Source organism: Schistocerca americana, chromosome 1 (genome assembly GCF_021461395.2).
Source record: "Schistocerca americana isolate TAMUIC-IGC-003095 chromosome 1, iqSchAmer2.1, whole genome shotgun sequence".
In the NCBI taxonomy this organism is placed as follows: Eukaryota; Metazoa; Arthropoda; class Insecta; order Orthoptera; family Acrididae; genus Schistocerca; species Schistocerca americana.
The window spans coordinates 249,518,596-249,590,684 of record NC_060119.1 but is presented as its reverse complement, the minus strand read 5'-3'; positions in this window follow the sequence as shown (position 1 = coordinate 249,590,684).

Sequence of the window (72,089 nt, the reverse complement as noted above, 5' to 3'; positions counted from 1 at the left end):
GTAAAAGACCCAGAGATTCCGCCTTCTAATGTGCGCGGCGTTATTAGGATCTGACAGAGTTGGTTATGGGCCTCCATTTGACTAGCTATTCGAATGGTGGAGTATCCAGACTTGTGGGACACTGGACCAAAGTTGGACTGCATGGGAGTCTGAGGGCAAGCATAGTCATCACCAAGGTTCTGATCGACAACGTCTGACCACCACATGGAAGGATCTTCGTATTGTGCACCAAGCACATGGTAACCCATTCGCATCTCGTCCTGCCATCCGAGGACAAGTAATGGACTCGCTGCAACATTGTGGGTCATCTCGCCATATTGCTCGGAGACTTAAGAGGACATTGTATGCCCTATGCCGCCCATGTTACAATTTTCCATAATTATTGAATGCACCTTTCTAGAAGCGCTGAAATAGAACTATTACCAAAATTGTATTATGGACCATGATATATTTTTCTTTTTTCAAACACTCAATTTTTGACAGAATTTTGTAGATAAATGAACATAAAACAAAACAACTCAGGACATTTTAATTATTCTGTTTCCATGTGTTGAATGTCACACTTGGCATGCTGTGAGAATTTCGTGTCTCTGCCATAAGTATACTGCGTGAAGAGTTCGACAGAGCACTGAAAGACCTGAGTCAAAACACGGCCTCGGGAGTAGACAACATTCCATTAGAACTACTGACGGCCTTGGGAGAGCCAGTCCTGACAAAACTCTACCATCTGGTGAGCAAGATGTATGAGACAGGCGAAATACCCTCAGATGAATATAATAATTCCAATCCCAAAGAAAGCAGGCGTTGACAGAAGTGAAAATTACCGAACTATCAGTTTAATAAGCCACGGCTGCAAAATATTAACGCGAATTATTTAAGGACGAATGGAAAAACTAGTAGAACCCGAGCTTGGGGAAGATCAGTCTGGATTCCGTAGAAATGTTGGAACACGTGAGGCAATACTGACCCTAAGACTTATCTTAGATGTTAGATTAAGGAAAGGCAAACCTATGTTTCTAGCGTTTGTAGACATAGAGAAAGCTTTTGACAATGTTGACTGGAATACTCTCTTTCAAATTCTGAAGGTGGCGGGGGTAAAATATAGCGAGCGAAAGGCTATTTACAATTTGTACAGAAACCAGATGGCAGTTTTAAGAGTTGAGGGCCATGAAAGGGAAGCAGTGGTTGGGAAGGGAGTGATACAGGGTTGTATCCTCTCCCCTATGTTATTCAATCTGTATATTGAGCAAGCGGTGAAGGAAACAACAGAAAAATTCGGAGTACGTATGAAAACCCATGGAGAAGAAATAAAAACTTTGAGGTTCGCCGATGACATTGTAATTCTGTCAGAGACAGCAAAGGACTTGGACGAGCAGTTGAGCGGAATGGATAGTGTCTTGAAAGGAGGATATAATATGAACATCAACAAAAGCAAAACCAGGGTAATGGAATGAAGTCGAATTACGTTGGTTGATGCTGAGGGTATTAGATTAGGAAATGAGACACTTAAAGTAGTAAAGGAGTTTTGCTATTTGGGGAGGAAAATAACTGATGATGGTCGAAGTAGAGAGGATATCAAATGTAGACTGGCAATGGGAAGGAAAGCGTTGCTGAAGAAGAGAAATTTGTTAACATCGAGTATAGATTTAAGTGTCAGGAAGTCGTTTCTGAAAGTATTTGTATGGAGTGCAGCCATGTATGGAAGTGAAACATGGACGATAAATAGTTTGGACAAGAAGAGAATAGAAGCTTTCGAAATGTGGTGCTACAGAAGAACGCTGAAGATTAGATGGGTAGATCACATAACTAATGAGGAGGTGTTGAACAGGATTGGGGAGAAGAGAAGTTTGTGGGACAACTTGACTAGAAGAAGGGATCGGTTGGTAGGACATGTTCTAAGGCATCAAGGGATCACCAATTTAGTGTCTGAGGACAGCGTGGAGGGTAAAAATCGTAGAGGGAGACCAAGAGATGAATACACCAAGCAGATTTAGAAGGATGTAGGTTGCAGTAGATACGGGGAGATGAAGAAGCTTGCACAGGATAGAGTAGCATGGAGAGGTGCATCAAACCAGTCTCAGAACTGAAGACCATAACAACAACAACAACCATCAGTACTTTTTTAGAAAACCGATCATTTATTGCAAAAAATGTAGTTTAGAGATATTTAGGTCTAAAATTTTTTTTTTTTTACAAAATCTTATACAGACATACATTTCACCGCCTTTTATGCACTACAATTTCCCTGGTCTTCCAAAGTAATTAATTAGCGGCAGAGATTAACATTCCACATCGTTGAAGTGGGGAAGGCTCGCTTCGTTACAAGTGGCCGCATCATCCCCCCAGCTTGTGACCGCGCAGCCCCTTTATAATCCCACCGGACGTGCTTGCCGGCGAAAGATACGGGGCCGCGAGCACTTTCTGGCAGCGGGCCAACGCTCCTCTTTTAGCTGTGGAGGGGCGGCCGCTCTCATAAGATATGCGTGCATACGGCCTTCTCCTCAGTCTTTATTATCCAAGATCCTCTCTCAGCGAGAGGACCTGCAGGACAATGTTTCTGGAGGTGCGTCGAGACGCAGGTAAATCTCGCCACTTAGATCGATGCTTATCCTCAGCAAGCTCACAGAGATTTTTCTCTACAGTCTTCTCCAGCATCATAAAACAATGCTATCCATCGCTGTTTCATACAGTTCATCGCCTTGGGATTTATTTACGTAACCGTTTTGGCAGAATTCTGTGATTTCTTCTGTCATTGAAGGGCAGCTATATTGAGTGACCAGAAGTCACGTGAGAGCACTGGAATACAAACTGGTCGACAGCTGAAACCTATAGGGTGTATTTGTGTCTTCAGAGACCTCGTAGAATATGGGGACCTGCCGTTCCACATTCAAATCGGACACGATGTGACTCCCAAAAGACGGTCTACCGCCCCGTATTGATGATGATGATGATGATGATGTTCGGCTTGTGGGGCGCTCAACTGCGCGGTTATCAGCGCCCGTACAAATTCCCAACCTTTGCTCAGTCCCATCTTGCCACTTTCATGAATGGTGATGAAATGATGAGGACAACACAAACACCCAGTCGTCCCCCGTATTGGGTCTGCGGACGTGACATGACATCCGTCAAACACTTATGGCTGTCTTGTGCGGTGTTTTACGCAGGTGGATACACTCTCTCTGAGATACTGAACATCGTAGGAAGACACTGTTGACCTCGCCAAACCGAATTCTTCCGTAATCTCAAATGTGCTATGACCCATACGTCAATCACTATTATATTGCTCAACAACGAAAATATGTTAGGCTTAAAATAGTTTATTCTTATATATTTCCACCTTTTGAATACAAAATTAGCATAAAAATAGCGGATTATCTCTCACTTTCGAGATAAAAGAAAATGTCACATTTTTTACATTTTTAGTTCATGGCTAATTTAAAGTTTTTTGGTGTTGTCACGTCCGCTAAGTGATAAAACACATTTTGCTCCAACTTTTTGCAGGTTAGAAACATGGTGTCACCCAAGTTTCACATTGCATTATAATTAGTCCAGTATTTATGTTTGAGATTGCCTTGGAAGTGATAAATTTGTTACATCAAAATGCCACAAAACGTCTAAACGTGGTGGAATAGCATTTCCGTCACAGAAACTGAACTGCCGTCTCTTGAGACGACTCCGTACTAACATTAATTTGCAACGAAGGGAGGGTAACAGGAAAAGTCCGTATGCATGCTGCCACTGCTTCTCAGTTACAATACGAGAAAAGCTGAAAAATAACAAAAAAAAAGATTTGACATTTCCTAGAAGCATACATACCGTATGTATGCTAGAAGCATACATACCGTATAGGCAACTGCTAGTATTACTATAATGACAGGATTGTTAATGAAAAAAAGAGAAACACTTTAATATCCTAATCTTCCATCTGCTGTTCGAACTATTCCACATTCGGATAGTTTACCACTTCCGACTCCACCTCAGAATTAGGAGTCTGAAGTAGAAAATGAAGGCAGCATGTGAGGAGAAGAACCCTACAAGCCTAGAAAATCCTATGAGTCTGATTTTAACGAAAATGATAAACTGCATTGACGGAGTCAAGCGGAATTGAACGATCGCATTCGAAACTTTGATATGTCGAACGAGAATACAGAACTCCTAGGTCAAGACTACAGGAATAGAATCTTCCCGAACGCGATGTCGGACTCTCAAGGTACAGACATCGTCGTAGGGGTCTGATTCTTTGTTTCTCTTCTCAAAAGGAAAATCTTATTGTTTTGTGTGATATTAATGGCTTTATGAAATATTTGAATTTGAATCATGATCCAACTGACAGAAGGATATTTATAGGTTCCTCCAAGCTTATTTTGTAAGCTGTGTTAATTCGCAACGGCTACAGTCTTCTTTCTATTTCTGTTAGTCATGCAGTTCACATGGCACCTGTACCAACATGGTGGTCCACCCCGACTCAGTCAGACACGCTGGAGTGGAAATGTAAAAGTTATAGCTGTACTCTTAGGAATGCAACTGCCTCACACTAAATGTTGCTACTTTTTATGTAGGAGGGACAGTAGGAAACAGAAAATCACATATTTAAGCAGCTGGGCCCGCGAAAAATCTTAACCCTTGAGAGAAAAACTTCTTTGACTAGGCTTTCTTGAACACAAAGGCTTCTTCTCTACTCCTTTACATAAATCTGAGTTAAGCGAAAAACGTTGTCAAAAGTTTGAACAGAGAAGGACTCGCCCTTAAGTACATAAGAGACAAATTTCCTGCCTTAAGTGATGAAAAGAATAAGGAAGGTATTTTACTTGGTCCTCAAATTCTATAACTTGCGTAGAATCCAGCTTTTGACCAAATTCTGGTGAAAAGGAAGCTTGGGAAGACCTAAAAGGGGTCATTGTATAGTTTTAGGCAACAAAAGAGATCAAAACTGCACTCATTTTGTGACAGTACTTCTACAAAAAATACCATCCTCTATGATGCAACATGCAATTCAAAATATATTTTCTCCACTCACACTTAGACTATTTCCCACCAAGTAATCTCTCCTGTCAGTGATGAACATGGAGAAATATTCCATCAGGATGCATCTGTAATGGAACAAGTAGATGGGGGTCATTGTAATGAAGCAATGCTTGTGCATCACTGGCGGTCTATTCGTAGTGATGCTGCGGGCTGCAGAACATCATCAAAAGAGGCAAGCCAAAAGGCAATTTTCTGACTCTCTTCTGATCAAACTACCTGCCAGGTTTCCCTCTGTCAAAAAAAGTGTCATAAAAAAATCTCAAGTAGACTTCTTATATTGTTGCCATATGTATCTCAAACGTATCTTTTGTCTTAACCTGTGAAAATAAAACATTTACACGTATTGTACATCACGGAATCTGGAACTAATAATTTTTTCTTGCTCAACTTTGTCTATCTTAAACCTAAGTTAATAGCAACTCACTGATGAAGTGAAGGAAACATTCATTTTGTTTTTAAAGGGTCTAATGTCATCCCACGTTCAAAGTGGTTTAATTCGCGACATGCTGCGAAGTTCTCCACCCATCTGTCTGTAACAGAGTTCTCACATACCGGGTCTTCACATGAGCCACACGTCTTATGTATCCGCAACATTCGGGTGTCACACGCGGCACAACTTCAGGTGAAACTAACATTCCTCATGACTTTTGACAGCTCGGCTCATAACAAGGAATTTGATGCGGAATCAAAATCTGTGTTCACTTTTCAGTCGTCTTAGTAAATTTACCCGTTAGTTTTCCAGGTCTGTTAACGCCAGTCTTTCGGCAACTATAGCAGGTGGTATCCTTATCGAGATGACGGTGTGTAGAGAGCGTACAAGTCTCAGATACAATCAGCCTATCTGTGTGTAATGGCATATCCTTCAAGTAATTCACAGATCAGAGGAAGCCAATACTTCTCCATCTGCCGTCAGACAAACGCAGGACATTAAGATTCTGACACTGGCGTCAAACTCTTGTTGTTAATTAGTGAATATTTTCCGTAACATTCGGATTTTACGGGCTGTATTATGTAAGAAAATTAGAGTACTTGAGGTTCAGTTCGTAGCAGATAATTGTGGAATAAGTCGGTCTAGACATCTTTGGATAACAATCTCTTTACTCGTATAAATAAAAGGTACTGAAACAGCACGTCTAAATTAATCGGGTACAACTGTTGCAAATAGTTTTAGTTGGATATTTAGACAATCTCAGAAGGTAATGTCGATTTGGAACCACGTTCGTTAAATACGAGGTCAATAAACATTACTTCCACCGGAGCAATCAAAGGCATGTTTCTCTGAACCTGAGTACGACGTCGCACTCTGAATCCAGTCTTACTCATTTTGGAAGGAACATTATGCTGTGCGATTCGTAGCGACTCATTTACGCTAAGTGGAAATGAAGCGAAAAGCAGCTAACGGCCGAGAAAAACTGCCCCATTTTCCCTCTCCTCGTTGGTCTTAACAGCGCCACCAGGACGCAGCATTACTTCGAACCTTACTCTGGTTACATTTGTTATACCAGCTCACGTCCTACGTAGCACCGCTATGAGCTTCCAAAGTGATATCTTGAAAATGGAAGTGCTGTTGCGTAAATTTCTTGCTTTTTATTATATCCTATTAAATATGTAATTTAGAGGGGCTGTCCTCTGGTGTCACAATACAAAAAATATTATAATTTTTTGTAGGTGCCAGAAGCAATTGTGTTATTAGATAATGGTCTTTAGTTTGCAATGTTGTCGACATATCAGGGCTGTTAAAAGTCTTTTCACTTGAGCTGTTATCACATGATTTTTCTGATCGAGGGCTCTACTTTTGCTACCGGACGTGTAAAACTGTTTTCCTGTTACACACACTTTGCGTACTTGATTAGAGTTCATTGTATGTTTGAACGCGTAAATATTAATATCGTTTGCCTACTGTGACGTGAGAGGAAGTGATAGTTGAGTGGTGAATGCTCAGAAGTTTAAATCTTTTATCAAACAACATGGCAGAAGTTTTTCATTACAACCAATATTAAATAAAAAGCCTTATAAGAGCAATGCGTTAAAATCCAACAAGTGGCTGAATAATGACAGATATTCAGTAATAGACTAACGTGCCCTCAATAAAGGTAAAATGCAAGTGTTACAGTTAATTATAATCCTAAACCAGGTAAAAGATCCCAGGAGAGTCAAAAATAAATTTAATGAACAGTTTTCTGTTTCTCTAATAATTTTACTCAGATGGTGACCGCAAGTGCTATTAAAAAAATTGTGCTAATTTAAAAGTGGTCAGTCGCATGTGTTAGCGGACACCACACTCGAAAAGAAAACCAAACGACACTTCCGTCAAAAAGGCATAAATAACTGTTAAATAGTATTTAAGGACAATCGGTTGTCATTTATTGTGAGCGTACTTGCGTGACATTGTTGCCTTATTTATTTATGAACTAACTATTATGTATATTTATTGTTAATTATCTCAGTGTATCCGAATGCTAACGATGTTTCTTTATTTAAATATTGTTGTAATGTATTAGTTTAATCTGGGAACGGCTCAAGATGAGTCAAATCCTGTCTCTATCACGTAATAATGTTATGTTTTGATGGGGATGGCCTTCAGCCATTGGAGAAGGAGACAATAGTGGCACACTATGTGAGCCGAGTCGAGACTGGGACTTTCGAGTGAAGAGCTCAGGCGGCCACTCTAGATACTGTAAATAGTGTTCTTGAAGTAGGCGGACCTGCCTGAAGTAAGGTGTGCGATTTGGTCATATAGGTGTTTGATTCTGGGTGCGAACGGTTGCTACTATACCTTAACTTCTGAAGGGACTATATATTTCGAGAGGTCTGAATGTGGTCCAGAATATAACTCTAACTTATTCCGATTGTATCACGGAACTGAGTATACACAAAGTACGAGTTACCATTCTTCTGATCAAAAAACTGGTTCAAATGGCTCTGAGCACTATGGGACTTAACATCTGTGGTCATCAGTCCCCTAGAACTTAGAACTACTTAAACCTAACTAACCTAAGGACATCACACACATCCATGCCCGAGGTAGGATTCGAACCTGTGACCGTAGCGGTCACGCGGTTCCAGACTGAAGCGCCTAGAACCGCACGGCCACGCCGGCCGGCATTCTTCTGATCACATGTGAAAATTTGTAAATAATCGGGCTGGACTCTGATCTGTTTTGAGCTCATGAATATTTTGTGTATTGTGATTACGAAATGTACTTAGTTTGAGGATTTCGCTATCAGTCCTGTAACGCACTAAATGCAACTTTACTTCATTTCACAAGGGTATCTTCTGTCTTTATTTTTAACTGAACCACTTCTCGTTTATTTGCGGTGTCCTTTCTTGAATAAACATTATATAACATAATTCTCTGCAATCGACGTCAATTACAGACGTTATAATAGAATCCTTGTTACTAAATCATTCATTTAACTTTTGTTTTGTATTTCTGTGTGTATTATTAATTCACAATTTTAGCCAATGCATGAACTATTTGAATGCAGGATCACAGCTACAAGTTATTATTCGCAGTGAATTAGCTGTGTTGCATGAAAGGAGACCTGCATAGCTCGACTCTACGAATATATCGAGCTATTCTTTTTAACCAGAGCCACGCATAGCTCAAGTACCTCAAGTGCAAGCAACCATAGGTAAAGACGCAACTGATTTGCTCGTATGGGTTGCTGTTAGGATAGCAACTGATCAGCAGTAACTGTTAGGTACTGACTTAGTATTTACAATAAGTGCACATATTTTGTTTTGCCCAGCCATATCCAGAGTTTTTTACACAGTGTGTTCAAAGTAACTTTCAATTCTTGCTCACACATTTGCAATGACTTGGCCTGTTCCCAGTATCAGTTTACAATCCCTTCATCGTATCTGTTTTCACTAAATTCTCGAGTTTGCGTTTTTTTGACTTCGACCTCTTTCATTTGTAATTTCCTTTTGTGTACGTGTAACACTCCACTTAAAGGTGAAATTTTGTCATAGCGTATTTATTAAGTCTGTTCAGTCCATTAAGCCATATAAACCAACGTTATTCATGTGAACCATTTCTAATTTGGCACTCTTGATATTTCATGGTATTGTAGAGATCTAATACTACAGGGTATAAACGAAAGTGTAGAACGTACCACATTGGCGTAGGGAAGTCGAGACAAACAACTCGCTTGGAATCGAAATTGGCCTACAAAACCCACTCGGTTACAACTGATATATGCCACACGAGATTGTATCTAAATTCTTCCTTGAATATTAAAAACCACTTGTTTTTGGCCGGCCGCTGTGGCGGATCGGTTCTAGCCGCTTCAGCCAGGAACCACACTCGCAGGTTCGATTCCAGACTCGGGCATGGATGTGTGTCCCGTCCTTAGGTTAGTTAGGTTTAAGTAGTTCTAAGTCTAGGGGGATTGATGACCTCAGATGTTAAGTCCCATAGTCCTTAGAGCCATTTGAACCATCTGAACCACTTGTTTTTGAATTTAGAAAATGCAAAATTGACGTCGGTTTTTCTTTTAGGGCTTAAGTTTAGATCAATCTGGAAATGTAATTAATATTCGCATAACTATTTCAAAGGTCTCTTCTTGTCATTACGATCACAGAAAAGGTCAACTTACAAATGTTGACGAAAGCCAATGGCATAACAGGATGAGTAAAAATGTCACATGGCATATTTGCATTGTAGCGTAAGTGGATCTTTTGAGTCAGTTTGAGCTTAATAGACTACCTAGTGTCTGACACCAAACTGTCCTCCTCAACATCCCCTATACCACTATCGTAATGTTGTAGAGACAGTTGGTTTACACCCACGTAGGCAGACATTATTTTAATCACCTTTCTTTCCAAGAGAAACAGTCTTCATTTAAATACTCGCAATAGCACAAATGAAAATGTTCCGGCATATCGACAAGCGCCGGCACGAAGATGAACGTAAGAGCAGACAAGGCTGTGAGACGACGTCAGCCACTAGTTCGCTGACTAGGACCGCACCACGATAGGAGCGGCCTCTAGCCGAGTAGAATATAAGCGCCGCTGCTGCCAGCCTCGGCCGGACAGATATGCCAAAGCAAGTGTTGGCTCAAGCAGAAACTGAGTGCAGAGTAAACAAATTTATTACATTTTTATTGTAAATTATTTTTTTCATTTTATAATGGTAGTGACAAAGCCTCTGGTTTTCTGCCACGACACACCAATGTCGATTCAGTGAAGATATAACCCGGTAACATAGACTCCCCATGATGGTCGAAGAACCGCCATCAGTTCCCGCTCGAGCTCTGCGCCAACTCGCGCAACAAAGAAAAGCAGAGGAGTTTGAGAAAACTGAGGAAAACCGCGCGAAAGGCATGTTTGAACACAAATGCAGTGATGCTAGCCAAGCCTGCAAGGGGCACTGGTGTACTGGGTACGAACGGTACCTGTGCATTGTTGTCAGTACGTTGCAGCTGCCCATCGAGGTCAGAACAGTGATCTGCGTAGTTGTGAGTGCATTGCATCGGAGCTACGTGAATTCTAACTTGGGTAAATTGTTGCTGCTCGTGTGGTGAGTGCATCCATAACTAAAAGAGACAAAGAGTTTGGTCTTTCAAGAGGCACCGTATGGAAGATTTGTATCGCATGCAGGGAAAGCCGAAAAACCTCGTCCGATAAGTCACAACGCAGACGAAATCGTATGTTGAGCGGACAGCTGGTCATTAAAGAGGATTGAGACGAAAAATAAGAGGACGACGCCTGCAAAAGTCACTGGAGAACTGAATGTCGCTCTTGCGAACCATGTCAGCACAGAAGCAACACGAAGGATGCTTCGTAAGCTATGAATAAGAGGACGAGATGGAATTCCAAAACCACTCATCAGTGATGCAAATCTCCGTGACAGGAAAACGCAGTGCTGAAGCCATAAAATCTGTTCTACGGAGCAATTTAGTCGAACGCGAATTTTTCAGAGTTTGCAGCTGCTGGCCGAGTTTACGCAGACTGCTTGCTATGTAGAGTGAATCATGGGGGCGGTTCGGTGATGATTTGGGCAGCCATAGCGTGGTATCCCATGGGCCTCACGCTTACTGTGCAAGGTACCATTACTGCGAAGAATTATATGACCATTTTCGTTGATCAGTTCCATTGAGTGGTACGGTATTTACTCCTCGATGGTGATGCTCTGTCCCAAAACGGTAGGACCCCTGCCCACACAGCTCACATCATCCAGGACTGGCTTTGTGAGCAGGAGGATGGATTTTCGCATCGCCCCTGTGCACCACAGTCACCAGATCTCAATATTATTGAGCCTTCGCGACTTACTTTGTGAGAAGGTTGCTTGATCGCTATCCATCTCCATTATCGTTACCTAAACTTGCCAATTTTTTTGCAGGGACAGTGATGTCAGTCTCCAGTGAAAACCTTGCGAGACCTGTACTTACCCATTCCAAATCGACTGGAAACTGTTTTGGATGCGATTTTTTTCCTACACCGTGTTAGGCTTGGCTATGTGTTGTGTTTTTGGTGTTTCCATATTTTTGTCCACTCCCTCAAAAGATCCTATAGTCCCCTTTCATTGTTATTTTATTTGCCTTTCAGTGCACTTTGTATCCTACAGAACAATTCGTATGTTTTCGTTGCTAAACTTAGTACCAGAGAAGACTGGGTTATGATTGAATCTAGCCGTAGCCTATTTATTTCTACGATTTGCAAGCATCATATAGCTGTTACGTTGGTTCTTTTCAGACTTGCAAATGTGTCTGTAACGCCATTACAAGTCTTCCATGTTTTTATATGTAACCCAACTCACGACTATGATTCCATAAACTGTTTATCTCTTGTTCACCTATTCCAAAACTCTCTGGCATGCATCAGTAAATGAATGTGGGTGTATTTCACGTTGCTGCACGGTGGTTTATTCTGCTGCAGAGAATCAGCGGTAGTCTTACAGAATCGCCAACCCTAGTAGTTTTCAGATAGGCAAAGAGGTTTGTTTCCTTTGTGTGAAAGTTACCCTCATCTCTGGGTTTTCCTGGCCCGGGGCCGTGTGGAAGAAGTTTTAGTGTGAGGTGGTCAGTCTGCTTCCAGCTCTGCGGGGATCTGCAGTCGACGTCTCTTCGAAGAAAGGTGAGTTGATTTAACCACTTGGCGCATTGTCTCATAGCGAGAGGGGAGCTTTTAGTTTTTGGGCTCGCGTTTTGTCTTATAAAGATTATTTTGCTGGGTCGCAGAAAGGAATGCAAGGCTTCTGCAGAATTTCAGTTTCATTCCTAATGCAGACTTTGGTCCGTAAGAAAAACGTAGCACAAATGTGTTGCGTATGTTGAGGCGATCTCACGTAGGAAGTGAGCCCTCGGTTCACTGTGAATGTTTGAGTGCCTGCGACTGCCTGTGTATACATCCTAATCTTGACGGAATCTTGATAATTTTTGCCTCTTTGTGAATTTTCTTTGTTTCATTACTAGATGTACGTTGGAAACCATCCACGTGGGTTAATATCAGAGTTTCTTGGACCCCTGCCGTTACCCTTTGTCTATTCAAATATGTCCTCTGCAAAATGCTAACTGTTTGCGGCTGCGTGGTTTAATGTTGCTAAAATTGTGTCTGCGCAAACCACGTGCGCACACGAGTTAACTGTGAGCCTAACTTTCCTGTGGCCCCCTGCCTCTCTCCTAGAGTTCACTTATTGGTCTGATTTTCGAATATGGTATTAAATATATCCTGCCCGGATTATTCAATTGTATTTGTCGTTTGTGATTTCATGTTAAGTATGTAAGCGTGTATATGTGGCCCTCGTTGAGGCTGTTTCTCCAAACCGAGGTTCAACGTTAAATGCAACCATGATATTAATATTTACTCTTTTATTTATTTCTCAATACAGCGGAACAAACCTCCTAGCTTCGTTGCATATTGGTGTCGGGGTCGTCCCTGCTCCTCTTTGAGTGAATGTGGGTCTCAATGCGAGTATTAAACCTTTCCCGTCCCCCTCTAATTACGACCGCGTTTCTAAAATGGTTCAAATGGCTCTGAGCACTATGGGACTTAACATTTATGGTCATCAGTCCCCTAGAACTTAGAACTACTTAAACCTAACTAACCTAAGGACATCACGAGGCAGAGAAAATCCCTGACCCCGCCGGGAATCGAACCCGGGAACCCGGGCGCGGGAAGCGAGAACGCTACCACACGACCACGAGCTGCGTTTCTAAATTAAGAGATTCTGTTGTGAATTGTACAGCGTTTCACAAGCAGTCCTACATAGTTACCAGGCAAAAGCAGTTATATGGATGTCTTGTATCAATGTCTTAAGAAATAATTTTTTTTCAGGTCTTATCCAGTGTACCGATGTTACGTCTCCTTTACCTACGTCATTTACGTAGTAGTTTCCTTGTTAGCCCATCCATAGCGTTTCCATGTCCACAGACCCAATAATTATTGTTCCCTTTTTATTTAAAACAAATCCTTTAGGATAGATCTTGTTTACAGGAATGTTGCTGCAAGCTGCTCTTATTCGGAGTGTTCACACACTTCTTACTTTATTTTAATATTTGATTCATGTGAACAATCCCTGGATAATATTAATAATTACATCCCATTTTTATGAGTGACATTACACTGAATGTGGTTTTATGAGTTTTTTCTTGTGACTAAATTAATTAATTTTCCAACTCAGTCGAACCTCGTATTTGTCGTATGGCTAGAGTTGGTGGCGACCCAATCTTTTACTTTGATTTTAATGTCAAATAGCATTTCTATTTGGGTGTGGCTATTTTAGCCATCTGGATATAGCTCAAGGCTCCACTCATTTCATAAACGTCACTTAAATGCATGTCACTTACACCCTACACAACGAAACACTTTGTAGTTTTTTACATTACAATGCTGCTACAATACAATCATAAACAGGCATGATAAATAAATTATAAACATATCTTACCATATATTGTGGATCCGTCGAACTTCAAAGTGCTACAACGTGATATCCACTGATCACTACACAGGACAGGCTTCGAATGCAATGAGGTATCCTCCGTGTAATTGGCCTTCATCAAAACCTTAAATTATATGTATCTTAATTCCAATCATAAGAACACTGATGTAGCGAAATAATTCAGTGCATGTCACTTGTTTAATTATATATGCGTGAGAGCCAAATAAACAAAGCTTACTCAATGTTTTTGCGAGTTATTCATAAAGTTAATAATACCCCAGTCAAAAATAATGCCGTAGTGCTGTAGCCCTGCACAAACGCGTCTACAAAATCTTGTATCCATGGGAGTTGTGGATTTGATACTCGACATTATTAGTTTGGGTTTCGTATTAGTGGCATTTCAAATAAACGCATGTAGATCCAGTAATTTCTCCAGTACTTTAAAGCTGTCGATGACTCCCTCCACAAGACTGCGTCCTTGTTCTGCAGTGTGGTATCCTCCATTACTATGGCTCCTCACGTAGGATAAAGGTTGCGTGGTACAGCGGCACGCTCTCGCCAGCCACGCGAAGTCAGTGGCACTAGAGACTGAACGTATGCTCGTCCGCTGACCCCTTTGATATTGAGTGTGTTATACCTGGCGTCGAATGTCACTGCAAACAGCTGTCCATGTGAAACGTCGCCCACCCGAAAAGCACTCACTGTGATCAAATAGATCAGATTACATTAGAATCAGTTTTCGTTCCAGAGACCCAAAATTGAGATGTGGGTGTGGAACAAGTCAAAAAATATAAAACAAAAAACATAAAACGCCTGACAACACTTACTATACTGATCATTCGTTAGGAGATCGTTAAAATATGTGAATCCACTGGAACTGCTAATATTTACAGAATTATTACCGTCAGAATGAAACATAGTTACTCACTTTTAATAAATTTATAATACACAAAATTCCCAATCTTGACTCTTTGACCAGTTGCTGCCGAAACTAAAATCTGACAGACATTTTTATTTAAGCTGGTCAAACAGTCCCTGTTAAGCTATTCATCTACAGAATAGGAGTAGTCGCCTGTCATAAAGTCTTTCAAACGCTATTTAAATTGCGCTTTATCTAAAACCAAGTTTTTAATGGTTGCTTTAGTTTATTGGAAATGTATGTTCCTGAATATTGGACCCCTGTTTGGACCAAGATACGTAGTTTTAGGTGTTTGGCAGATTGTTCTTGGTTCAAATGGTTCTCAGCACTATGGAACTTAACATCAATGGTCATCAGTCCCCTAGAACTTAGAACTACTCAAACCCAACTAACCTCAGGACATCACACAACACCCAGTCATCACGAGGCAGAGAAAATCCCTGACCCCGCCGGGAATCGAACCCGAGAGCAGATTGTTAGGTTAGGTTAGTGGTGTTTAACGTCCCGTCGACAACGAGGTCATTAGAGACGGAGCGCAAGCTCGGGTTAGGGAAGGATGGGGAAGGAAATCGGCCGTGCCCTTTCAAAGGAACCATCCCGGCATTTGCCTGAAACGATTTAGGGAAATCACGGAAAACCTAAATCAGGATGGCCGGAGACGGGATTGAACCGTCGTCCTCCCAAATGCGAGTCCAGTGTGCTAACCACTGCGCCACCTCGCTCGGTGCAGATTGTTCTTATTCGCAGTATTGGTACTACGTATTCAGCTATCGGTTGGAAACAGAGACATATTACGTGCAACAAATTTCATTAAAGAATAAACATACTGTGAAGCAGTGGTTAGAATACAAAGTTCCTTGAACAGGTGTCTACGTGATGTTCCTGAATTTACACCACAAATGAGTCTGTTACACGCTTTTGCACGTAACAGAATGAAAGTAAGCAAAGTATGAAAGTTTCTTTATATTTATATCTCCTACATCTGTCATCATTCTCACTGCAAATACAGACTTGTTTAGGCGCTTCGGCAATTCTGTGTTATGCCCCCTTCCCAACTGAATTCATTGGCGACTTGTAATCCCAGAAATTTAATACTGTCAGCCTCTTCAATCTGCATATGTTCATGTGTTATACACATGCTGGAGGGAAATCTCTTTCAGGTTCTGAAATGGATAAAGTGGGTTCTTTCAAAGCGTAATGACAGCGAATTAGCTTTAAACCATTTATTAATGTCAGTGAAAATTTGATTATCAGCCATTTCTAAATCTGTACTTGACTTGCTACTTATTGCAATGTTTGTATCATCTGCAAGCAATCCAAACTTTGTATCTGGCAGTGTAACAAACGAGAGGTCATTAATGTACACAAGGAAAAGCAACGGATCCAAGATTCGAACCATTTCAAAGCACTGCCTGTGACACCGTAATATTGTAATCTGCTTAAGAGAATGCTGTGATTCACACAGTCAAAGCTTTTGATGGCATCCTGTCTGCCATTAACATCTTCAGCACCTTACACTAGTCGTATATGACGTCTACCACATTATTTACGTTTTATTACGTTATTAGCTGGTGTAGTATTGACATTCGTAAAACAGCGTAAGGAAAATCATGCCAGATTGAAGGCTCTGTGGCTATTAGACTTTCACATCGCCTTCTGACAAAAGCCGTCTCATTAAACAAATTTGTTAATCGGAATAAGTAACTTATATTAGAATGAAATTCTGGATTTTCTTTGTGATTAACCAAAAGAAAATAATATATGCTATTCGGTATTATGAATGGTTTACTAGTACCTGTTACCAAGTGTTCTTAACAACTGGAAGAAGTATTCGCTATTTAGAAAGTGACAAAGAGGTATCACCATCTGTATCACTAAACGGTAGAAAGTGTCACTAAGCGCTATTGCAGATTGCCTTGCTAACTGTTTCCAGAGGCAGTAACAATGTCTTCTTCTTTTTCTGAGTATCTGAGCAAGTTATTAAAGGATTTGGCATAGTTAAGGAGTGGCATAAAAAATTAGATTTTCGGTATTTCATAAATTATTGACCGAAATAAAATATTTAATATGCTATCATAATCTGCTATGTAATGCATATGTTACCCTGGTGTGGGTTGACACCGAATATTGCAGGGAGTTTCCATACGGCAGGCGCAGATGACAATGGGTTACCATGTGCTTGGAGAGACGCACGGTAAACACCGTGCTGTCTTACAATATACACTCCTGGAAATTGAAATAAGAACACCGTGAATTCATTGTCCCAGGAAGGGGAAACCTTATTGACACATTCCTGGAGTCAGATACATCACATGATCACACTGACAGAACCACAGACACATAGACACATTCAACAGAGCATGCACAATGTCGGCACTAGTACAGTGTATATCCACCTTTCGCAGCAATGCAGGCTGCTATTCTACCATGGAGACGATCGTAGAGATGCTGGATGTAGTCCTGTGGAACGGCTTGCCATGCCATTTCCACCTGGCGCCTCAGTTGGACCAGCGTTCGTGCTGGACGTGCAGACCGCGTGAGACGACGCTTCATCCAGTCCCAAACATGCTCAATGGGGGACAGATCCGGAGATCTTGCTGGCCAGGGTAGTTGACTTACACCTTCTAGAGCACGTTGGGTGGCACGGGATACATGCGGACGTGCATTGTCCTGTTGGAACAGCAAGTTCCCTTGCCGGTCTAGGAATGGTAGAACGATGGGTTCGATGACGGTTTGGATGTACCGTGCACTATTCAGTGTCCCCTCGACGATCACCAGTGGTGTACGGCCAGTGTAGGAGATCGCTCCCCACACCATGATGCCGGGTGTTGGCCCTGTGTGCCTCGGTCGTATGCAGTCCTGATTGTGGCACTCACCTGCACGGCGCCAAACAACCATACGACCATCATTGGCACCAAGGCAGAAGCGACTCTCATCGCTGAAGACGACACGTCTCCATTCGTCCCTCCATTCACGCCTGTCGCGACACCACTGGAGGCGGGCTGCACGATGTTGGGGCGTGAGCGGACGACGGCCTAATGGTGTGCGGGACCGTAGCCCAGCTTCATGGAGACGGTTGCGAATGGTCCTCGCCGATACCCCAGGAGCAACAGTGTCCCTAATTTGCTGGGAAGTGGCGGTGCGGTCCCCTACGGCACTGCGTAGGATCCTACGGTCTTGGCGTGCATCCGTGCGTCGCTGCGGTCCGGTCCCTGGTCGACGGGCACGTGCACCTTCCGCCGACCACTGGCGACAACATCGATGTACTGTGGAGACCTCACGCCCCACGTGTTGAGCAATTCGGCGGTACGTCCACCCGGCCTCCCGCATGCCCACTATACGCCCTCGCTCAAAGTCCGTCAACTGCACATACGGTTCACGTCCACGCTGTCGCGGCATGCTACCAGTGTTAAAGACTGCGATGGAGCTCCGTATGCCACGGCAAACTGGCTGACACTGACGGCGGCGGTGCACAAATGCTGCGCAGCTAGCGCCATTCGACGGCCAACACTGTGGTTCCTGGTGTGTCCGCTGTGCCGTGCGTGTGATCATTGCTTGTACAGCCCTCTCGCAGTGTCCGGAGCAAGTATGGTGGGTCTGACACACCGGTGTCAATGTGTTCTTTTTTCCATTTCCAGGAGTGTATTTTCGATCATTGATCATCTTCACAGTGGAAAAATACTGTGACAACTTCACTCGTCACACAGGTTATTAAACCAGAAAAGATGCCTTAGCTGTCCTGCAAACATCAGAAAAAGATTTTTTTGGCTACGCTGTGGTTGGCGCACCGTATGGCGATCCTCGCTGTTAGTGGTCAGACGTGTTCGACCGGAACCTTGACGACGAGTATGGCTGACGCGATGCAGTCAGATATCGGGCCACTGTCACAACCGAATGCCCCATAAATCTGGATATTGAATAATTCCACCAGCCAATCAAATGGAGATCCGAAATTAGGCTCCTTACATGCTCTGTCATTTTCTGATAACGCTGTCTAACATGAGTTCGTGAAATCTCAGTGTCCCTCACAGTAATCGCTCAGCATCTGACGCTGTTCATGCCCCTTATACGAAAGTCATGGGATAGCAATATGCATATATACAGATGGAGGTAGTGTCGTGCACAGAAGGTATCAAAGGGCAGTGCGTTGGCGAAGCTGTCATTTGTACTCGGATGATTAAGGCAGCACGACGAGAATTAGCAGACTTTCAACGCGAATGGAGTAGTTATATTTAAATTATTTGGTTAATGATTCTAATTTTTGTGTAACCTCACAAAAAAACTTAATTAATAATAATAATAATAATAATAATAATAATAATAATAATATGATTCTATTTTTTTGTGTAACCTCTGAACAAAATTGGTTCCCATTTAATGTACCCACAAAATTCTTTTCTCATGTAATATAAAGCTCGAAACAGAAAAATTTCTAAACCCCGTAATAAAAAATAAATTTTCAGTAACCTGGTAAAATTTGGACGACAGCAGTGCTGCGTCATGGCTCTGTAAGATCATTCTGAATAAAAAAAAAAAAACAAAAATTCTCACCTCGATAAAGTCGGCAACTATCTGCTCTTACAATAGCTTTTTGCGGCACAGCTCTGTGTTATTTATGAAAGGAAGTAAATGATTTTTCTTTTGCAACAATCGGAATGATCATGCATTTAAAAAAATATTAAATTCTTTAAATTGAAATGAATGCTTGTTAGAAATTAGACAAAGATTATTATTAGGACATTTTTAAAAGATTTACATGTGAGTTTACATAATATTACTAGATATGCGCGAGGCTGCTTTTTCACCTTATAAAATAATACTCAGGCTTCGGCATCGCTGCACCGCGACCGGCCCAGCCAACATGATACACCAGACAGGACTGACAAGCGCAGACAGGCGACTGCTCGCTAGCAACAACTTACTGCTACTGCTACACAGTTCGTAATGCAGTCAACACTGCTCTTTGGTCTCAGAGTCTCTTATAGCTTACATATCGCAGGCAGCACATACCTCTTACAGGCAGCACGACGAGAATTAGCAGACTTTGAACGCGAATGAAGTAGTTAGCACTAGGCGCATGGTACATTCCATTTCGGAAAACATTAGGGTTCAAATGGCTCTGAGCACTATGGGACTTTAAATCTGAGGTCATCAGGGACCTAGACCTAGAACTACTTAAACCTAACTAACCTAAGGACATCACACACATGCATGCCCGAACCAGGATTCGAACCTGCGAACGTAGCAGCAGCGCGGTTCCGGAATAAAGTGCCTAGAACCGCTCGGCCACAACGGCCGGCTAAAATGTCAGAGAATTCAATATTTCGAGAACCACAGTGTCAATAGTGCGCCAAGAATACCAAATTTCGTGCATTACCCCAAACTACGGACAACGCAGTGGCCGACAGCCTTGGCTTAACGACCGAGAGTAGAGTTGTCAACGCTAACAGAAAACCAAACCTGCGTGAAATTACCGCATAACGGACAGTGAAGCGAATTTGGCGTTAATGGGCTATGGCAACGTAAGTCCGACACGAGTGCCTTCGCCAACACACGATATCGCCATCAGTGCCTCTCCTGGGCTCGTGACTGATACTTAAACGGTAGCCCGTGGTTTGGTCAAATGAGTCCCGATTTCAATTGGTAAGAACTGATGGCAGGGTTAGAGTGCGGAGCACACTCCTGGAAGCCATGGAACCAAGATATCAACAACGCACTGTGCAAGCTGGTGGTGGCTCCATTATGGTGTGGGCTTTGTTTACATGGAATGGGCTGTGTCCTCTGGCCCAAATGAGCTGGAAATGGGTCTGTTCGGCTACTTGGAGACCATTGTTCCAAACAACAATGGAATTTTCATGGATGAAAATGTGTCATGTCACCAGGCCACAATTGTTCGCGATTGGTTTGGAGAACATTTTGGACAATTCGAGCGCATTGGCCACCCACATCGCCTGACATAAGTCCATCGACAGTTCAGTTCTTGCACAAAATCCTGCACTGGCAACACATCCGCAATTGCAGACGAGTATAGATGCAGCATGGCTCAATATTTCTGCAGGCCCTTCCAACGACTTTGAGTCCATGCCACGTCGAATTTCTGCACGACGCCGGGAAAAAAAGAGGCCCACCACGACATTAGGAGGAATCCCATGTCTTTTGTCACCTCAGTTTATGTTACCGTACCAGGCCTGGTAACAACACAAAACACTCTTAACATTGATGCTTCCTCTTGGTCGTCACAGAGTACTGCAGCTCTACATTCCCATCGATGGTGTGTAAATGTACTAAGTTACATTAACATCCGGCCCTCTATTGTGAGAGCTTCATATATTTTTGTCAGGTAGTATGTAAACGGACCAGAGATGAATAACGAATAATTCCAGCGACGATACGAGCCGGAAATCGTAAAATACTCTGACATAATCGCCTTTATGCACATTCAACGTTTTGTTGCCAAAAAATGGTTCAAATGGCTCTGAGCACTATTGGACTTAACATCAGAATTCATCAGTCCCCTAGAACTTGGAACTACTTAAACCTAACTAACCTAAGGACAACACACACATCCATGCCCGAGGCAGGATTCGAACCTGCGACCGTAGCAGTTGCGCGGTTCCGGACTGAAGCGCCTAGAACCGCTAGACCACCGCGGCCGGCTCGACGTTTTTTGATCTAGGACCAGCAAGCCTTGTATTTCATGAAGAGTTTATTACAAATCTTTGACAGTTGCAGCACATACAAGGAATTAAAAAAACTTGTCCAATATTTTGAGAGGTGGTAGTACTCACCACAACAAGGAAGTAAGTCCAGTAAACATGGGTTCTAAGATGCTTACCTTAGGAGCTATGGGCACCTGTTCATTTTCGTCGCTATGAAGGAGAGCTCTTCCAGTGCAAGCTGTTTGCTTTCCATATTTTACAGGAGCTAGTATGTACCAAAACAAGCAAAAATGTCCCGTAAATATGGGCTCTAAAATTCATATCTCAAGAGCTATGAACACTTGTTTAATAGAGTAGATATGTTTCACATCATCGAAGAGGAACGAGTGTTCATAGATCTTAAGGTACGCATTATACAACCCATGTTTACTGGACATCGTTTACTTGTTTTGGTCCACCCTACCTGCCCTCAAAACATGAAAAGCAAAGAGCTTGCAGAAGAGATCTCTTTCACATTATCGAACATGAACAAGTGCCCATAGCTCAAATGGCATGCATTTTAAATAAACATGTTTACTGTATTGTTTTGATGAGTACTACCACCTCTCAAAATATTGGACACATTTTTTTAACACCTTGTACATCAAGCAATTTCAGTACAACTTCCATAATTTCTAAGGCTCAATAGTTTTGAAACTAGTCGGAAAAATTTATGTTCAGCAACTGTGACAGATTTATAATGAACTTTTCATTGGCGACGTTGACAAATGGCAGATTATTGTAGCCTGGCTCATGTCGGAAATGGTAAAGCTGACTTGCTGTTTCCATGCTACTCTCCTGAGTACCTATGGGAAGCGATTAAAAGATGGAGAAACCACGAGTAAGTGACAAGGTACTGGACGTCCATGCTTCATCACGCAGCAGTGAGGTCGGAGATTTGCTCCCTCTGTAAAGTAGGATAGACGGCGATCTGCGAAAGATCTGATGACAGAGTACAATGCTGTAGAAGACACGTTTCGAATCACTCTTCAGCGCAGGTTGTTGAACATTGTCCTCCGCAGAAGAAGACCACAATGTGCTCACATGTTAACACAACGACGTTACTCGCAACTACTGTGGGATCATTGAGGTTGGATACTGGAGACGTGTCGTTTGATGGAACAAGTCACGTCTTTTGTTACACAGATCGATTATCGTTTCCGGATTCGCCGCCACACTTGAAAGAGGTGTAGTGCTGAGGGGGCGTTCCGTAATAGTCGAAGGCATAACAATACATGTGGTTTGCGTGAATATTATTGCGTGGCACATGCTCCCCGAACTGGCTGATGTCCACCTCAACGGCGATGGGTTCTTCCAGAAGAATAACTGTTCGTGCCACAAGGCTAGAACCTTGATATAGTCGTTTGAGGATGAACTGGCGTTCTTATCTTGGTGGGACGCTATAGAGTCTGCACTCTGAAATCACCGACCAGTAATCTAGAATAACTGTGTGAGCTTTTCATTGGAATCTGGTGCCACATACCTTCTGTATCAAGAACTTAACGAGTCCGTGACACGTCGAATCACTGCTGTGTTGCGTTCCAAAAATGTCCAACACGCTATTACGGAGGTGATCAAAATGTATGCGCTCATCTGTGTACATGTTACGGCCGAAGCCCGAAGACAGGCCAGGCAGCGAATTAGCCTGCCATTTCGCACTTTGGCCGAGAGGACTGGCCAAATACCGGTTACTTGGAAGAATCGCAGTACATACGACTTTCGCCAACCCTTTCACGAATTGGCCAGGAATCGTGAATGCACACACGTCGAGAAATCCCTGGCTAAATCGCTCTGCTTACTGTGATGAGGCAACAGTGTGCGGTAGAAGCACCTGTCTCACTCTCAGTGTTAACTGTACCGTGCACGTGGTAGCTGCTGCTTTTCGGCGAAGGTCCTGCCTCTGCGCTTTGTTTTTTTTTTCTGACAAATTGGGCTAATTGTTTGTACTGTTACGTTTACTGTTATTTCTGTTTGTGGGATTTGTCTATCTTTCAGCTGTGAGAGGACGTCAGTTAATGATGTGAGCTGCTTTTTTGTTTGTCCCTTGTTTTAGTTATTCCTATGTAGAAATAAGAAAATATTCCAAATGACATTAAAATTTAACTTGTTGTAATAAGTGAATATCGATTGTATTAGAAAACGTATAAAGTGAGTACATTGTATGAAGTTCATATGTTTTGTAAGAGACATTGAAAAAATAAATAGATCGTATACAGTTTGAAATTATACATATTTATTCACTGCTTATTTATCCTTCGGATTCTCGCCGACTCTAACCATACAACTAATTAAAGGTTTGGACGAGTCGGAAAATAAATTAATTTGATCACAGACCAAAAACTCATAAAAATGCATACGTTGTGATATCACTCACAGGGGATGGGATGTAATTAATGGTATTGCCAGTGTACTGTTCATGTGCATAAGATCAGCTCCAAGCAACACACCTGAAAATAAGACTTAATCTAAAGCATTTGTTTTAAAATAAAAGGGGAAACTAATCACAGGACCTATGCGTAAGGAAACGCGTTGGATGTGCTAATGGGAAAGCTACGAGGTGAATGACTTAGGTTCAAAAACGTAACCTCGGAACACAAGAGAAAATTGTGGATAAAATCATTTATTCCTAAGATATGAATGTGAGGCCTATACACAATTACCGATAGTATTAATTCCTAAAACATTAAAGAAAAGCATCGATATATTCACCGTTATAATCTACACCTAAAATCATTGGTGTGAATCATTCATACAACTGCTGTTGCCTGATTACTGATCGCAAATAACTCGTGAAACGGTACACATTTCGCAGTACATTCGGGTGCCCACGTGCTTTGTGGAGATGCAGTTTCTAGGTATCGTGGCCAAGTTGCAACAATATCACATCACGCAATCATGAACAGTTAACATTCTTTAAAACAAACATGAGATTGGACAGTTAGTGATGACGGTAGCCCAACAAACTCTAATGTTCAACCACGTGGTTGGCTCCCCACGAACGAAAGATACATAAAACAAGGAAAATTTACGAGAAGGCAAAGCTATTAATATTTAGAAAAATAAAAGCTGATACAGGCACAGCTGATGGCAAACAGACATTCATACAGAAGCGAGTACTCACTTCTTGTCGACACCTTTGTGTGGCGCTCTTCGGGCGGACCCAAGTCTGCTATAGAAATATACTAAAAGAAAAATTTGCCCAAGTTTTACATTCGTTGCTGCGACAAGGCAAAGCAATCTTTCAGAGTTGAAAAGCGAGACCAAAAGGTAACAGCTCTCCCCTCGCCAAGCAACAACGCGCCACGCGGTCAGTCTAACTCACACTTCTTCGACTAGAGCTCAGCTGTCAACGCTTCCGTACCAGCGGCAGACTGCCTCCCTTTTTCTTCTCCAGCCTCTTCCAAGCTCCGCGTGGCCCGGAAAACCCAAAGATGCCCTTTCCGCCACCAACCTAACGCAGGTAGATTTCTCACAAGTAGCGCAAACCCCTTTGCCTTCTTGACCACTACGAGGGTTGGCTATTCTGTACAACTGCTGCTGAATCTGTATGAATATCGCAGACTTTCTGCAGCAGACTACGCCACCGTCTAGCAGTGTGACACTCAACCACATTCATTCAATCACACCACTATGAGAGTTATGAAAAAAGAGAAACAAGGGAAAGAAAGAGAAACGCCAGTGAAAGTGGGCTACCGGATTAATGAAAGGTGGCAATAGGATCCTTTCAATCTCCATAAAAAATGGAATGGTGTCAGGTCTGGGGAACGTGGCGGCCATGCAATTGGCGCATCACGGCCAATCCATTTACCTGGAAGGTGTTCTGTGTGCTTTCTCCTGCGTAGCTGAAATCTGCTTCACTGGAACAGCGTCGTTTTTGGTGTGAGTATGGACTGTGATCATTGACGATGATCCCACTTACGGAACAATCCAGAAATGGGACCAGCGGCTTCTGGAAAGCGGGGTTATGCTTTCGTAGTTGAGTCACCAAGCAGGCACGCAATTCCAGGCCTTTCAGCGGAGCTCTCGTAAGCCAGTCTTACAAGCAAGTAGGCAAAAACAGTTACCTCGTTCAACAGTACACGATGCCACCCATAAACGGGTGTACCTAAAGGCGTACAAATTTCAGCTTAGTCACAGAATCAAACCTGTGTGCAGGCCGCGACAATAGGCATTCGCGGAGGTAATTCCTAAAAAAGTGGATGAAAACGAGGTATTTCTCGATTTCGTCTGTTTGTCGGACAAGGCTACATTCCAGACTTCCGGCAAGCTGAACACGCACAACTGCTGCATATGGGAAACCGAAACCCTTCCCGTAGTGATAGAATGGGAACTTGAATAACCAAAAGTGATATGCGGTGTACGTTGTCGAAGGGCGAGATTATAGGGCCATTCTTCTTCGCGAAGCTTACAGTTAATGCAATGCTGTGGTACAACTCTCTCGTGACGTGATCTTTGGCTCTGAGCACTATGGGACTTAACTTCGGAGGTCATCAGTCCCCTAGAACTTAGAACTACTTAAACCTAGCTAACCTAAGGACATCACACACATCCACGCCCGAGGCAGGATTCGAACCTGCGACCGTAGCGGTCGCGCGGTTCCAGACTGCAGCGCCTAGAACCCCTCGACCACCCCGGCCGGCACGTGATCTTTCAACAAGATGAGGCACCATGTCACTTTTCGAATATTGCGAGGGATTTCTTGGATCATGAGTTGCCATATTCGCTGGACTGGGAGAGGTGGTCCATCGATTGCTTGCCTCCTTAGAATCGTTGAAATTACACTGCTTTTTTTTTCTTTCTGTGGGGGCTTATTAAGAATCAAGTATGACAGACACCAAACGTGATCGACTGGAACTGCGCCATCGCATTCGTTCAGCTATCGCCAATGTCACGAGCGCGATGCCGCATAACACTATGACTCAAGTGGAATACAAATCACATGTCTGTCGCGTCATAATGGTAAGCACATCGGGGTGTACGAGGCGTGTGAAAAATATTTTGACCTTCCATACTTGTAGAAACATACCATCAATAAATTTGTGGATGACCTTTCAAAAAACGTTCAAATGTGTGTGAAACCTTATGGGACTTAACTGGTAAGGTCTTGTGTCCCTAAGCTTACACACTACTTAACCTAAATTATCCTAAGGACAAACACACACTCCCATGCCCGAGGGAGGACTCGAACCTCCGCCGGGACCAGCCGCACAGTCCGTGACTGCAGCGCCTTAGACCGCTCCGCTAATCAAATGGTTCAAATGACTCTGAGCACTATGGGAGTTAACTTCTGAGGTCATCAGTCCCCTAGAACTTAGAACTACTTAAACCTAACTAACCTAAGGACATCACACACATCCATGCCCGAGGCAGGATTCGAACCTGCAACCGTAGTGGTCGCGCTGTTCCAGACTGTAGCGCCTAGAACCGCTCGGTCACCCCGGCCGCTGCTCGGCTAATCCCACGCGGCGATGACTTTTCAAGTTATTACATTGTGTACTTCCGTAAGTTTAACCCAGACACCGTGTATGTCATCTCATTTGTATTACTGGAATCACCTTTCGTAAGTGAACATCATAATTTACGAGTGTTAAGTTTCTATTTTCATGTACTTCATTGAGCCTTGAAAAAGTCGCGTTTATTTCACTGAGTGGAAACTTGAAAGTCGATTTTCTCGTGAAAAATACGAAAATCCGACAGCCGGTTGGTCTCCTCGTCAGCCGTCAGCCAACATGCGAGCTCCTCCTTTCAGTCGTGTGAATTCCATTGGTTCGCTGAGGGGCGGCCGTGTGTGCAGCGTGTAGTGGAGGGACTGGGTCCCGCAGTGCCTTCACAGCGCAGGCAGTCCAACTGCCGGCTGGTGACAGGTGGGGGACCCCGGAGGGATCTGCCCGCCGTCGCCTCCGGTTTATACAGCCGCCGGGCCCTACCTGCCCGCACTGCCAATCCCCAGAATCCGATTACGGCGCTCTTTTCGCGACACAAACATCGTTACTGCGCCTGTGTACCTGCGTCAGTCCTTGTGCTGCAGCGCCAGTACCGTGTTAGCTTATCCTCGTCCTCCTTCTCTCCCTAGATACTCAATATAACTGTTCCGCAACACTATTCCACGGACACAGCTAAGAGAGGGTATTAAAGACCTGTTAATGGCTCTCAGGCGACAGTTTGTAAAGGAACCCTTTCTAGCTCCAGTCAGTTATCACCAGACCGTATCACCGTGCGCGTGAATAGATCGGCAACAAGGCTTCTGTTCAGAAGGAAGCCGATCCAAAGTCGGCAACTCGCGTAACGTACTATCGTTGATGAGATTAAACCCTCTCTCAGCTATCTAATGTTAAAATTGTAATTGTTGTTGTTCTGGTCCTGAGAATGGTTGATGCAGCTCTCCATGCTACTCTTTCTTGTGCAAGCTTCTTCATCTCCCAGTACCTACTGCAACCTACATCCTTCTGAATCTGCTTGGTGTATTCATCTCGTGGTCTCCCTCCACGATTTTTACCCTCCACGCTGCCCTCGAAAGCTAAATTGGTGATCCCTTGATACCTCAGAACATGTCCTACCAACCGATCCCCTCTTCTAGCCAAGTTGTGCCATAAACTTCTCTTCTCCCCAATCCTACTCAGTGCCTCCTCATTAGTTATGTGATCTATCCATCTAATCTTCAGCATTCTTCTGTAGCACCACATTTCGAAACCTTCTAACCGCTTCTTGTCCAAACTATTTATCGTCCACGTTTCACTTCCATACATGGCTACACTCCATACAAATACTTTCAGAAACGACTTCCTGACACTTAAATCTATGCTCGATGTTAACAAATTTCTCTTCTTCAGAAACGATTTCCTTGCCATTGCCACTCTACATTTTATATCCTCTCTACTTCGACAATCATTAGTTATTTTGCTCCCCAAATAGCAAAACTCCTTTACTACTTTAAGTGTCTCATTTCCTAATCTAATTCCCTCAGCATCACCCGACTTAATTCGACTTCATTCCATTACCCTCGTTTTGCTTTTGTTGATGTTCATATTATATCCTCCTTTCAAGACGCTATCCATTCCGCTCAACTGCTCTTCCAAGTCCTTTGATGTCTCTGACAGAATTACAATGTCATCGGCGAACCTCAAAGTATTTATTTCTTCTCCATGGATTTTAATACCTACTCCGAATTTTTCTTTTGTTTCCTTTACTGCTTGCTCAATATACAGATTGAATAGCATCGGGGAGAGGCTACAACCCTGTCCCACTCCCTTCCCAACCACAGCTTACCTTTCATGTCCCTCACCTCATAAATGCCATCTGGCTTCAGTACAAATTGTAAATAGCCTTTCGCTCCCTGTATTTTACCCCTGCCACCTTCAGAATTTAAAAGAGAGTTTTCCACTCAACATTGTCAAAAGCTTTCCCTAAGTCTACAAATGCTAGGAACGGAGGTTTGCCTTTCCTTAATCTTTCTTCTAAGATAAGACGTAAGGTCAGTATTGCCTCACTTGTTCTACGGAATCCAAACTGATCTTCCCCAAAGTCCGCTTCTACCAGTTTTTCCATTCGTCTGTAAAGAATTCGCGTTAGTATTTTGCAGCTGTGACTTATTAAACTGGTAGTTCGGTAATTTTCACATCTGTCAACACCTGCTTTCTTTGGGATTGGAATTATTACATTCTTCTTGATGTGTGACGGCATTTCACCTGTCTCATACATCTTGCTCACCAGATGGTAGAGTTTTGTCAGGACTGGCTCTCCCAAGGCTGTCAGTAGTTCTAATGGAATATTGTCTACTCCCGGGACCTTGTTTCGACTCAGGTCTTTCAGTGCTCTGTCAAACTTTTCACGCAGTATCATATCTCCTGTTTCATCTTCATCTACATCCTCTTCCATTTCCATAATACTGTTCTCAAGTACTTCGCCCTTGTATAGACCCTCTATATACCACTTCCACCTTCCTGCTTTCCCGCCATTGCTTAGATCTGGGTTTCCATCTGAGCTCTTGATGTTCATACAAGTGATTATCTTTTCTCCAAAGGTCTATTTAATTTTCCCGTAGGCAGTATCTGTCTTACCCTAGTGAGATAAGCCTCTACATCCTTACATTTGTCCTCGAGCCATCGTTGCTTAGCCATTTTGCACTTCCTGTCAATCTCATTTTTGGGACGTTTGTATTCCTTTTTGCCTGCTTCATTTATTGCATTGTAATTATTTAATAATAATTAGTAATAAACAAGTTTGCACAGAGTTAGTTTCCGGTGCTCAAATCTTATTTTGCTATACCGGAAATGAATAATTAATAATAACCCATCAGTGTTCCATTGTCTAATTATAACAAGCAGTCAGTTATGAGACGGCTAAGTTAGACATTTCATTTCGCACGTGCATTACGCATAGCATAATTTGTGGCACACCGATGTAACAAAAAGAAAACAAATCAAAAGAAATCTTAATAGTGTCAACATCACCCCAAAGCTGCACCTAAAGACAGTTCGCCTAGTAAGTTTTAATAACATTTCTCGTGGAGAAAATCAGCGGCCTAGTTATAATACTTAAAAATGGATCAAAATAGTATTTACCGCAATAAAATATTTATAGGCAATGGTAACTGGTTTCGGTCAGAATGTGACCATCTTCACATCATGTATACCGCGATGATAGGCGGTCACGGTGAGCGAGTAGGTATCGTGGCTCCACGAACGTCAACGTTTACCATTGCAAATAAATATCTTATTGCAATCAGAACTGCTTTTAATCTATTTTTAAAACATTTTGACTACCAATATGTGTAAGAGTTACGTGTTGGAATCCTGTAGGCTTGTTGTTGAAAATGAATGTTGACACGTAGCAATTCGTGAAATATCGTTGTACATAAACTTTGGTCGTTATAAAACTGACTTTCGCGGGGTCACGTCTGCTCCATTGACTGCCACCACGTATCATCATGGTATAAATATTCTGGAGAGAGTCACATTCTTACCGAAACCGGTCACTACAGCAAATAAATATTTTATTGTGGTCGAGACTGTGTATAATCCATTTTTAAAACAATTTAACTAGCAACATTTTCAACAGTTACGTGTTGGAATGCTGTATTATTGTTACTGTTTGTGAAAACGGCCACAGAATAATTCATGATGTGTCGCTATACATAAACGTTGGTTGCTTCAAAATGCACTTTACTAAGCTAACCAAAGCTGTTACAAAACAGCGCTGTAATTAACAGTGGGATCGATCTTCTGTGACGACCATGTCCGCTCCCATCACAGAATACAGTATGAAGGATAACCAGCACATAACATACCTAATATGAGCGCCTTGCAAGTGCTAGAGAAACGCAACTTCCCATTGTTTACCTTCAGCAGCTGCCGAGAGGTAAGTCTGTAGGCGGAGATCTGGTTCACTCCGTGTATTGTGAAAGGTAACGGTTCAATATCACTCCCTTGGGGTACGCCCGAAGTTGCTTTTACATTTTAATAGTTCTCTCCATTGAGAATGAAATGATGCCTTCTGTTTGTTAGAAATTTTTCGACCCAGTTATAATGTTGCGTCTGATACTCATTTTCTTTTTTTTCTTTTTGAATCATTACTGTTCTGACTGGTTTCATGCCGCCCGCCACGAGATAAACTCCTGTTCCAACCTTTACATTTGAGAGGAGCAATTGCAACTTACATCTTACAATCATGTGGCGGATATATTTCAATCTACAGCTTTTACGCTCTACACTCCCTCTATTAACATGCAAGTTATTCCCTGATGTCCTGACAGATATCCTACCATCCTCTCACTTCTTCCTTTCAGTGTTTTCCATATTTGCCTTTCCTGTCCGATTCTGCGGAGAACATACTCATTCTGCACCTAACAGTCCACCTAATCGTCAACATTCGTCTGTAGCACCCCATGTCAAATGGTTCGCTTCTCTTCTGTTCCGGTTTTCCCACATTCTGTGTTTCACTACCATACAACGCTGTGCTCAAAACGCACAATCTCTAAAATTCCATCCTCAAATTAAGACCCATGTTTGATACTAGCAGACTTCTCTTGGCCAGGAATACCATGTTTGCCAGTGCTAGTCGGTATGCTCGTATTATCTTCATTAAGGGGCAGTACGAAACTGCCTCCAACGCCTTTCGGAAATCAAGGAACACGGCATCAACCTATTCAATGGTTTCTGGGTCTCGTGAAGGAAAAGATCGAACTGCATATCACACGATCGTTGTTTTCGGAACCCATGTTGATTCCTACACAGGATGTTTTCGGTCTCCAGAAGAGAATAGTCGAACATAATACATATTCCAAAATCGTACAAATTATACAACACACCGACGTCAGAGATATGGACCTACAGTTTTGTGTGGCTGTTCTACGACCCTTATCGAAAACCGGAAGGACCTGTGTTTTTTCCGGTCACCAGCAATGCTTCGCTCATCTAGCGACCTACGTTACACTGTTGCTCGAAAACGAGCATTCTCAGTGCAGTATCGTGTTGGTATTCCGTCAGTTTCAGTGGCCTTCCCTCTGTTTAGCGATTTCAGCTACTTTACTGTTCCATGGTCGCTTATTTCGTTATATGTCGTTTTGACGATCATTTAAAGGGGAACTACAGGGCGAACTTCCTCGGTGAAACAATTTTTGTAAAAATACATTTAGCACCCTGCTTTTTGTGTGTCATCTTCCATTTCGATGCTGTTATGTCAAATTTTGTCTGGAAAGGTGGTTTTTATCCATTTACCTATTTGACATAAGGCCAAAACATCTTAGGAGTTTCCGTGAAGTCGGTAGACATAATTTTACCTTCGATTTAGTCGAACGCTGCATTCATGGCTCTCCTTACACTAATTTTGGCTTCGTTCAGTTTTGCTTGTCAGTGATGATGGGCTACGTTTAAATTTGTAGTGAAGTTCTCTTTACTTTTATGGCAGCGTCCTAACAAGACTGTCGTACCACCTGGGGAGGGGGAGGGGGAAGGGGGGAGCGGCGCATCACTCGCAACTCGGCACATAACTGTCTAGCGTATTGTACGATACTCTTAAACTTTGCCCTTTGCAGCTCAACGTTGTCAGTGCTGGAGACGAAATTTTCATGTTGAACGCTCAGGTAATCTAGAATCTGTTTATTGCAGCTCTTGCTAAGCAGAAATAATTTATATTCCTATTTATAGTCGTATTCAGTGATACTGTAATGGCCTTATGAAGCAAAGAGTCCAACCGAGCCCATGAGAGCCGCTGCAGGCGCAAAGCCACTCGCGCCGTTCGTCTGCTGCCATAGCACATTAAGGCCAAATTCACCGCGGGGTTCTAGTAGATACTTTCGTCGTACGTCGCACATTTATTTCTGTGGTTATTTCACGCAGTCTTGCTTGTTTGTTAGTATTGATGCCTCTATGCAAAATACGCTGCTCTCGGTCGTTAAGTGAAGGCTGTTGGCCACTGCGCTGTCCGTGGTGAGAGGTAATTCCTGATATGTGGTATTCTCGGCACACTCTTGACACTGTGAAACTCGGAATGCTGAATTCCCTAACTATTTCCGAAGTGGAATGTCCTATGCGTCCAGTTCCAACTACCATTTCGCGTTTAAAGTCTGTTAATTCGTGTCGTGCGGCCGTAATCACGTCGGAGACCCTTTCGCAATGAATGATCTGAATACAAAACACAGCTCTGCTAATGGTCTGCCCTTTTTATGCCTTTTGTAGGCGATACTACCGCCATCTGTGTATCTGCACATCGCTCTCCCATAACTTCTGTCGCCTCAACGTATCTTCATACAAATTATTTCGCATTCGAAATCTGCAGTGAGATGGTTAGATATTAATCTGGTGTCACCGGCAGACACCACACTTGCTAGGTGGTAGTCTTTAAATCGGCCGCGGTCCGTTAGTATACGTCGGACCCGCGTGTCGCCACTATCAGTGATTGCAGAACGACCGCCGCCACACGGCAGGTCTAGTCTAGAGACTCCCTAGCACTCGCCCCTGTTGTACAGACGACTTTGCTAGCAATGGTTCACTGACTACATACGCTCTCATTTGCAGAGACGACAGTTTAGCATAGCCTTCAGCTACTTCATTTGCTACGACCTAGCAAGGCGCCATATTCAGTTACTATTCTGAACAGATAATATTGTGAATCATGTACCGACAAGAGCGACGTTCATCATTAATAGATTAAAGTTAATTCTAAATTCTAATTCCTTGTCTTGTTCCAGACCTCACGTCAGCATAGTCCTTCCCTCCTCTCGCCTGCCCGCAGTTCGTGGTCGTGCGGTAGCGTTCTCGCTTCCCACGCCCGGGTTCCCGGGTTCGATTCCCGGCGGGGTCAGGGATTTTCTCTGCCTCGTGATGACTGGGTGTTGTGTGCTGTCCTTAGGTTAGTTAGGTTTAAGTAGTTCTAAGTTCTAGGGGACTGATGACCATAGCTGTTAAGTGCCATAGTGCTCAGCCATTTGAACCATTTGAACCCTCCTCACGCCAGCTTGCGTGAGCTAAAACGCATGCATTTCGGCCTCCTCTAGTAACACGGTGTTGGCTCTTCTGCCAACACAACAAGTAACGCGTTTCTCACAGCTATAAACACACGACCAACACCGGTGTTCAATCCATCTTTGCGATATTCATTCCAGTCTGAATTTAGAATTTCGTTGCTACTAACATCTGATTTCTGGGACCCAGGCTACAATCGTCATTCCTGCCAACATGAGCCACGATTTGCACCAGCTTGCAGTCAGAGTACTCAGTTACTGCTAGCAGTACATCTCAGACATGACTCCCAGTAATCAGAGTGGGCCCTGGTCCTCTTTCCCGCCCTGCCCGCTATTTCGCTACTGGGCTCCATGACCCGCCTAACACGTTGCAGCTGTCAGTGACGAGCAATCCCACTCTCTGTGCTTGTTCGGACCTTTCATGCAGATAGGCTCCAGTTGTATCAGACCCGGCGTCCCGTGCTGACTCATATGTACTTTCAGCAGTGGGTAATACCTCAAACATGTCTTTAAGGCTTAGGGGGACAAATGATTGCCAGTACGTATTTTCGTCTTCCTCCCAGAAAACTGCGACCCCGCTACTGTTCCACATCCACTGTCAGGGAAGTTTCGACGGCATGGGACGTATTAATCTGAATTCGCAGTAATATCAGGGATTTCATACCATAATACAGGCCAAAATGGCGCCAAAGAATTCGTCTCAGGTGCCCCAACGCCATCGCAGCCCAGGGCAGCAGCCTGGAACCTGTCGGCCGTGGACAATACAGCTTCCAGCTGCTTACTGACAGTGGCCAATTACATCTGCATCCGTACGCGAAACGCGTAACTCTGTCCATCTTTAGTTAACTTTCGTCTGTACCACAAGTGATGTACACTAACCCAAGGAGTCGCTGAGTGTTTCTATTCCTAAACCACTTCTATTTTTTAACATTATTTTGATACACTCTAGCACGCCAAAGTCAGCTCACATTATGCGAGTGAAATTAAATTCAGGGGAAAGTTAGAGTGCGTTAATACAGACTAGTTAAAATACAGAGATAAAATTCGTTTCTTTGCAGAATGACGTGAAACAAAAAGAAAATCTGAACTAAATGTTGAATATAAATAATGTCTGCTGCTGGTGTGTACGTGAGAGTGGTTTGAGTAACCGCAAAAACATGAATCCACATAGCCGGACCGGATGCACGCATGTATATTCAGTTACCTCGGCTTTACCTCTTTCTGTAATAACGTCTACTCTGTATACGATTATTTACACACTTCAGTACCCCTATCCCCCACAGCCTCCCACACCTGTTCCTCTTCCATTTGCAAATGGCGCAGGAGGAGGACGCCTGCAGGCAAACATTTTTGTCATCGGTCTTCTGATTGGTTCAATGTGACCAGCCATGAATTTCTTTCCTGTGCCAGTCTCTTCATCGTAGAGTAGCTCTTGCACACCATGTCCTCGATCATTTGACGAATATATTCTCGTCTCTGTCTTCCCATACCGTTTTCACATCCTACTGCTCCGTTAAGTACCATGGAAGTAACTCCCTGAAATCTTTACACATGTTCGACCATAGTGTTGCTCCTTCTGTGTTTTTTATATGTTCCTTTCTTCGTCGAGTCTGTGGAGAACTTTCTTATTCTTTATCACCCACCTAATTTTCAACATCATTTTATAGCATCGCATCTCAAAATCTTCGATTCTCTTCTTTTCCATTTTTTACCACAGTCCATTGTTCACTACCATTACAATGGTGTGCTCCAAACATTCATCTGCGGAGATTTCAACTTCAAATTGGCGCTATGTTTGATACTAGTAGACTTCTTTTGCCCAGGAATCCATTCTTAGTCTCTGTCAATGGTGCTTATGAATCCACTGAGTCATAAACATCACTAAATTTCATGAATCGAAATGGAGACGTAGCAGAATGTCAGAAAGGAGGTATCTTGATTGGACGTCTTCATAACCGCACCGTGAATAAAGTTAAGCGATTTGTTGCACTGTCTGCACAGTCTACGGCTTAATGGTGGCAGAAACTCCTAAACTGCAGCGCCCCGGGACGAGCTCACGCCGTGTCAGAGACAATCAGTTTTAAACTTAATCTGAATTGCACATCCAGCTCAATTTTCGGGCGCAAATTACAAAGGAAACTAGATATACTGTAGGATGCTAAAGGCCATTGGTTACAGCGGCACATGAAGCTGCCCATCGTCCATGGTCCAAAGACAGAAGTTGGATGGCAGTGCAGCAGAGGCATGTGGAGATACCTTTCATCAATAGGTGAAACACAAAAACCGGATGGTAGAACAACAGGGGCATGTGGAGCTGCCTGTCGTCAATGAACCAAACAAACAATTTCATTGTTGTGCAGTAGAGGGGTGTGGAGCTACCAATCTTCAAGAGGCCAGACACAGAAACTGGATGGTAGTACAGTAGGTGTGTGGAGCTGCCTTTCATCGAAGGGCCAAACACAAAAACTGGATGGTAGCGCAGAAGAGGCGTGTGGAGCTGCCCATCATCAATGGACCAGACACAAAACTGGATGGTTGCAATGCAGAGGTGTGTGGAGCTGCCTATCATCAATAGGCCAAACACATAAACTGATGGTATCACAGTAGAGGCATGTGGAGCTGCGTGCCATCAATGGGCCAAACACAAGAACTGGTTGGTTGACCATTAGAGACATGTGGAGCTGCCCATCATCAGTGGGTGAACACAAAAACTGGATGGAAGCACTGTAGTGATTCGTGGAGCTGCACACCACCAATGGGCCAAACACAAATACTGGATGGTAGTGCAGCAGAGGCGTGTAGAGCTGCCCGTCATCAATGGGACAGGCACAAAAACTGGATGGTTGCACTCTAGAGGTGTGTGGAGCTGCCTGTTGTCAATAAACAAAATCCAAAAACTGTATGGTTTGGCAGTATAGGCGTGTGGAGCTGCGTGTTATCAATGGGCCACACATAAAAACTGGATTGTAGCACAGTGGAGGCATGTGGAGGTGCATGTCATCGATAGACCACACTGGATGGTAGTGCAGTAGAGGCATGTGGTACAGTCCAACGAGTTTCGATTTCCAGTCTTTCAATATGATGCTAGGCGTCAAGTTTATTAACAGTCCAGTGAGACATTTAGCCTTAACTGTGTAGTATGAGCAGTCCAAGCAGGAGCTAGTTCTGTGATGTTTAGTGGACGCTGGTTCCACTCATTCAGACTAACGTGAACATTAACCATGATGTTTATTTTCACATTCTCGGTGACCAAGTGTTGATCTTTCATATATATCTTCATGAAGTGTGTTCTGTTGACAGTCTTGTCTTCCTTGCTAGCAGGACATGCATTCGTTCCTGGTTTGGCTACCATCCAGGCACCTTATCACACCCTGTTTGGTATATTAATTTATCCTTATTAATCCCACATAAAACGTCTGTGACTCTTTGGGAACTACAAGTGAAATGCATCAGTCAAAATCTAACTTTTTTTTCTTTACTCATCAGTCTCCTGGCTGGTTTGATGTGACCAGCCACAAATTCCTCACCTGTGCTAACCTCTTCATCTCAGAGAGCATTGCAACCTACGTCCTGAATTATCTGCTGCTTTTCCGACAGTCCATGTTCCACTGCCACACAATGCTATGCTCCATATGTACATTCTCAGAAATTTCTTTCTCAACGTAAGGCCTATGTTTGATTCTAGTAGACTTCTTGGATGCCCGTATTGCCAGTGGTAGCCAACCTTCGGTGTCCTCCTTGCTCCGTCTGTCATTGGTTATATTACTGGCTGCAGAATTTCTTAATTTCATCTACTTCACCGTCCGTCCCCGGCAGCTGAGTGGTCAGTGCGACAAAATGTCAATCGTAGGGCCCGGGTTCATTTCCCAGCTGGGTCGGAGATTTTCTCCGCTCAGGGACTGGCTGTTGTGTTGTCCTAATCATCATCATTTCATCCCCATCGACGCGCAAGTCGCCGAAGTGGCGTCAAATCGAAAGACTTGCACCCGGCGAACGGTCTACCCGACGGGAGGCCATAGTCACACGACATTTACACCTCCTTCATGACCATCTATCTGATCTTAAGTTTCTCGCAGTTCTCACTTCTGCTGATTCTCATTACGTTTGTCTTTCTCCGATTTACTCTCAATCCATATTGTGTTCTCATTGCACTGCCCATTCCGTTCAGCAGATCACTTAATTCTCTTTCACTTTCACTCAGGATAGCAATGTCTTCAGCAAATGGTATCATTGATATCTCTCACGTTGAGTTTTAATTCCACTCCTGAACCTTGCTTTTATTTCTATTATTGCTTCTTCAAAAAATGTTCAAATGTCTGTGAATTCCTAAGGGACCAAAGTGCTGAGGTCATCGGTCCCTAGACTTACACTCTACTTAACGTATCATAAACTAACATATGCTAAGGACGACACACACACCCATATCCGTGGGAGGACACGAACCTACGGTGGGAGGGGCCGCGCAATCCATGACATGACGACTCAAACCCGCGGCTTCTCCGAGCGGCTATTGCTTCTTTGATGTACAGGTAGGGGTGAAAGACTACATCCCTGAATGAGATTTTCACTCTGCAGCGGAGTGTGCGCTGATATGAAAAGTTTCAGATCAGACTACATCCTGTCTTACACCCTTTTTAATCCGAGCACTTCGTTCTTGGTCGTTAGATCTTATTATTCCCTCTTGGCTCTTGTGCATATTGTATATTACAGGTCTCTCCGTATAGCTTACCGCTATTTTTCTCGGAATTTCGAACATCTTACACCATTTCACATTGTCGAACGCTTTTTCCAGGTCGACAAATCCTATGAACGTGTCTTGATTTTTCTTTTGTCTTGCTTCCGTTATCAACCGCGACGCCAGAATTGCCTCACTGGTGCCTTTACCTTTTCTTAAGTCAAACTGATCGTCATCTAACACCTCCTCAATTTTCTTTTCCATTCTTCTGTATATTATTCTTGTCAGGAACTCGGGTGTGTGAGCTGTTAAGCTGATTGTGCGACAATTCTCACACTTGTCAGCTATTGCAGTTTTCGAAACTGTGTGGATGACGCTTTTCCGAAACTCGCGTGATGTATCACCACACTCATACATTCTACACACAAAGATGAATTGTCGTGTTGTTGCCACTTCCCCCAATGATTTTAGAAATTCTGTTGGAATGTTGTCTATCCGTTCTGTGTTATTTGGTTTTAAGTCTTCCAAACCTCTCTTAAATTACGTAACAATGGATCCCCTATCGCCTCTAAATTGACTCCTGTGTCTTCTTCTAACACATAAAACAAGTCTTCCACTCATAGAGGCCTTGAATGTACTCTTTCCACCTATCCGCTCGCTCGTCTCCATTTAACAGTGGAATTCCCGTTGCCCTACCACCCTTGCTTTTCTATTTCCGAGTCAGTTCGTCGGACCATCATTTAGTTTCCGATTCCTTCACATTTCTCATGCAGCCATTTCGTCTTAGCTTCCCTGCACTTCCTACTTATTTCATTCATCAGGAACTTGTATTTGCGTATTCCTGAATTTCCCTGAGCAGTTTTGTACGTCCTTCTTTCATCTATCAGTATTTCTTCTGTTGCATATGGTTTCTTCGCAATTACCTTCTTTGTACCTATGTTTTACTTTCCAACTTCTGTGACTGCTCTCTTTAGAGATGTATGTTGCTCTTCAACTGTACTGCCTATGAACTATTCCTCATTGCTGTATCTCCAGCCTTAGAGAACTTCAAGGGTGCCTCGTCATTCCTTAGTACTCCGCACCGCACCGCACTTGTTTGTGTATTGATTCTTCCTGAATAATGTCTTCAGCCTGTTCTTCATCGCTACTATATTGTGGTCTCAGTCTGTATCTTCTCCTGGGTTCGCCTTACAACCCAGTATCTGAATCCGTGATCTCTGTCTGACCATGATGTAATCTAACTGAAGTCTTCCTGCATCACCCCGTCTCTTTCAAGTGTACCTCCTCCTCTTGTGATTCTTGATCAGAATATTCGCTATTACTAGTTGAAACTTGTTACAGAACTCAATTAGTCTTTCTCCTCTCTCATTCCTTGTCCCAAGCCCATATTCTCCTGTAACCTTTTCTTCTAGTCCTGCCCCTACAACTCCATTCAAGTCCCTCAGTACTATTAGATTTTCATCCCCCTTTACGTATTGTATTACCCTTTCAATATCCTCATACACTTCCTCTACCTCTTCATCTTCAGCTTGCGACGTCGGCATGTATACCTGAACTACCGCTGTCAGTGTTGGTTTGCTATCGATTCTTATAAGAACAACCGTGTCACTGAACTGTTCGCAGTAACACACTCTCTGCCCTACAATCCTATTCATAAAGAAACCTGTTCCGGTTATCCCATTTTCTGCCACTTGATATTACGCTATACTCATCTGACCAGAAATCTTTGTCTTCTTTCCATTTCACTTCACTGACCCCTACTATATCTAGAGTGAGCCTTTGCATTTCCTTTTCAGATTTTCTAGCTTTCCTACCACATTCACGCCCGACTCGCCCTCCTCCACAGAATTTACAGGAATTAGGTGACTTGTGTGTGCAGATGTGGTGTCAAGTCCCTCCGGTGACCTATAAAGGTCTCATTGCTTCCATGTCACTACGCGTCGCCTCTGTTCTCCACAACAAAGGTGGACGCACCGGCTATTAGATAGGTGGCTATAGAGTCCTGGCCATCAGTGTATCCGTGCATACTACATAAAGGGGAAAGATTTTGGCAAAAATTTCGGGAAGTTCTTGACAGATTTACTTCACATTTTTGCACAATACCCCTATACACGTTCAGACAGACGCAGGCTACGTATCTTTTAATATATCCGGTGTGTAAATATACGTATAAAATCTATACAGGACTTTTCTGTGAAGACAAGTCGTAGCTTGACGTTGTTACCAAAAGTCTCTGAAAGTTCATGACCAATTTAATTCAGATTTTTAGTCGATATTCTAATAAACGTTCTGATGGGCATATGCTACACATTTTTTTTATATGTACACGGTACATAAATATATTTATACTACATAAAGGGGGAAGGTTTATAGTAAAAATCTCGGTAATTTGTTGACAGATTTTTCTCAGATTTTTAAACAATACTCTAAAAAATTTCGTATAGACATAGGCTACATTTTCGTTAGTAAATATGGTGTATAAATCTACGTTGTTATACAAAGATAACTCGTTGTTTAATGATGTTACCAAATAACTCGAAAATTATTTCATCGATTTAATTCATATTTGTACACGATGCTCTAATAAACACTCGGACAGAAAAGACTGTATGCTTACTTTATAAAGACAAATCATTGGTTGCCATTGTTACGAAATGTTTTGAAAAGTACCTGGTTGATTTACGTATGGTATAACACATAAGTGGGAAATGTTGTTAACTAGGATCCCGAGCATATCTTGACAAGTTCAGTTTTCTACATAACACTATAATAATCGCTCTGACTGATATACACTGGATATTTTTCAGTTATAAGATGTATAAACAGGTATATAATACATAAAGAGGAAACGTTGATAGCAAAATTGTCGAAAAGTTCTTTACCGATTTAGTTCAAATATTTTCACAATACTCTAATAAAATTGGAACAGACAATGCTGTATTTTTAAAAATATGTGTTATATATTTATAAAACACACAAACAGGAAACTTTGCTTACCAAAAACCTCGAAAATTTATCCATCCATTTATTTTCTCATTTAACACTATAATCCAATAAACTTTCGGTTGGGCATAGGCTCTCAGAGACCAGTGTGGCCTGAGCTCCCAGTTGGTGCACATCGACAGCGCAGAAAGATACTTATATAACTTCTTTTCTGTGTTTACTTCGTAGATTCTTACTTAAATTGCGTGTGAGTTTCGTATAGGAGGTGTAATTTCGAGTTTTAGTTACTGTAATCGTAAATTCAGGCAGATTGTAGCGCAGTCGTTAGGCATTTGTACAGGTTAGTTCATACATTCTTTGCGCGTTTCCCTTGCTTATCTAGGCACAGACTCGTGTTTCAGTAACTGTTGTTCAATATCGATTAGAATGGACAGGGACTGTGATTCCTGTTTTCGGCTGAGGGCTGAGTTGGCATCCCTTCGCTCACAGCAGCAGGCGGCGCTGACTTCTGGCTCGCAACTTGAGGCTGTTGCCAATGGGCACCATTGTGGGGAGCCGGGCTTTGGTATCACGGGGATGTCAACCTCGTCCCGTCTGTCCGCAGATCGGTCTGCCGCTGTGGTTGCCCCGGTTGCTGGCCGCAGTGGGGCTGAGCCCTCGCCTGTAGTTGATTGGGACGTCGTTCCAAGGCGTGGCAGGCAGCGAAAGACGTCCCCGGAGGCTGATCAGAAAGCCTCCCCAGTGCGTCTGACAAACAGGTTTCAGGTACTGTCTCTGGCTGAGTCAGATGCAGCTGCCTGCCCTGTTTCAGAGGATGATTCTCAGCCTTCAAGGTCCAGGCAATCACAGAGAGTGGGCTTATTGGTAGTTGGGAGCTCCAATGTTAGGCGCGTAATGGGGCCCCTTAAGGATATGGCGGCTAAGGAGGGGAAGAAATCCAGTGTGCACTCCGTGTGCATTCCAGGTGGAGTCATTCCTGATGTGGAAAGGGTCCTTCCGGATGCCATGAAGAGCACAGGGTGCAGCCAGCTGCAGGTGGTAGCACATGTCGGCACTAATGACGTGTGTCGCTTTGGATCTGAGGAAATTCTCTCTGGATTCCAGCGGCTATCTGATTTGGTGAAGACTGCCGGTCTTGCTTACGAGATGAAGACAGAGCTCACCATCTGCAGCATCGTTGACAGAACCGACTGCGGACCTTTGGTGCAGAGCCGGGTGGAGGGTCTGAATCAGGGGCTCAGACGGTTTTGCGACCGTGTTGGCTGCAGATTCCTTGACTTGCGCCATAGGGTGGTGGGGTTTCGGATTCCGCTGAATAGGTCAGGAGTTCACTACACTCAGCTGGCGGCTACACGGGTAGCGGAGGCTGTGTGGCGTGGACTGGGCGGTTTTTTAGGTTAGAAGCCCTCGGGAAAGTACGGGATGGGCTGCAATCTCAAAGGGTGCATGGCAAATACAGGACGTGCTTGGATCAAGGAACAGTCGGAATTGTAGTTGTAAATTGTAGTTGTGCTGGGAAAGTCCCTGAGCTTCAAGCGCTAATAGAAAGCACAGAAGCTGAAATCGTTATAGGTGCAGAAACCTGCCTAAAGCCTGAAATAAGTTCTGCAGAAATTTTTACGAAGTTCTCAGACGGTGTTCAGGAAAGATAGATTAGGCAGAATTGGTGGTGGAGTGTTTGTGTCTGTCAGTAGTGAAGTCGAAGTAGTGAAGTCGAAGTAGATACTCCGTGCGAATTGGTATGGGTAGAGGTTATACTTAACAGCCGAACTAAGTTAATAATTGGCTTCTTCTACCTACCCCCAGACTCCGTTGATATAGTTGCTGAACAGTTCAGAAAAAATTTGAGTCTCTTAACAAATAAACACCCCACTCATATGGTTATAGTTGGTGCGGACTTCAACCTTCCCTCGATATGTTGGCAAAAATACTTGTCCAAAACCGGTGGTAGGCAGAAAACATATTCCGAGATTGTCCTAAATGCTTTTTCCGAAAATTATGTCGAGCAGTTAGTCCACGAACCCACGCGAATTGTAAATGGTTACGAAAACGCTCTTGACCTCTTAGCCACAAACAATCCAGAGCTAATAGAGAGCATCATGACTGATACAGGGATTAGTGATCACAAGGTCGTTGTAGCTAGGCTCAATACCGTTTTTTCCAAATCCACCAGAAACAAACGCAAAATAATTTTATCTAAAAAATCCGGGTAAATTGTCACTAGAAGCCTTCCTAAGAGACAATCTGCATTCCTTCCGAACTGAATATGCAAATGTAGACGAGATGTGGCTCAAATTCAAAGACATAGTAGCAACAGCAATTGAGAGATTCAAACCTCATAAATTTGTACGAGATGGAACTGATCCCCCATGCTACACAAAACAGGTCCGAACGCTGCTGCAGAGGCAACGGAAAAAGCATGCGAAATTCAGAAGAACGCGAAATCCCGAAGATTGGCTAAAATTTACAGACGCGCGAAATTTGTCACGGACTTCAATGCGAGATGCCTTTAATAGGTTCCAGATCGAAGCATTGTCTCGAAATTTGGTAGAAAATCCGAAGAAATTCTGGTCTTATGTAAAGTACACAAGTTGCAAGACGCAGTCAATATCTTCACTGCGCAGTGCCGATTGTACTGTTACCGACGACTGTGCTGCTAAAGCTAAGTTATTGAACGCAGTTTTCCGAAATTCCTTCACCAGGGAAGACGAATGGATTAATCCAGAATTTGAAACACGAACAGCTGCTAGCATGAGTTTCTTAGAAGTAGATACCTTAGGGGTTGCGAAGCAACTCAAATCGCTTGATACGGGCAAGTCTTCAGGTCCAGATTTTATACCGATTAGGTTCCTTTCAGATTACGCTGATGCAATAGCTCCCTACTTAGCCATCATATACAACCGCTCGCTCACCGATAGATCTATACCTACATATTTGAAAATTGCGCAGGTCGCACCAGTGTTTAAGAAGGATAGTAGGAGTAATCCATCGAACTACAGACCTATATCATTGACGTCGGTTTGCAGTAGGGTTTTGGAGCATATACTGCATTCAAACATTATGAATCTCCTCGAAGGGAACGATCTATTGATACGTAATAAGCATGGTTTCAGAAAACATCGTTCTTGTGCAACGTTCTTTATTCACACGAAGTAATGGCCGCTATCGACAGGGGATCTCAAGTTGATTCCGTATTTCTAGATTTCCGGAAAGCTTTTGACACCGTTCCTCACAATCGACTTCTAATCAAGCTGCGGGCCTATGGGGTATCGTCTCAGTCGTGCGACTGGATTCGTGACTTCCTGCCAGGAAGGTCGCAGTTCGTAGTAATAGACGGCAATTCATCGAGTAAAACTGAAGTGATATCAGGTGTTCCCCAGTGAAGCGTCCTGGGACCTCTGCTCTTCCTGATCTGTATAAATGACCTGGGTGACAATCAGAGTAGTTCTCTTAGGTTGTTCGCAGATGATACTGTTATTTACCGTCTAGTAAGGTCATCCGAAGACCAGTATCAGTTGCAAAGCGATTTAGAAAAGATTACTGTATGGTGTGGCAGGTGGCAGTTGACGCTAAATAACGAAAAGTGTGAGGTGATCCACATGATTTCCAAAAGAAATAAGTTGGAATTCGATTACTCGATAAATAGTACAATTCTCAAGGCTGTCAATTCAACTAAGTACCTGGGTGTAAAAATTACGAACAACTTCAGTTGGAAAGACCACATAGATAATATTGTGGGGAAGGCGAGCCAAAGGTTGCGTTTCATTGGCAGGACACTTAGAAGATGCAACAAGTCCACTAAAGAGACAGCTTACACTACACTCGTTCGTCCTCTGTTAGAATATTGCTGCGCGGTGTGGGATCCATACCAGGTGGGATTGACAAAGGACATCGAAAGGGTGCAAAAAAGGGCAGCTCGTTTTGTATTATCACGTAATAGGGGAGAGAGTGTGGCAGATATGATACGCGAGTTGGGATGGAAGTCATTAAAGCAAAGACGTTTTTAGTCGCGGCGAGATCTATTTACGAAATTTCAGTCAGCAACTTTCTCTTCCGAATGCGAAAATATTTTTTTGAGCCCGACCTACATAGGTAGGAATGATCATCAAAATAAAATAAGGGGAATCAGAGCTCGAAGAGAAAGGTTTAGGTGTTCGTTTTTCCCGCGCGCTGTTCGGGAGTGGAATGGTAGAGAGACAGTATGCTTGTGGTTTGATGAACCCACTACCAAGCACTTAAATGTGAATTGCAGAGTAATCATGTAGATGTAGATGTAAATATTTTTATAAATATAAATGGTAAATAAATTATACATGGTAATTATACATGGTATACGGGAAAGCTTGTTATCAAAAGTCTTAAAAAGTTCTTGACTGTTTTGTTTCAAATTGTTACACGATATTCTACATCTACATCATACTCGCAAGCCACCTAATGGTCTGTGCCGGATGGTACCTTCGGTACCACTGTCTGATCCCTCCAACCCTGTTCCACTCGCGAATAGTGCGTGGGAACAATAATTGCCGGTAAGCCTCTGTACTGGCTCCAATTTCTCGAATTTTCTCCTCGCGGTCAATACGAGAGATGTATGTGGGGGGTAGAAATTTGTTGTCTGACTCCTCCTGAAAAGTACTGTCTCGAAATTTCAATAGTAAATCTCTCCGTAATGTACAACGCCTGTGTTATAACGTCTGCCAGTGCAGTTTGTTTAGCATCTCTGTAACGCTCTCTCGCCAGCTAAACGATCCCGTAACGAAATGCGATGCTCTTCGTTGGATCTTCTCTATTTCCTCTGTCATTCCTACCTCATAGGGATCCCAGATAGATAAACAATACTCAAGAATCGGGCGAACAAGCGCCTTATAAGCCACTTCTTTCGTGGATGAGTTACATTTTCTTAAGATTCTTACAATGAATCTGAGACTGGCGTCTGCTTTTCCCACTATCTGTTTTATATGGTTATTCCACTTAAGTTCGCACTGGATAGTTACGCCGAGATACTTCACTGCAAACGCTGTCTCCAGCTGTTTGTCATCAATAGTGTTGCTGTACAGCAATGGATTTCTTTTCCTATGTATGTGGAATATGTTACATCTATTTTCGTTCAGGGTCAACTGCCAGAGTCTGCTCGATTCATCAATTCTCTGCAGGCCGTTCTGCAAATTCTTACCATCTTTTGGCGTTGCTACTTCGGTATAACAACTGAATCATCAGTGAATAGCCTTAAAGAGCATACGACGCTTTCTATTAGATCATTTATATATATTGTAAACAGTAACGGTCCTATCACAATTCCCTATGGTACTCCGGATATTACCTTTCCATCTGTCGATTTAGTTCCGTTGAGAGCGACATGTTGAGTTCTGTATCCTCGGAGTCTTTCTATTCATGTTAAGTTCTATTTGCAAGAAAGTCTTAAATCCAATCGCAGGTCTGCTCCGATACTCCGTAAGCTTGTATTTTTTTTCATTCAACGGCAATGCGGGACGGTATCAAATGCCTTACTGAAGTCAAGGAGCACGGCATCAGCCTGAGCGCCGTTGTCCACTGCGCTGAGTTTCGCAGGATCTGTGTTTGCGGAATCCATGTTGATTTCTATAGAGGAGCTATTCATTTTCCAAGAACGTCATAATTTTTGAGCATAAGCATGTTCCATAATTCTACAACAGATTGAAGTCAACGATGTAGGTCTATAACTGTGTGGATCTGTCTTACAGCCTTTCTTAAAAAACGGTAATGACCTACGCGTTTCTCATGTGATCTACGATAAATTATTGCTAGAAGGAAGCAGGTTCTTTCGCATAATCTTTATAGAATCTTGTAGGTATCTCATCTGGTCCTGAATCGTTTCCACTACCAAGCGATTGTAACTGCTTTTCAGTTTCGCGGTCGGTTATCTCGATATCTGCCATTTCGACGTTCACACGACGAATTAAAGGAGGGACAGTGTAACGATCTTCGGCCGTGAAACAACTTCGGAAGACCGAATTCAGTATTTCGGCTTTCTCTCTGTTATACTTCGTTTCGTTGCCGTTGTGGTCGCTGAGAGAATGAATAGATGATTTTCACCCACCTACTGATTTTACATACGACCAAAATCTCTTAGGGTTTTCACTCAAGTGGGTTGACCACGTCTTAATTTCGAAATCATTGAACGCTTCTCTCATAGCTCTCCTCACGCTCATTTTCGCTTCGTTCAGCTTTTGGTTGTCACCTAGGTTTTTACTTCTCTTGAATCTGAGATGAAGTGCTCTCTGTTTACGTAGCGCTTTTATAACACGGCTACTAAATCTTGGTGGATCCTTCTCATCCCTTAAAACATTCCTCGGAACATACTTGTCTAGGAAATATTGAACGATGTATTTGAATTTTTTTCCATTTGTTCTCCACATCTTCGTCCTCATCACCGAATATTTGATACTGACTGCTGAGATAGTCTGAAATTTGCATCCTGTCACCCTGGCTGAGGAAATATTTCTTCCTGCCTTTCTTAACCTTCCTTGTAGGACCCATCGTCATAGATGCTGTCACAGCCTTATGATCACTAAGCTCTTCCTGTACGTTAACTGATTGTTGCCAGGAGTCTAAGACGCTACCCTCACACGTTGGTTCTCTATCTGCTCAAGCTAATTTTCGGACATGACATCCAGAACAATTCCACACGATTCCCTGTCTCTGGCCCCAGTTTTGATCGCATAACACTTCCAGTCTATACCGGACAAGTTGATGTCACCTTCTATTACAACGGCATGATCAGGGAAATTACTAATGATATTCTGAAAGCTCCGTATGAAGAGCTCTACAACTACAGATCCTGACCCAGGTGGTCTATAAAAGCATCCGATCACCATTTTTGACCGTTCTTTGATAGTTTCACCCAGATTAATTCACATTCGGAATCCGTGATAACCTCGCTAAGTTTTATCGAATTTTTTTACTGTCGCAAACACGCCACTACCATTGGCGACTAACGTATCCTTACCATAAATATTCCAGTCTGAACTTAGGATTTCGTTGTCATTAAGCTCTGTCTTCAACCACTTTTCTGTTCCCAATACTATCTGGGCATTGCAACCTTCAATAAGCGAAACTAATTCTGGGACCTTTCCTTGGATGCTCCTGCAGTTTACTAAAGTCATATTAATCTTTACTATCTCTGATCTGCGAGGACCAAGATTCTCTGAGGTCGCTGTGGCTGATTTAACAGGCAAATCGTCCTTGCTCCCAAGGGAGGAGTCCTCTAACCTAAAAAAATCCCATGTGCACGCCACGTGTACTCCGCTATCCTAATAGCCGCTTCCTGCGTGTAGTGCACGCCTGACCTATTAAGGGGAACCCTACAATTCTGCACCCGATAACGGAGGTCGAGAAATTCACATCCCATACCGTAGTAGAGCCATCTGAGCCTCTGGTTTAGACCTTCCACTCTGCTCCAAACCAGAGGACGGTGACTAACACTGGGTACGATGCTACAAATGGACAGCTTAGCCTGACTCTGCGTGTGTTGCTATTTGCCTTCACCAAATCAGCCAGCCGCCGAAAGGAGCCGAGGATGGCCTCAGAACCCAAACGGCGGCTTCATTCGTGCCGACATGTGCCACTACGTGCATTCGGTTGCACCCAGTGCACTCGACAGCCGCCGGCAGGGCCTCCTCCACATCAGGACGAAACCTCCCTGCAAACATACCGAATGCACACTGGAATTCTTTCTCGCCTTGCCTGCTATCTCCCTTAGGGGCTCCATCACCCGCCTAACATTGGCGCTTCCAATGACTAGCATACCCTCCCTCCGTACTTGTTCGGACTGGGCAGGAAAATTGACAACTGGGCAGACGCTGCTGGCTCAGAATCATCAACACTGGGAAGCATCTCGTACCTGTTGCTAAGACGTAGGCAGCCAGTGCACGGCCTGCTCCCTCTTTCGCCTTCCGCCCAGTGACACGCGAACCCACCACTGACTGCCATCCACTCTGGAGTGGGGACGGACCGGTCATATGTTGTGTATCGAAAGCCACCGTGACGTCCGGGCCACCAGGGGACTCCACTGACACCAAAGGCGTTGCACATCTCGTCACTGGCGACCCGACGTCACCGCGACTTCAAGCGTTAGCTAGGAGCTAGTCGTCGTTAGCCAACGCAGCTTCCAGTTGTTTACGGACAGCAGCCAACTCTCCTTGTGTCCGCTCACAACAAGCACAGTCCCTAGCCATATCCTACTCTGTATAAAGCAAATATGAGGTCTCAAATGCCACTACTGAGTTTGAAAATACGAGGGTTGGAACTTCAATAGTGGCAACTATTTATTTACAGCTCGTACAAAATAGGTACTTGTTTCAAAGTTTTACTGACCTTCAAAGTAGTCAGCAGCAATGTGTACAATCCGTTGCCAGTGATGTGGCTGTTCATTTTTGCAACACATCCTACGACAGCATAGAGACAGAAGGATGACACTTTCTGCAGGACCTGACCGTTATTTTGCAGGACAATGCTCAAGCACGTGCAGTTCAAGCTGTTACTGATTTGTTTGACTGATGGGGCTGCTAAGTGCTATACCACCTACTGCACCCCCATGACTTAAGCCCTCGTGAGTTCTGATGTGTCGACAGAAGTGCCGACACAGTGTGGTTGGCCGAGACCAAAATACACGCTATAAAGAAAAGTACATAGCTTTTGGAATACTTAACTTTAATCCACCCTTTTGGTACATCGCTCTTGACGATACAAGTGAGACTCTTTAGATACAAGTTATGTAAGGCTAAGGGCGCCTTGCTAGGTCGTAGCCATTGACTTAGCTGAAGGCTATTCTAACTATCTGCTCTGCAAAGGAGCGAGGCTTCGTCAGTGTGCATCGCTAGCTACGTCGTCCGTACAACTGGGGCGAGTGCTAGTCAGTCTCTCTAGACCTGCCGTGTGGTGGCGCTCGGTCTGCTATCACTGAACGTGGCGACACGCGGGTCCGACATGTACTAATGGACCGCGGCCGATTTAAAGCTACCACCTAGCAAGTGTGGCGTCTGGCGATGACACCACAAGTTCAATTCGATTTCTAAGTTGAAGGAACTGCTACAAATTTGTCGGGCAATAGACCGCGCCGCTCGAACTGTCAACACAACTGGCACTGCTAAGAGTATCCTACGACTTCCACATCGCTGGCAACTGGTTATACGAGTATAGGCTGGTTACTACTTTGAAGGTCAGTAAAAATTTGAAACACGTTTCTGTTTTGTACGAGCTGTAAATAAATAGTTCCCACTATTAAAGTTCCAACCTTCGTATACCAAAGGAGAATGAAGTAACACTAAAAGGTGGTGTGCAGATTTCTCACTGAACTCTGAGACCGCAAGCTATTAAACAGAAATAAATTTCTCTACACGGAAAATTTACACTAGGAAGCCGCCTTACACAACGATATTCACAAGACTTACACAAAAACTAAAACTACGATTCATTTTCTAACCACTGGTCTACACAGTAAAATAAACACTTGCAGTTCACTTCTTTACAGAAGCACGTGAACAAAAAACAGACTAAATTAATTTACAGTTTATCACACAAGTGCTGCTGCTGCTGCTGCTGCTGCTGCTATGCTGCGCATCCTCTCGGCTCGGCGGCTGCCAACTTTCAAGCAGACACAGTTTAGACATTATACCCTGTACCGATTTTCTGTGAAAACCGACTGCGTGAAATAAAATTCTGTGGTGTGAAAACGTGCGGTTTCGTTTTCTTTCTCGTAGTCAATTTTTTTCTCGTAGTCAGTAGAGGGAAGAATAATGTTGTATGTACATATTATCGACTGACGATCAGAATACTACAGAATCATCCGAAACCTGACAATCCTACCCGTTCACAGATAAAAACTATAAGAAATACTGTCATTAAAGCCACTATCCGTACAGATCCTCCAGCTGTAGAAGTCTCTCCTATACTGTTTATATTAATGATCCGAACTAGAATGTGTGTGTGTGTGTGAGAGGGAGAGAGAGAGAGAGAGAGAGAGACAGAGAGAGAGAGAGGAAGAAAAGATGGCAGAGGGAAGAGGAGAAAATGGACAAGAGACGCGGTAGGAGGAGACCGACAGAGGTAGAGGTGAGGAGATGATGCAGAGAGATTGGAGAGAAAGGAGGCAAAGAGAGGGGGGAGGGGGAGGAGAAAAGATAGAGATAGGTGGGGGAAGGAGATTAGGACGTATACAATTCCCACACAAATTTGCCGGGTTCGCTAGTAATAAATAACATCGACAACTGCGGAAAATACTTTTATTAAATTCGTAATAAAGACCCGGAATACTTGACAAAACAAGAGGCGAAGTGTATAATACTTGGGAGGGAGGTGGACGCGAACTTCCTACTTTACCCTTCTTAGTTCACTACGCTATCATCTGAGTTACACCTTCAATGCACTCTATATGGTGCAAGATGTCATGTGTTGTTGATATTTAACTCAGACAAATTGTAATAAAACGACATCCTTTTTATACAATCACTGTGCCGCAGCATTAAAACGTGTGGTTTCATAGAACGCAAATTTTAACAACCAAATCGTCAATTAAAGGGAGCCTTTCTACACCGATACTCATATGTCACGTTATCATAACAAATTGTAGCTAAAATTACTCGTTTTCGAGAGAGAGTAAATAAGCTGATTCCCTGAAACAGCTATCTGAAATTTGCTGATTCCTTGAAACAGCTTATTTTCATACCATGTAATCTATGATAAAGAACCCACCGAATATGCAGTTTAACTAAATACTATAGCGGCTCCTCGTTTCTACTTGTAAGGTAAAAACGATGACGCATCTCATTGAGCACGCTCCTCTCCACGAGGCAAAATTATGACATACCGGATTTTTCATGTCACGCTCCGCAGTGCAGTGGACTGTGGAATTCCACGCTGTGACGTCCAGACATATTCAACATTTTTCGCAGTTGAGAGAAAAAACATCTAGGGCTGACGCACTACGGGTAATTAACTAGCGAGCAATCTAGCTGCACCTGGGGTCCACTACCGGGAATTACAAAAAAATGGTTCAAATGGCTCTGAGCACTATGGGACTCAACTGCTGAGGTCATTAGTCCCCTAGAACTTAGAACTAGTTAAACCTAACTAACCTAAGGACATCACAAACATCCATGCCCGAGGCAGGATTCGAACCTGCGACCGTAGCGGTCTTGTGGTTCCAGACTGCAGCGCCTTTAACCGCACGGCCACTTCGGCCGGCCGGGAATTACAGGAACCGACAAATTAGAACTGACACAGAGGTGAACTTTTTGTTTTCGTTGCGTAATTTAAAATCGACCGGAAGTTTTACCATCGTTCATACATCAAATATGAACTTTGCAATAGGTTGAACCCTTTTGCAACACTTCCTGCGTCTGTTGCAAGAAATGGAAGAAAGGTCTGGGTAAAATTACTTGCTAGTTGACACTTCACGCGTTAGAGTTGCTTTCCTCTAGTCAAAGCCCTCAAAGTCACAATCGAAATGTTCGCAATTGCCAAACTATCGCAGCCATTGGTCAGTTCACTTCCAATTCCTTGGCTTCTGGGCCCCGATTCTTAGGCCAGACCCTTTAATTTCGAATTTTGTCAAGCATGATAACACATACACACCCAAAGATGCACCTCTCATATACGGCAACGAGCAAACGCTACTGGATCCTTTCACACAAGACTCAGTTTGGTGTCACATATGCAGTTATTATCATCTCAGACAGCGGCCTACATCAGACAAGCTTTGGGCATGAAGCACAGCTTTTTGAAGGCAGTAAATCATCATTGGTTCTGGAAAGTTATAAACATATCATTATAATAGAGGGCGGTGGTGTAGCGTAGCGGTTGAGGTACATTGCTAACCTGGAGAAAGTCACAGGTTCGAATCCCATCAACGTTTAGAAATTTTTTATTTCTTAATTTTATGAAAATGACACATTATTTTTATTTAATAGGCTAGTTTAAATATATATGTTTATTTAATAAGCTGATCTAATACATATGTTTTATTTCTAATAATCTTTGGTGCCATTGTCAATACTGTATTGAGTTCCTGAATTACTTTCATTCTCTCTGCCTATCATAAAAAACGGTTCAAATGGCTCTGAGCACTATGGCACTTAACACCTATGGTCATCAGTCCCCTAGAACTTAGAACTACTTAAACCTAACTAACCTAAGGACGTCACACGACACCCAGTCATCACGAGGCAGAAAAAATCCCTGACCCCGCCGGGAATCGAACCCGGGAACCCGGGCGTGGGAAGCGAGAACGCTACCGCACGACCACGAGCTGCGGACTGACTATCATACTTTTATCGTTTCGAGTCTGCATGTTTCGTCTTTAACCTGTAACCAGGACTGTTCATCGGTTGGTAACATAGCAGCTTGTGTAGCCAGTGTGAGGATAGTATCAGGTAACTAATGAGAACGAGAAGTTACATTTTGCTTTTAGCGCTCAAATTGAAATTTTTTCCGTCTTGGATCTGCTCGTAAAGATTGTGAACAATTCGGGCCTGATTAATAGTTATGCGCAGATTGTTGACCGACGTTTTTCAGATATACTGCACATCACGAAATTGTGATTAGATTAGGACGTGAGTTTAAATTCAGGGCTACAAAACGCGCCGCGTATCGCGGTGCAATCATTGCTCACTTAACACCTGCTGTCAACAGAGTATCTCACAAGTAACAGCAGTTAAGAAGCGACCGGCTCTGTTTGTTTTTCCCCTGTAATGGACCCGACGTACCAACAATGTAGCGGCCAGTGACAAACATAAACTAACAAGTAATTTTAATAGGAGTGTAGCTTCCGTGGCACGATGTACTACTGTAAACAACATTTATTTAGCGTGAAATCTGTCATTCGTATCGAACAACTGAGACTGTGGGTTTGGGTCGGGCCTACGGATGTGTCAGAGCAGCTAAGTTTATTTGAGGCTCTGAAAACAATCATGCCCTAAAGCATGCTGTTGTCGATTTCGATATTGTAGCATGTTCCTGACATTTGTTTATTCTGTGATGTACCAGCGTTATGTGTTCAGAAATTCCTGTTACAAATTTCTAGGACTTGTAGAGGAGAGTAGTACATAATATCTGAAACGTAAATCCATGTTCTACAACTGTTTTAATTCAGATATTTAACTCATCCGCGTCTGCTTGAGGAATTGAATTAGACATGACACAGCGCAACTATTAGATAACACTTCAAATGTAAACATAGCGAAAAATATATGTATCACTTAGACACATTGTTTATTTTAACACTTAAACATTACATGTTTACTGTACTCCAATAGAAAAAAGAACATAGCGCACTGATCGTACAGAACAGTACTAACGCGTTATAAGAGAGGCTCGATGTGACGACTAACATCGTTGTTACAGACATTGTACCTGCGAAACATGTACTGGTACACATGCTCTATCCCATCTATTGCCTGCACAATTTCTACGAGAGTTGGAAATTTAATAGTGAGATCATTTGTTTACAGCTCGTACAAAAAAAGACACGTGTTTCAAACTTTTACTGACCTTCAAAGTAGTCACCAGCATTATGTATGACCGTTTGGCAGCGATATAGAAGACACAGAATACTCTTAGCAGTGCCAGTTGTGTTGCTGTTCGAGAGGCGCGGTCTATTTCCCTACGAATTTCTAGCAGTTCTGAAGCGAATTCCGTGAAATCAGTAACATGTTCCACTGTACGTGCTTGAGCATTGTCCAGCAAAATGATGGTCAGGTCCTGCAGAAAGTGTCATCACTTCTGTCTCTATGCAGTTAATTTTTGAAACACAACTTACGGCCAGCTTAGAGACAGAAATGATGACACTTTCTGCAGGACCTGACATATCATTTTGCAGGACAATGCTCAAGCACGTACAGTGCAAGCTGTTATTTATTTGTTTGACTGATGGGGCTGCTAAGTGCTATACCACCTACTGCACTCCCCTGACTTAAGCCCTCGTGAGTTCAACTCGATTTCTAAACTGAAGGAAACACTTCACGGCATTCGCTTCAGAACTGTTACAAATTAGTCGGCCAATAGACCGCGCCACTCGAATTGTCAACACAACTGACACTGATAAGAGTATCCTACGACTTCCACATCGCTGGCAACGGGTTATACACAATGCTGGTGACTACTTTGAAGGTCAGTAAAACTTTGAAATACGTTTCTATTTTGTACGGGTTGTAAATAAATAGTTGCCACTATTGAAGTTCCAACCCTCGTATTACAGCGGCCAGAACTGGTGCCAGGAGATCTTCCTCTGTCTCTACACGAGTCGCGTACATAAAACCACCAAAGTAGTATTCCATATACGTTAAATAGGACGATCATGGCGGCCACGTTGTTGGATCACCTCGGCCTAACCGTCCTCCTCCATATCGTGTGTTGAGATGTCTCCGAGCCGCATTTGGAAAGTGAGATGGTGCACTGAAACTGCATTTCCTGACGGACATTCAGTGCCACAATTTCCAAGAACTGGTCCGATACGTTTTGTAGGAAGGTCAAATATGCAAGACCAGTTAGCCTGAATGGTAGCAGACGTGGACGCATTAACTCCTGAATTGAAATCGTCGTAGAACGGAAACAATACGTTTCCGGAAATGGTTTCCTGTTCTAACCATCATGTACTCGTTCCCCTCTACATGTCCTAGGAATTTGTAACGGGTATTTCCTAAGAACATTCATGAAAAGTTGTCTGAGAGATTTCTGTTATATCCGATTCCATGTAGCCCGATATTGTTATCTACTCTTGTCAACACAATTTACTGCCTTCGTCACGCATGCAGTAGTAGTAATTCATAATCGAAGTTACAGCGGCAGCTTTATCTCAACTACAAGCCACAAAATGTGCTTAATGAAAATGATGATAAAGAAGATCATGAATTGTTGGAATCGGTCATAAATGTGTGCATGTCGCATTTGGCATCTGTCCTTTATGTTCTGGTTCTAGTTTCACATTAATCACAAATTTTGTAACTGTCAAAAATACGCATTTGTCACTAGCCTACATTTGACAATTTTGAGAATTAACATCCATAATAATAACAATAATCATAATAATAATTAATATTTCATAACATGAAGTGAATATAGTATTTTCTTTTTATGGGAAATATAGGATGTTGCCACTAGGTTAGAAAACAAGTGAAACTTATCAGACCGGTTCTTTGGCTACAAATCTATATTTCTCAGAATGTTATGTCTGTGCTTTGGATCCTTACGGTGTTCATTGCCTCATTTATTGTTGATGTGTGACACCAGGGGAAGTAGATACTTGTATCTCCCAATTGGAAATTCATTATGATCGGGAAGGGAAGTTATTGGAGGAATCTCTTTATTCAGCCAGTAACCATGCAAAACCTCTGAAAACCCTAATCAGAGTTGGACAAAATTGTTTTGAAAATCTTGTCTGCTTGGGAAAGGCAAATGTCTGGATGTGATTAGTAGCGTAACACCCAGTACAAATACCGGGTGATCAGAAAGTCAGTATAAATTTGAAAACTTAATAACCTACGGAATAATGTAGATAGAGAGGTAAAAATTGACACACATGCTTGGAATGACATGGGGCTTTATTACAAAAAAAAAACAACCAAAGTACTGCTAGGCACGTGAAAGATCTCTTGCGCGCGTCGTTTGGTGATGATCGTGTGCCCAGCCGCCACTTTCGTATTGCTTGGCCTCCCGGGTCCCCAGACCTCAGTCCGTGCGATTATTGGCTTTGGGGTTACCTGGAGTCCCAAGCGTATCGTGATCGACCGACATCTCTAGGGATGCTGAAAAACAACATCCGACGCCAATGCCTCACCATAACTCCTGACATGCTTTACAGTGCTGTTCTCAACATTATTCCTCGATTACAGCTATTGTTGGGGAACTGTGGTGGACATATTGAGCATTTCCTGTAAAGAACATCATCTTTGCTTTGTCTTACTTTGTTATGCTAATTATTGCTATTCTGATCAGATGAAGCGCTTCTGTCTGACATTTTTTGAACTTTTGCATTTTTTTGGTTCTAATAAAACCCGATGTCATTCCAAGCATGTATGTCAATTTGTACCTCTCTATCTACATTATTCCGTGATTTATTCAGTTTTCAAATTTATACTGACTTTTTGATCACCCGGTATATCAGTTTCACTGCTGCATATACTGTACATTCACTGAGGCGTGATTTTGCCCGATGAAACGTGTGTGTTGCGCTTTTCTTTTTGCAGCACACCGGCGCATGCGCACGGTGACCAACTACTTCCTGGTGAACCTGAGCGTGGCCGACCTGCTGATGGCGCTGCTCAACTGCGCCTTCAATTTCGCCTTCATGCTCAACTCGGACTGGCCGTTCGGCGGCGTCTACTGCTCGGCCAGCAACTTCGTGGCTAACGTCACAGTCGCCTCCAGCGCCTTCACGCTCGCCGCCATCTCCCTCGACAGGTTGGTGCTCAACAACTTGTCTCCCATAAACACCAGTCCAAGCAGAAACGAAAGCCATAAATGCTTGACACACACAGTGGTTACGGTTACTACAAGCCACACCACAAGTTGGGAAACGGGGCCAAATTTGTAGTAGTTTACTGTCGAGATTTTCACACACAAATGTTTTATTTGTACCTCAGAGAAACTAGCAGTACGGCCATAAACAGCCTTTTAAACACGCCGCTAACGGCAATCAAGTAATTTATAGCAATACAACAGTTTAAAAAGTTCTTTAAAAAAAAAAAAAGCACACACACACACACACACACACACAGAACCTAGCAGTACGGCAATAACAGCCTTTCAAAACACGCCGCTAACGGCAATCAAGGAATGGAGGAATTTAAAAAGTTTTTAAACAAAAGTGTCCTGGAATATCATTAGAACATAACAGATATAACGGACCCATGTAAGGCGGCCACAAATCGCCCACTCAGGGATGCTCAGGCTAGGCAGAATACTGACCAATTTAAATGCGCCCGTAAACATAATTGGCACTCACAGGCTGGTCACTGCACCGACTTTTAGCCAGCGAAAACTTGTAATAAGATGGCTTAACTTGCTGACAGAATTAGAGCTAATCTCGTGCAAGAAATCATTACACCACACAGTCCTGAATGAGCGACCACATGATCAACCAACAAGAATCATGAATTTACTCATAACACACGACAGAATAGCGAAACAATGAAACTGCCAAAACTACACCTCCCATCGGGCAGTAACGAGAGGAAGAGGAAAGGTCACTGTCTTCAATTACACCGGCGCCGGGGACAGGAAACCTGATCGCCGGAGGCCACAAGGCAGAAGAGACACTGGTTACGCAAACTTATTACTTAATGATTAAACCTTCCACTAACTTAACCCTGCAATTATGCTCGAACAGGCAGTACACAACCTCCGGATGGCAAGGATCCACACATCCGACCGCGCACGCGTCGCCAGCGTACCCAAAACGCCACGGTCACGCGACAACACGCTCTGTCAACGGAGTTCATGTCTTCTCTGCAACGTTGGCGGGTAGTGACCGCTCCTTCATGTTAGGTGTCTCCTTTTTTGAACTCCAGTGTTGAAACGGAGGTCTTAAAGAAGCTTGTTAACGTCCCACCGAGGTGAAATGAACAGCAACTACTCGTGGGGCGATACTGTATACAACCAACCCGTGGGGGGCTCTTCCGTCAACTCCACCCGCTCGTTACACACAACCGACATACATCACGTGGCGACTCGGTACAACCGACCACACCTGGTCCGCGCTGGCGAGCCACACTCCCTCCCGTGTCCACCAGACTCTCTGAGGGCACCCCCTACTTCCGCGCTAACACACGAACTTACCACCGGTCAAAGATCTCACTTCCTCCATAGCAGTTTCCCGGACGCAAAAACGCAGATATCGATAGCAGAGAGAAAAGACAACCAAGCAGCCACTTAATGACAGACAACATATCAAACAAATATGTCAGGGGAAGAAAAGGAAAACCAATGCAATCTAAACACAAGGTGTAGCACGAGTCGATACACGGCTCAATGCTCTAATGCACAGGGTGTCCATAATTAAAGTTTCAGTTTCAAAACGCTATAGAAAGAGAACCACTGCTCAGAATGACATCAAATTCGAACAACATGTCATTGATGCATGAGGGAAACGTCTTCATAAAAAAAAAATTAACGAAAATTTTATGAACAGATGGTGCTGTAAGAGTCAGAAGGTAAATAGGGTCGGCTACAAATGACAGATGAATCGCAATACGACGGCTACGGTTTGAGCTTGTGAGGTAATGGGCGAATTGTGGCGCCCTGAAAATATTCTAAGTTGGCGTGGCCGCACGGGCCGCTCGGCCAGCCGGGGCCCGGCAGCAAACACGTGGTGGCGAACGTTAGCCGGACGAGAGGGGTAGCCCCAGAGCGTGGTCCATCGAGCACGTGGCTGGGAATTCCTTGGTGGCGCTGTGCGCCGGGAGGGCCAAAGATGGCGGACTTTGTGAAACCTTAATAGCCGATATTTCACAGTTCGTACAGAAATTAATAGTAGCCAGATGAATCATGATACCTCAAAAAGAAACATGTACAGTACTATTATTTGCACGACCATTCTGATGGTGTAATAAGATTTTCAATGCCTTTATTGTTTTAAAGTTTAGTATCTGACTGTAAATTATACAAGTAACACCCAGCAACGAATTTCCAAAATCTAAACGGTTCATCCGATTTCGTCGATCTACATGTCTTTAGACAGCTATCAGTGTAAATCTAAATTGGTATCAAGTACAGGCATGTAACCTGAATAGTACATGAATTACTGGAGGTCGAAGTGGGCGATTAGTATAGATCGCGTCAGGCATAACTACTCCACAGTTACACGAAAAAACGGTAGCAGCATGCTTATAACTATTTTCATCTATGTCTTTTTAATATCCGATATATACTATTCATGAAGAAATTGGTTAAATATTTACTGTGTTTTAGAAAGCACAGAGACAATTGCTACTGGCCTACCTTTTGTTCTACTCCTTTGACATATGTTAATTTAATTTGTTTATGTATCTAATAATGTCTGTTAGAGCGTGTTTATGGTCCAGCCTTAGGAATATTTATTTAATTTCAAGTTATTTAAATGTAAGTCCAGTATTTGGAATGTGTTTCATTATATTTGTGTGGATGCGTTGGCTTGAAGACTTGGCCCGAGCGCTCTAGCCAATCACAGCGCACGTTACTAAGAGACACGTATGGAGTTTGGGGAGGAGCATGGTTTCCGAAGAGGACACGAGGCAGTTCGGAGCAGTGCGGCGCGGGAGAGTACGGCAGAGGACATGGAAAGTGCTGGACACGACGGCGCGGCGGACGCACAGGTCCCGAAAGAGATTTGGAGAGTGTGGAGCGGTTTGCTCGTGGTCGCGGCAGATAGAAATACTTTGGAGTGCCGACTTGTGCACTTGTGAGATTTCCGTGGCTTCGACAGTGAAGACGTAGTGTGCGTTTCGAAGTGAATATCTCGCGAGCTGTGTTGTTGTTCATAACTAATTACGTGCTGTAGGAATCTATTGTTTCCCCCTTATTCAACTTATATTTTATTTAATTGCTGGACCATCGACACCAATAAGTGTTTTGCAGAAATATACGCATACTCAAAAGTACTCCTACTATCGTACTCATCATTTAAAGTCATTAAGATAGTACCTGCAGATTTTATTTAATTGCAGTCTTTCATTTATAAATGTATATGTTACAGTAATAATTCGCAATTGCCGAGTGATAGAAACCGTCGACCATTCGATTCATGTGTGTATTCTTATCGTATACTGTAGACTCAACAGCGTTTGGCCTGTAATGCGGCAACTACGTATCCCAGCCCCTAGACAACGAAACCAGCCAAAACTTTTAATATTGGAACGTTGAGTCGTAGGGTACTTTGTTGAGGGCCACTTACCACCACATCATTTCATTATTATTGTTTGAAAGCCCGCAAGCTGCACATTACACCGTCTGTACTGTCCAGTGTGCATGACTGCGCAAGTTCGGCAGTCAACAGTTGTGGTACTGTTAGTTAGGTATGCGCATCCACCTCGGCAAGGTCGTAACACGGATGGGAAAAATCGGATTTTTAATTCTCCTGAGGCCAGAAACTGCGTAACTGTCCTGAGGCCAAAAAGCTCATAAAAAGCATAATGACATAGGATTCTAACTGTCGTGAGACTGGCGTAAGAGACGTGCAATATGCAGGCCGCCGTTTCCTGCACAAGTTGAAATCTAGAGACAGCATGTTCCACAACAGATCAGGGTGTCTGGGGGGTCACGTCTAGAATCCGATGCACTGTGCGTGCCTTGAGGCTTTTAGATACGTTCGTAATTAGAGCACTGAACACAACATATTTCAGGTAACCCCACAGTCGGAAATCACACAGATTAAGATAACGTGGTCTGGAAGGCCGGACTGTAGGGAAACGACCGCTGGTAATTCTTGCATTTCCGAAATGCCTCTGCCGCAGCCATTTCAAGGAATGTGCAGCGTGCGCAGGTGCACAGTCTTCCATAAAGATGATCCTATTCACATATCCACGTTATTGAATGGCTGGAATGACGTTGGCGCGTAAGAGATTCTCATGGCGTTCACTGGTGACGGCATAGGCAACAGGACCCGCAGGACTCACCTCATCGAAGAGACACGGCCCCACGATAAACCATTCCATCAATCCGCACCGCACAGTCACCTATGCAGAATGAAGTGGTATCGGTTTATGTGAGTGCGGATTTTCCGTTGCCCATATTCTGCTGTTCGGCGTATGGACAAATCCTTAGAGATGGGAGTGGCCTTCGTCTGTCGAGAAAACGTTCCACGGCCATTCATGGTCCACTTCCAAGCGAGCAAGAAATTCCACAGCGAACGTTTCCATTGCTGGCAGATCAGCATGAAGCAGCTCCTGAACACGGGTCATTTTAAATGGACAGCAATGGAGGATGTTTCGTAGGATTTTATGCATCGTGCTCCTAGGCAAGTCCAGCGCTCGGGGAATTCCCGTGCACTGTATATTTGCACACCACCGCTAAACCCCTCCTGCAATGTTGTGGCCACATATTCGACAGACGTCGTATCAACCATTTTCCCCCCTCTGCCACATTTCACTTGAAAATTTCGAATTTTGTAATCTTTCTGCGGATCCTTAGCAGACATCGCACCAATAGCTTTTTCCATACCTATGAGTGTGCGGAACATCTGCTGATCTACCGACGCACATTCACCGTTCTTGTAAACTTTACCAGTAGTGCGCGATCCTTCATGGGAAGGTGCTGGGCGTCTCGGAGGCAAACTGAGGAACAGCCGCCTGTCACGCACCTGTTGGTGTACATACTCTGAAGCTTCCAGCGCCGTCTGTTGGTCAAGTTTTCGATTTTTTTTATGTTCCATAACGTTTCACCCCGCGTCAGTAATGGTTGTTGTTGTAGTCTTCAGTCCTGAGACTGGTTTGATGCAGCTCTCCATGCTACTCTATTCTGTGCAAGCTTCTTCATCTCCCAGTACCTACTGCAACCTACATCCTTCTGAATCTGCTTAGTGTATTCATCTCTTGGTCTCCCTCTATGATTTTTACCCTGCACGGTGCTCTCCAATACTAAATTGGTGATCCCTTGATGCTTCACAACATGTCCTATCAACCGATCCCTTCTTCTAGTCAAGTTGTGCCACAAGCTCCTCTTCTCCCCAATTCTATTCAATACCTCCTGATTAGTTATGTGATCTATCCATCTAATCTTCAGCATTCTTCTGTAGCACCACATTTTTAAAGCTTCTATTCCCTTCTTGTCCAAACTATTTATCGTCCATGTTTCACACCCATCATGGCTACACTCCATACAAATACTTTCAGAAACGACTTCCTGACACTTAAATCTATACTCGATGTTAACAAATTTCTGCCGGCCGTAGTGGCCGAGCGGTTCCAGGCACTTCAGTCTGGAACCGCGAGACCGCTACGGTCGCAGGTTCGAATCCTGCCTCGGGCATGGATGGGTGTGATGTCTTTAGGTTAGTTAGGTTTAAGTAGTTCTAAGTTCTAGGGGACTGATGGCCTTAGAAGTTAAGTCAGATAGTGCTCTGAGCATTTTGAACCATTTGAACAAATTGCTCTTCTTCAGAAACGCTTTCCTTCCCATTGCAAGTCTACTTTTTATATCCTCTCTACTTCGACCATCATCAGATATTTTGCTCCCCAAATAGCAAAACTCCTTTACTACTTTAAGTGTCTCATTTCCTAACCTAATACCCTCGGCATCACCCGACTTAATTCGACTACATTCCATTATCTGCGTTTTGCTTTTGTTGATGTTCATCTTATGTCCTTCTTTCAAGACACATCCATTCCGTTCAACTACTCTTCCAAGTCTTTTGCTGTCTCTGACAGAATTACAATGTCATCGGCGAACCTCAAAGTTTTTATTTTTTCTCCATGGATTTTAATACCTACTCCGAATTTTTCTTTTCTTTCCTTCACTGCTTGCTCAATATACAGATTGAATAACATCGGGGAGAGGCTTCAACCTTGTCTCACTCCCTTCCCAACCACTGCTTCCCTTTCATGCCCCTCAACTCTTCTAACTGCCATTTGGTTTCTATACAAATTGTAAATAGCCTTCAGAATTTGAAAGAGAGTATTCCAGTCAACATTGTCAAAAATTTTCCTGTCTACAAATGCTAGAAACGTAGGTTTGCCTTTCTTTAATCTAGCCTCTAAGATAAGTCGTAGGGTCAGTATTGCCTCAGATGTTCCAATATTTCTACGGAATCCAAACCGATCTTCCTAGAGGCCGGCTTCTACTAGTTTTTAAATTCGTCTGTAAAGAATTCGCGTTAGTATTTGGCAGCCGTGACTTATTAAACTGATAGTTCGGTAATTTTCACATCTGTCAACACCTGCCTTCTTTGTGATAGGAATTATTATATTCTTCTTGAAGTCTGAGGGTATTTCGCCTGCCTCATACATCTTGCTCACCAGATGGTAGAGTTTTGTCAGGACTGGCACTCCCAAGGCTGTCAGTAGTTCTAATACAATGTTATCTACTCCCGAGGCCTTGTTTCGACTCAGGTCTTTCAGTGCTCTGTCAAACTCTTCACGCAGTATGATATCTCCCATTTCATCTTCATCTACATCCTCTTCCATTTCCATAATATTGCCCTCAAGTACATTGCCCTTGTATAGACCCTTATATACTCCTTTCACCTTTCTGCTTTCCCTTCTTTACTTAGAACTGGGTTTCCATCTGAGCTCTTGATATTCATACAAGAAGTTCTCCTTTCTCCCAATTTTTTTTAATTTGTGGCGTTTTAAGGCTTTATCCATTCAACCGGTCTCTAATACATTCTAAGAAAACAACAATGAACAAACCTTCGCTAAGCTCGTAAGAGATCTGATCTCTCTCTCTCTATCTCCCACACACACACACACACACACACACACACACACACACACAGAAGAGCGCGCGGGTAATACTGTACCCAGAGCTTGGATGTTTTAATTATAGCCATTAGAATCCAAATGTATGCAAGATATTATAAAGTGCATGAAGCATTTGAAAATAGTCTGTACTGATAAATGGTGAAAAACAACATAACAACTGATACTGTATGTGAAATACAAACTCCAAAAGATTTTTTACAGTGCTTATAAATGTGATATTCGTCCACCTTTCGTCACACGGCGGAAATCGACTCGGTAGTTCAATTCTGGCCACATCCAGCATATTTGGAGTGACGGTAAGAACGGGATGCTGCAATTCGGTGTCACAAATCTTCCCGGTTCTGTGGAAGGGGTGGAACATAAACGCTTTCCTCAATGTAACTCCAGAAGAAAAAATCGCAACGTGCCAAGTCCGGTGATCGGTGACCGTGGTGGTCACCCTAGCAGCGTCGTGTCAATGGCCGCAACACGGCCTATCTAGCGATGCGGGTAATCTCGACGATAATAAATGTGGAAATGTGGAGGGACGCCATCTTGTTGAAAACAGAAGCCCCTGCTATCTGTTCGCTGTCTTTTTGGATACAGCATATCACTAATTAACTTCCTCTGACCCCCATATGCGTGAAGTTGTCATCTTGAAGATGACTCTGCATATTATTGTTAGCTACAAACGATGCAATTTGGCGTCATGACTTGTGGCTTGCCGGAGCTGGAATTTATACGACTCTTTATAGCTTATGAAAGACTTTGCACACGCTTGCCTGAGGGATGTTCGGTTCTGTAGCAGTTCGGGTGGCAGAGCTTGTAGGACAACTACACAAGTGCGGAGAGTGGGAGGTTGCTGCATCCCACTTCTATGTTCGGGTGATCGAGCGGTGAGGACTTATCAGGTGGGGTCCAAGGCTGACGTTAAATGGCAGAAGGAGAATTACACCAAGTAATGAGAATATATATCAATGTACGGGATACACGGGGTGCGGTTAGGATAGGACGTTACCAGATGTAGGACAGTCTAGGACGTCGAGCAACTAAAAAATTAGGCGAATGAGAAGGGAAGCGGTTCATGTTCTGTTGGTGGCAGTCTTGGCGCACAGAGCAAGAGGCTCTGTCTCCCAAGAAAGACCTCTCTTTAAGTCGAAGCCAGAATCACAAGAGGGAGAAGCAACTGCATTCTGCTCTGGAGAACACTCCATAGCCCACACACGTCATCTGTCTTCCTCACAATTTATTAGCTAAACCGAGGGCGTGAATTTGCGAGCAGACTTCAACAGAGGGCCGACACTGAGACCGTCTCTTTGAAGCAGCTTTAAATGGACAGAACAGCTTCAGTTCCGAATGTCAGGCACCTTTGGTCACGTAGGCACAGCCGAAGTTACTCTGGGAGAAAACGTATGAATATTTTACTGGGACCATTGAAATAAAATATTTTTTGAACCAGTTCCCTAAATATTCCCTGACTGGCTGCCACCTTGTACACAACACAGCATCAAGTCCCACACACGGTTTGTTCTGACATACCCGGTTGGCGTGAACGTTTGGCTTCGCACGGACAACCATACTTCTGGAAATTCTTGTACCACTTCATTATGCGGTTATAAATTTGTGGCATCTTGGAAAACGTCCCACGGAAAGCTCTTGGCACAATCACTACGGATTCGCAATTCGCATCTCTAACACATAAATAGCTTTCTCTGCCTGGTTCCACGCCATTTTCAGCAGCTACGGTCGGTTTTCCCAACTAACTTGCCGGTATCGTGTTGTCACGTGGTACCGCAATGGACGGCTGCAGCTGATGTAGTTGGTGTTCTCCTCTGCACCGCAATAACACAGCGACGTGTCACTCTTTTGTAGACAGTGAGATACTTAACCTTCTAGCAGATTTAGACCGTGTGCCGGACAGTGTCTCGAACCTGAAACCTCGCCTTTGGCGGGCAATGCTATTGACGGATGAGCTGTATAACTACGTCTCATGATCCGTCCTCATAGGCTCATTTCTACTGGTACATATGTCCTATTTTGTCTGTCCTAGTTTCTTGTCTTCGGTAAGAGCACTGCCCACGAAAGGCAAGGTTCTGAGCTCGACTCCCAGATCGGCACAACAGTGTAGTCTGCTAGGAATTGTCACGACAACATACTCCCCGCGGTAGTGGAAGAGTCGTTCTGGATACAGATAATGTCTGATCTTTCCGTGGTTAAACCTAAGACAAAACACTCTCACGAAGATTTATTTTCTGATAACAACACTGGGCAAGAATTTGTGCACTACATCCGTAAAACAACGTCCTCTGCATTAATATAATGGGCACGACATCACTTTTTAGTTCGTATGGTTTCATTTCGCTAGGTGGGTACGTCAAGGAGAAGGTGTGTGTACGGAAGCTGATGATACGTCTTTGTTCCATGGTGTATAACCCATTAACGAGAGCACCTATGATTTAGTTCCCTCTAATACAGCGTCCCTTCACCCATAACACAATAATCGTCTGAAGGGACGGTGTAGTCCTATTCGTTCTACACTAATGTAGCTGCTCGTGTCATTGACCGCGTGTTCAGTGTGAACAGTAACGCTTTCCGATAGTCTAAAACTTGTTTCCTCTTCTATTTAGGCCTGTCTGGTGTTTGAGTGGTGTCCATTGTACCGATTTTACGTCTTCATACTCCGTTATTTCCTCTCGATTCCCCTTCATTATTGGTTAAACGAATCAAGCTATATGTTTCTCCCACTCCTCAGTCCGCTCCAAAACTCCTTTCTATTCTGAGTAGGCATCCTTCTACCTTCTATCTTCTGAGGGTATACATGATGTTCAAAATCGTTACGATCGTCAGGTTTGCGAATAACCGCGTCTGATCACCAGAAGGGACGATCGCTGCACCGTGCACTAAGTACATCTGCGCCTGTCATCCCAGGACAAGTAACGGACTCACTTTCACGAAGCATTAATAGCTGAAGAATGCGTTGCGTTGTGGCCTCCAATGAATCGTGATTCTGCACTACCCCGGATGATAAAGGCTGGCGAGCACGGTGGCAACTGAGGATAGGTCCCAGTTTTGCAATGTTTTGGAGAGGCACAGCGGTGCTACTCCTGGTGTCATGAAGTGTGGAGCCGTCACGTATGACTCTCAAGCCACGGCTGGTAGGAAATGAGAGACCTCTGATGGCACAATGACATGTCACGGACATTCTCCCTCCTCACGACAGTATCGAGGTGCTATTCTTCAACAGAACACTGCTGGTCCACGCATGGCTTGTGTCTCTATGAACTGTTGTGCTTGGTATTCGGGTATTGCCATGGCCATCAAGAACTCAAGGTCTGTCCTCGAAACGAGCGAAGTAGCGCAGCAGGTGTTACACTAGACTCGTATTTGGGAGCACGACGGTTCCATCCCAGTCTAGGCACTGAGATTTACGTTTTTCGTGATTTCCCTAAATCACTTAAGGCAAGTATATGGATGGCTCCTTTGGAAAGTCGCAGCCGATATCCTTCCCCATTCTTCTGCAACCTGGGCTTGTGCTGAGTCTCTAATGACCTCGTCGCCGACGGACGTTCATTTTTTCTATCCTCCTGTCCCACACAGAATATGTATGGCACCAGATCGAGCGTCAAATACGCCTCAGTGCAAATATGCTGAATATCAAGGACCAGTCACATCAGGTGGCACCAGCTTGCCAGTGGATAGAACATCATTTTGGCACTCTACCCTGCCACATCAATGTATGCACTCAGGCCAAGATGGGATGCAACATCTCTCTGATAAATGTGATTTACCATCTTAGCCCGTGAAGGTTCGTTCCTTTCCCTCCTCTCTTTCTGGGTGCTTCACTTTTGCGTCAAGCAGAGCATATGTAATGTATTGGACGAAAGTAGACTAAAACACCCGATATCGTTTGATTATGCCACCAGTGAATAACTGGATTCAGAAGTATCTCACCACAAAGCTTATCAACTTTTAGATGATCGCTCATCGAAGTGGTCGAGGGACTGCGGCTGTTCATAAATTTGTAGAAATGAGAATACCAACAGCCGTACTTTTTACGCTACCGGTTTCGACACTACATTAGTGTCATCTTTCGTCTGGTGCACAAACTGAATTGTGATACCCAACCCTCGGTGCATTAGGACAGCTACCATGTATTTTCACTAGTCTTATGGATTTCTGTTTACATGATGTGTGCTCGCCAGCCACCTTGTAGCGAGAAAACGTAGCCAGTTGGTGCAGGTGGTGCCTGATCACAATACAGCCGAAGGTCCACAAGACGACAAAACCTAACAGCAAACAACGGTGTTAAACGGCCAGAACAGAATTCAGTTACTACCCTGTACTTACCACATAACAGAAATGACACTTTCAAAATTTCCTAAGCTAATAATAAGTAAGATCAGTGAATAAAAACAAGCATTCCTTCGCCACAGGCGATTACGCTCGAATACAGCTAACATCAGATTGCAACCCAAGTCCCCTGCTTCTCACAATACGTCCAGAGATCGGCTAAGCTGCCACTCGCATAAATCATTAAAGAACCCAACCCAGGTATTTATCACGTGTTGATATGGCAACAGAAATGATCCTCCAAATCATACAATCTTGCCAAAAGGGCTAAACTCAGAACAATCAGAAAACCAAAATTCAAAATTGTGCAAATATGCGAAAACTTCTTTAAAAGCGAAGACTGATCCGAGCTACAAGTAATTGTCGACGGCACATAGGTTACTCAGGATAGATAAATAAAACCCAAATATAACAACTAGTCCAGCAAGCCTGTGAAGATTATCGCCAGACAAGCTCACACACGACTGTTATTTCGAGTATATACTGGCTGCGCAGTCCCTGCGCAGTCCACTAACTTCACTTCCTGTCGTAGTCAGAACTAAGATTCATTAATACTACCATCCAACGCCAAATTGCCGCATTGCAATAGACGGAGGATCGGCCACAAGTTTCGTCTAGTTTCCTGCGCCAAAAGCCCGGGCGCAGGATTCGCCACCGTCTTGACGCAAGTCCAGACGCACCAACACGACCACAATCCGAGAGGGTTCAGCCACGTTGCTCCAGGCGAAGATGCAGATGTGATGCATCTCAGAGCTCTCTTTGCTGTGCTGTGCTGACGAACACGACTCAGGCTGCAAAGGCGCGCTCCTGTCAACTGCCGGTCGCCGAGGGAAAGGGAAGTTGAGGTGCTAAAGCTCGTGGTGACGTATGTAACGTCACTCATCCAACGACTCCCAGCTGCTGCTTTTTTTTTTTTTTTTGTCATCAGTCTACTGACTGGCTTGATGCGGCCCGCCACGAATTCCTTTCCTGTGCTAACCTCTTCATCTCAGAGTAGCACATGCAACCTACGTCCTCAATTATTTGCTTGACGTATTCCAATCTCTGTCTTCCTCTACAGTTTTTGCCCTCTACAGCTCCCTCTAGTACCATGGAAGTCATTCCCTTATGTCTTAGCAGATGTCCTATCATCCTGTCCCTTCTCCTTATCAGTGTTTTCCACATATTCCTTTCCTCTCCGATTCTGCGTAGAACCTCCTCATTCCTTACCTTATCAGTCCACCTAATTTTCAACATTCGTCTATAGCACCACATCTCAAATGCTTCGATTCTCTTCTGTTCCGGTTTTCCCACAGTCCATGTTTCACTACCATACAATGCTGTACTCCAGACGTACATCCTCAGAAATTTCTTCCTCAAATTAAGGCCGGTATTTGATATTAGTAGACTTCTCTTGGCCAGAAATGCCTTCTTTGCCATAGCGAGTCTGCTTTTGATGTCCTCCTTGCTCCGTCCGTCATTGGTTATTTTACTGCCTAGGTAGCAGAATTCCTTTAACTTCATTGACTTCGTGACCATCAATCCTGTTGTTAAGTTTCTTGCTGTTCTCATTTCTACTACTTCTCATTACCTTCGTCTTTCTCCGATTTACTCTCAAACCATACTGTGTACTCATTAGACTGTTCATTCCGTTCAGTAGATCATTTAATTCTTCTTCACTTTCACTCAGGATAGCAATGTCATCAGCGAATCGTATCATTGATATCCTTTCACCTTGTATTTTAATTCCACTCCTGAACCTTTCTTTTATTTCCATCATTGCTTCCTCGATGTACAGATGGAAGAGTAGGGGCGAAAGGCTACAGCCTTGTCTTACACGCTTCTTAATACGAGCACTTCGTTCTTGATCGTCCACTCTTATTATTCCCTCCTGGTTGTTGTACATATTGTATATGACCCGTCTCTCCCTATAGCTTACCCCTACTTTTTTCAGAATCGAACAGCTTGCACCATTTTATAGTGTCGAACGCTTTTTCCAGGTCGACAAATCCTATGAACGTGTCTTGATTTTTCTTTAGCCTTGCTTCCATTATTAGCCGTAACGTCAGAATTGCCTCTCTCGTCCCTTTACTTTTCCTAAAGCCAAACTGATCGTCACCTAGCGCATTCTCAATTTTCTTTTCCATTCTTCTGTATATTATTCTTGTAAGCAGCTTCGATGCATGAGCTGTTAATCTGATTGTGCGATAATTCTCGCACTTGTCAGCTCTTGCCGTCTTCGGAATTGTGTGGATGATGCTTTTCCGAAAGTCAGATGGTATATCGCCAGACTCATATATTCTACACACCAACGTGAATAGTCGTTTTGTTGCCACTTCCCCCAATGATTTTAGAAATTCTGATGGAATGTTATCTATCCCTTCTGCCTTGTTTGACCGTAAGTCCTCCAAAGCTCTTTTAAATTCCGATTCTAATACTGGATCCCCTATCTCTTCTAAATCGACTCCTGTTTCTTCTTCTATCACATCAGACAAATCTTCACCCTCACAGAGGCTTTCAATGTATTCTTTCCACCTATCTGCTCTCTCCTCTGCATTTAACAGTGGAATTCCCGTTGCACTCTTAATGTTACCACCGTTGTTTTTATTGTAACCGAAGGTTGTTTTGACTTTCCTGTATGCTAAGTCTGTCCTTCCAACAATCATATCTCTTTCGATGTCTTCACATTTTTCCTGCAGCCATTTCGTCTTAGCTTCCCTACGCTTCCTATTTATTTCATTCCTCAGCGACTTGTAT